The sequence below is a fragment of the Lynx canadensis genome, chromosome D1, assembly GCF_007474595.2.
Source record: "Lynx canadensis isolate LIC74 chromosome D1, mLynCan4.pri.v2, whole genome shotgun sequence".
NCBI classification, from domain to species: domain Eukaryota; kingdom Metazoa; phylum Chordata; class Mammalia; order Carnivora; family Felidae; genus Lynx; species Lynx canadensis.
This window is the reverse complement of record NC_044312.2, coordinates 106,195,812-106,265,587: the sequence shown is the minus strand read 5'-3', so window position 1 is coordinate 106,265,587 and position 69,776 is coordinate 106,195,812. Positions and strand designations below refer to the sequence as shown.

At 49.8% G+C, this 69,776-nt stretch overlaps 2 protein-coding genes and 4 long non-coding RNA genes across 6 annotated transcripts; 3 read left to right on the top strand and 3 right to left on the bottom strand.

Annotated features, from left to right (window-relative positions):
* Nucleotides 1–13,541: 13,541 nt before the first annotated feature.
* LOC115525702 lies at nt 13,542–14,883 on the bottom strand. The gene is made up of 2 exons (XR_003972440.1): nt 14,696–14,883; nt 13,542–14,107 (listed from the first exon to the last, which is right to left on the bottom strand). It is a non-coding gene; the product is annotated as an uncharacterized LOC115525702 (long non-coding RNA).
* A 1,421-nt stretch (nt 14,884–16,304) lies between these two features.
* On the bottom strand, nt 16,305–16,838 carry LOC115525741. Its single transcript, XR_003972450.1, has 2 exons — nt 16,687–16,838; nt 16,305–16,575 (listed from the first exon to the last, which is right to left on the bottom strand). It is a non-coding gene; the product is annotated as an uncharacterized LOC115525741 (long non-coding RNA).
* Nucleotides 16,839–32,335: 15,497 nt separating this feature from the next.
* Nucleotides 32,336–33,328, top strand: LOC115524545. Its single transcript, XR_003972129.1, has 3 exons — nt 32,336–32,678; nt 33,037–33,191; nt 33,289–33,328. It is a non-coding gene; the product is annotated as an uncharacterized LOC115524545 (long non-coding RNA).
* Nucleotides 33,329–37,164: 3,836 nt separating this feature from the next.
* Nucleotides 37,165–40,053, top strand: FTH1 (ferritin heavy chain 1; the record flags this gene model as incomplete). Its single annotated transcript, XM_030333836.1, has 4 exons — nt 37,165–37,539; nt 39,056–39,202; nt 39,507–39,632; nt 39,727–40,053. Coding segments are annotated over 4 exons (813 nt in total), but the record flags the coding sequence as incomplete, so codon positions are not given.
* A 319-nt stretch (nt 40,054–40,372) lies between these two features.
* Nucleotides 40,373–50,956, bottom strand: BEST1 (bestrophin 1). Its single transcript, XM_032594901.1, has 10 exons — nt 50,790–50,956; nt 49,286–49,380; nt 48,576–48,809; nt 47,850–48,004; nt 47,414–47,491; nt 46,483–46,635; nt 44,811–44,891; nt 44,362–44,513; nt 41,519–42,163; nt 40,373–40,530 (listed from the first exon to the last, which is right to left on the bottom strand). The coding sequence occupies exons 1-10, from the start codon at nt 50,939–50,941 to the stop codon at nt 40,512–40,514; spliced, it is 1,764 nt and encodes a 587-aa protein (XP_032450792.1). The 5' UTR covers nt 50,942–50,956; the 3' UTR covers nt 40,373–40,511.
* Nucleotides 50,957–56,181: 5,225 nt separating this feature from the next.
* LOC116738352 lies at nt 56,182–63,639 on the top strand. Its single transcript, XR_004344212.1, has 3 exons — nt 56,182–56,480; nt 57,322–57,411; nt 63,593–63,639. It is a non-coding gene; the product is annotated as an uncharacterized LOC116738352 (long non-coding RNA).
* The last annotated feature ends 6,137 nt before the right edge of the window (nt 63,640–69,776 follow it).

The window sequence follows — 69,776 nt, the reverse complement described above, 5'->3', positions numbered from 1 at the left end:
TCTATCATTGCATCTTGTGGCCTGGGGCCACCTAATTGCCTGCTGGAGAAGTCTAGTTGGGGGGGAGGGGTCAGCCAGGGAAGGATCCACAGTGGGCAGGGTATCTGAACAGTGCTCTCTGGGTTAGGGGAGAGGGATTGCAGAAATGGGGTATGTGGCACAACAGGGTGACCCAGAGACCCTCTCCGGTCAGGGTGGCTCGACCTGTGGGTGCCTAAGGGGGCGGTGCAGGTGCTGCTGGAGAAGGAGGCCGAGGCCTAGCTTAGGCAGCCTGGCCTGAGCTCCTAACACTCTCAGGAGACCCCCTACAGCAACCTTCTGTTAGGTCTCCCTACCTCCTTTCTTGTTCTCCCAAAATCCACTGACACAGCCATAGCGATCCTCTAAAACAAATTAAAAAAAATTTTTTTTTAATGTTTATTTACTTTTGAGCGAAAGAGAGAGAGACAGAGGCATGAGCGGGGGAGGGGCAGGGAGAGGGAGACACAGAATCCGAAGCAGGCCCCAGGCTCTGAGCTGTTAGCACAAGCCCGACGTGGGCCTCAAACTCATAGACCGCGAGATCATGACCTGAGAGCTGAAGTCGGACGCTACACCGACTGAGCCACCAAGGTGCCCCTAAAAAATTTTTTTAACATTTATTTATTTTTGAGAGACAGAGAGAGAGAGAGACAGTGAGCAGAGAGAGAGGGAGACACAGAATCCAAAGCAGGCTCCCTCCAGGCTGCGAGCGGTCCGCACAGAGCCCAACACGCGGCTCAAACTCACCAACCACCAGATCGTGACCTGAGCCAAAGTCGGACGTTTAACCGACTGAGCCACCCCCAGGTGCCCCAGATCCTTTTAAAACATAGCTCAGCCGTGTCACCACCCCGCTTCACCTCCTCCACTGGTTTTCTGTTACAGGTAGAATTACATCCAAGCCTAGCCTCCATGCCGGGCGTGACTCCCTTGTTCTGGCCTGCCTGGTGCCAGCCTCCCTGGCCCATTGTGAAGAGCGTCCAGTTTGACACTGGGCTATTCACCGCCATCTGGAACAGAAGGGAGAAGACATGGGAGTAGCAGAGGGCTCAGGTCCCGTCGGGACCACAGGACTCTCACGTTTATCATGAAGCAGGTGTAGCCACAGGCTCATTTGCTCGAGAAGATGAAAGTTCCATCTTCCACATGCCGAATTTCAGAGTGGGCATTAACCTAGAGAGGCCGAACAAGTGTGAGTCCTCTGGCCAATCATTACACTCCTGGAGAAACATTTGTGCATGTGTACCACAGAGCTCAAATAGCAGAGGTCAGCAAACTCTAGCCCATGGGCCAGAGCCTGCTCCTAATCTCTTAGCTTTGCATCCCTGTAGGTTATTTTTACGTTTTTTATTAAAAAAATTTTTTTTCAATGTTTATGTATTTTTTGAGACAGAGAGAGACAGGGGCATGAACGGGGGTGGGGCAGAGAGAGAGGGAGACGCAGAACCCGAAGCCGGCTCCAGGCTCTGAGCTGTCAGCACAGAGCCCGACGCGGGGCTCAAACTCACGAACCGCGAGATCATGACCTGAGCCGAAGTCAGACTCTTAACTGACCGGGTCACCCTGGTGTTCCGAAATTGTATTTTTTAAAAAAGTCAAAACTGTGATTACCTCAAGGGCTGAGGGAGGGGGTGGGGATCAGGAAGAGGTACATAGAGATTTCTGATGTATTGAGGGATGTTTCGCTTTCTGACCTTGGTGGCGGTTACGTAGATTTTCCCTACAAAATGAATCTTAACTTGTGTATCTATATTTTACACATTCATCTCTATGTAAGATTGTATTGGTTAGCTATTGCTACAGCAATGCTGTGTAACAAAACAGCCAACATTCAGGGGCTTAAAACCACTGTCCTTTATTCTCACAGCTCTGGGTTCGGCAGGGCCCATGGCTCTGATCTGTCCACAGGGGTGGGGGCAGATGTGCTCCTTACAATGGGTTTGCACATGGACTGGGGCAGCTTTGTCCCACGTGTGTTCATTCTGGCCCAGACTCAGGAGACAGCAGCCACCCAGAGAAAGCTCCTCTCGTGGCAATGCCAGACGCTCATCTAGGGCACAGTGTGACCTCTATTAGCCAAAGGAAGTCATATGGCCAAGGCCAAAATCAAGGGGTAGGGGAATATATTCTGCCCACCATGAGGAAATAAGGTCAATAATGCAAGTTTATCCCTCCCAGTGAAAGCATTAGCTGATTAGGAGGGAAATTGAGGTTGCTTTGGGGCATCCAGTTAGGAGTCAGAAATTTTGATCTGGAGCTCCGAAAGATCTCTCGGGGCGCCTGGGTGGCCCAGTCGGTTAAGCGTCCGACTTCAGCTCAGGTCATGATCTCCCGTCCCGGTTCGTGGGTTTGAGTCCCGCGTCGGGCTCTGTGCTGACAGCTCGGAGCCCGGAGCCTGCTTCGGATTCTGTGTCTCCCTCTCTCTCTGCCCCTCCCCCGCTCACGCTCTGTCACTCTCTCTCAAAAACAAATCAACATTAAAAAAATTGAAAGGGAAAAAAAAAAAAGAAAGCTCTTGAACGTAGAGCAAGGTTTGACTCTTCTGCAGTTAAGTAACAGCCAATGCCCTGCAAGTGACCGCATAGTCTGGGGGCAGTAAACCCACGCGAAGCAAGAGCCTCGCTAATGGGAGTGGTTCCCAAGAGGACAATCCGGTCTGGAGGATTGAGACAGGGACCAGCAGGACAAGAGGAGAGGACTAAGGAAGGAGCTTGACACTGAACAAGGCAAATGCTACTGGCGGCCTAAAGTAGAGTGTGTTGAACCTTTGCTCTTGGGGGATCTGTAGGGACCCCATCCCACCTGTGGTGGGCTGAGACAATAGGAGACAAAACAGGGTTGTTCTTTCAGGTTATTTGTGGCTCTGTGCTGCCCTAGGTCAGTTCCAGGCAGGAACAGGGTGCACGGGCGAAGAGCTTAGAAGAGTATGTGGCATGTAGGAGGTGCTCAAAATATTAATCATTGTGTAACCAAAAGGTAAACAGACTACATGCCTATCACTGATGAATGGATGAACAAAATGTAGTCTATCCAAACAATGGAGTGTTATTCAGCCTTCAAAAGGAAGGAACTTCTGGGGTGCCCCGGGCGGCTCAACCCGTTAGACGTCCGCCTCCGGGTTTCGGCTCAGGTCACGATCTCACAGTTTCATGGGTTCAAGCCCCCCCATCGGGCTCTGTGCTGACAGCAAGGAGCCTGCTTGGAATTCTGTCTCTTTCTCCCTCTCTCTCTCTCTCTCTCTTTCAAAGTAAATGAATAAACTTAAAATAAAAAGAAAGTATTAGCTATTGTCATCTCTAGTCTCAGCTGTCCAGAGGGTTTCTCTACAGAGGAGAGCCCAAGCGGTTATCACAGTCACTACCTGCCCCTCCCTCTGGCGGACAGGGTCAGGACAGAGTCAAATCTTCTCATACCTTCTCAGGTACGGTCTGTTATCTTACCCCATTACATCCAATCCCATCTTTGTTTCAGGCCGGGACAAGTACGGAACAGAGAGCCCCGAGGTTAGTGGAGGAAAGCTGAGGATAAGGATCGGGGCCCCAGAGAGCCCCGCCCTTGTCACCCTCACCCTGTCTGCGACCATGCTGGGAGTTTCTCCAGAAGCTGGAAGTGGGTTCTCGTGGTGTCCCCTCCGATTAGCACCAGGCAAACGGCAGATCTGAGAGGAGCCATGCTAAGGGTCCAGTGATCGCGAAGGGTCTCAGCAAAGCCATGTCCCCTGGGAGCCACAGAGTGAAGGCCAGCAGGCTGTGCCTGGGGTGGGTGATTCTCACTCACAGCCTGGCCCAGTGAATGCCCAGGACTAAAGCCCTGGCACTGGGCCTCGCAGACAGAATCGGTCTTCACTCTTTATTTAATAGATCTGTACTGAAAGTGCCCTATAAGCAGGACTCAAAAGCGATGCCGCTCAGCCCTGGCAGTGAGCCGGGACCACCTTGAGGAGTTTAGGTAACACCAATGCCCACACCCAGCGCCCACAGATTCCAGCTTAATTGGTCCGGGTGCGGCCTGAGTGCTGGGATTTTACAAAGCTCTCTGCAGAAGTCCAATGTGCAGGCCAGCATTGCACACCGCTGCTCTGGGGTTCACGGAGGAAGCCGACGGCCTCCGTGAGCAAAGTGGGGGGGCAGCGGCAGATGTATGTTACAAGTTGTTAAGGAAGGGGGCGCCTGAGTGGCTCCGTCGGTTAAGCGTCCGACTTCGGCTCAGGTCACGATCTCACGGTTCGTAGGTTCAAGCTGCATCGGGCTCTGTGCTGATGGCTCAGAGCCCGGAGCCTACTTCCGATTCTGTGTCTCCCTCTCTTTCTGCTCCTCCCCCACTTACTCTCTCTCAAAAATAAATAAACATTAAAAAAAAAAAGAGTTGCTAAGGAAGCCAGGCACCTCAAGGCGATGGTTTCACATGGGAGGATCGCAGACTAGCTGATACCCTGCTGTTCTTGCGGTCAGGAGCCATTATCCTGAGGCATTTTGGTCTAGGCGCACACAGCCACGCGAAGGCCCTGCCTTATCTGTTGAAAACGTGATTTCATAACATATACACTGGTTGCCCAAATGGCCACTTTTCTGCCAGTCATGGTGTCTGGGCTTTTCCCCTTTGGCTTGCCCTGGAAGTGCTGAGAGGGGTGTGGTCAAAACAGACCCCGTCCCATCCTGTGGGTGTCTGCTGACCGCGGAGTGCTCCCGCTGACATCAGCTCTCTCGATGTAACAACCAACTTGTCAGATGTGTTTCCTCATGCCCTGAAGTCTGCTGTCCCTTCTGTGTGGATCCCTGTGTGTGTGGCAAGAGGCTGGCTGACTCACTTCCCTCAGCTCCGGCGGCAGGGTTACGGATCAACAAACCCTGGGGGCGGCTCCTCCACCAGAGTTCACAGAAAGGTGTGGAAGCCACCGGAGTTAACCGCAAGGACCTTGAGTTCTAACTCAGGGGAGGTGGGTTTTGTGTGGACAGCTATCGGACATTCCTGGGCGCTGAGATCGGGATAGAAGAGATGTATAAATACAACACGTGGCTGACTTGAACTCAGACCTTTGAGGAGAGGACCGGAACGTTCCTCTGGGTTGTGTACAAGACTTGACCGTTCTGCTGAGCAACTCTGACGCTAACCAGTTTTTGTTCATTCAAGGCATACCCATTGCCAGACACTGACTGTTCTAGGCTCCTGAAAAATGACTGAGGCAGATCCAGCCTCTTTTTTCTTTCTTTTAAAGACTTCATGGGGCGCCTGGGTGGCGCAGTCGGTAAGCGTCCGACTTCAGCCAGGTCACGATCTCGCGGTCCGTGGGTTCGAGCCCCGCGTCGGGCTCTGGGCTGATGGCTCGGAGCCTGGAGCCTGCTTCCGATTCTGTGTCTCCCTCTCTCTCTCTGCCCCTCCCCCGTTCATGCTCTGTCTCTCTCTGTCCCAAAAATAAATAAACGTTGAAAAAAAAAATTAAAAAAAAAAACAAAAAAAAAAACCTGAGAACAGGGGCGCCTGGGTGGCGCAGTCGGTTAAGCGTCCGACTTCAGCCAGGTCATGATCTCGCGGTCCGTGAGTTCGAGCCCCGCGTCGGGCTCTGGGCTGATGGCTCGGAGCCTGGAGCCTGTTTCCGATTCTGTGTCTCCCTCTCTCTCTGCCCCTCCCCCGTTCATGCTCTGTCTCTCTCTGTCCCAAAAATAAATAAACGTTGAAAAAAAAAATTAAAAAAAAAAATAAATAAAGACTTCATTTATTTTATTTTATTGATTTGCTTAATGTTTATTTATTTTTGAGAGAGAGAGAGAGAGAGAGAGAGAGCGGGAGCAGGGGAGGGGCAGAAAGAGAGGGAGACACAGAATCGGAAGCAGGCTCCAGGCTCGGAGCCATCAGCACAGAGCCCGACGCGGGGCTCGAACTCACGAACTTCAAGATCCTGACCTGAGCTGAAGTCGGACGCTCAACCGACTGAGCCTCCCAGATGCCCCGTGGCTCATCTTTTTATTTACTTTATGGTGTCAGTTGATGAAAAGAAGTTCTCAGTTTTAATGTAGTTGGAGTTATCAGTCTTCCTTTGTGGTTAGCACTTTTTATGTCTTATTTTTTTCACTAAAAATTTTTTTTAATGTTTATTTTTGAGAGAGAGAGAGAGAGAGGAAGGGGCAGAAAGAGAGGGAGACAGAGAATCAGAAGCAGGCTCCAGGCTCTGAGCTGTCAGCACAGAGCCCAACGCGGGCTCATTTTTTAAAAAGCAGTTTTAGGTTTCCCACAAGATTGAGAAGAAGGTACAGAGATTTCCCACACATACCCTGCTCCCTCCCCATGCATAGTCTTCCCCATTATCAACATCACTCACCAGAATGGCACTTTTTTTTGTTTGTTTTGTTTTTAAACCAAGGAACCTACATTGATTGACACATTGTGATCACCCAACGTCCACAGTTTACCTTAGGGTTCACTCTAGGGGAGTGGGTTTGTACAAATATACCCGTCATTACAAAACCATGTAGAGTACCTTCATTGCCCTAATGATTCTCTGTGCCCTGGCAATTAATGCCCCCTCCTCAACCCCGGGCAACCACTGATCTTTTTACCGTCTCCACAGTTTCGCCTTTTCCGGAACGTCACATAACTGAAATCACACAGTACATAACTTTTTCAGATTGGCTTCTTTCAGTAAGTAACGTGGACTTAGGTTTCCTCCATATCTTTTCTTGGCTTAATAGCACTGAACACTATTCCCTCGTCTGGATGTACCATAGTTTATTTATCCATTCACCTACATCTGGATTGCTTCCAAGTTTACGTAATTATGAATCAGAGTGCTATGAACATCGTGTGCAGGTTTTTTTGTGAACATGCTTGCAGCTTCCTTGGGTAAAACGCCAACGAGCAGATTGCTGGATCATATGGTAAGAGGAGGTTTCGCTGTGTAAGAAACTTCCAAACTGTCTTCCAAAGTGGTGCTGCCATTTTCCATTCCCACTGGCACTATAGGAGAGTTTCTGTTGCTCCACATTGTCAACAGCATTTGGCGTTGTTGGTGTTCTGGATTTTGACCATTTTAAGACGGGCGTAGTGGTATCTCACTGTTGTTTTTTTTTTTTTAATTTTTTAAAATTCTTATTTATTTTTTAGAGAGACAAAGTGTGAGTGGGGGAGGGACAGAGACAGAGGGTGACACAGAATCTGAACCAGGCTCCAGGTTTCCAGCTGTCGGCACAGAGCCCCATGCGGGCTTGAACTCACGAGCCGTGAGATCGTGACCTGAGCCAGAGTCAGGTGCTTAACAGACTGAGCCACCCAGACGCCCCTCTCACTATTGTTTTAATTCTCACTTCCCTGTGACATAATGTAGAGCCTCTTTTCATATATTTGTTCTCTTATGCCTTCTTTGGTGAAATGTCTTATAATGTCTATGGCTCATTTTTAAAAATCAGGTTGTTTCCTTGTGGTTGAGTTTTAAGAGTCCTTTGTGTGTTTTAGATAACAGTCCTTATCTGATGGGTCTTTTGCAAATATTTTCTCTGAGTCAGTGGCTTGTCTTCTAATTCTTTTGATCCTGTGTTCTTCAGAGCAGAAGCTTTACATTTTATTTTGTTTTATGTACGTATGCGTTTTGAGGTTTTAAATTTTAATCGGGTCCTGTCTCCTCCTGGAGCTTACCAAAATGGGTGCTTGGGGACTAGCACCCGCTACCTTTTCTTTGTCTTCTCTCCAGTTTTATTAAGATACAGTCGACATAGGCGTGGGGTGGGGGGGGCCTGGGTGGCTCAGTCGGTTAAGCGTCTGACTTCGGCTCAGGTCATGATCTCGCAATTCGTGGGTTCGAGCCCCACGTCGGGCTCTGTGCTGATGGCTCAGAGCCTGGAGACTGATTCAGATTCTGTTTCCCTCTCTCTCTCTGCCCCTCCCCCGTTCATGCTCTGTCTCTCTCTGTCCCAAAAATAAAAAACAAACAAAAAAAACGTTGAAAAAAAAAAGATACAGTCGACAGTATAATAATTTGACCTACGCGTGTTGTTGGACTACTCTTTTTGGTTAATCGATAATAACTAACACTTGGGGAGTGCTTACTGCATGCCAGTTGCTGTGCTAAACCCTTTTTTATTCAAAACAAGTTTTTTAATGTTTATTTATTCTTGAGAGGCAGGGCACGAGCAGGGAAGGGGCAGGGAGAGGGAGACAGAATCGAATCAGTCTCCAGGCTCTGAGCCATCAGCACAGAGCCCAACGTGGAGCTCAAACCCATGAACCGTGAGATCATGACCTGAGCTGAAGTCAGATGCTTAACCAACTGAGCCCCTATCACCCCTTTAAAAAAAAGTTTTTTAAGGTTATTTATTTATTTTGATGAAGAGAGAGCGGGGGGCAGGGGCAGAGAGAGAGGGAGAGAGAATCCCAAGCAGGCTCCCCACCGTCAGCTCAGAGCCTGACACAGGACACAAACTCACGAACCGTGAAATCATGACCTGAGCTAAAACCGAGAGTCAGATGCTCGATCGACTGAGCCTCCCAGGTGCCCCTGCGCTAAACCCTTTTTTAAACAGCTACTGCCTTTTGTCTCAATTCCCATGCTCTTTTCCCCCAAAGACAACCGTCCTGACATGTGTCACATGTGTCCCTGTTTGTGTTGTTGGGATTTCGGTTCGTCTTCTACACACATATTTTAATTTCTATTGCTGTCAGCTGTGTTCACGTAAATGAGGATGCACGTTTGCTTCGGGCACAGTGTTAGTATGATCCACCTGTGCTGCTCCCTGTGCATCTACCCCACCCTCAGCACCCACTCCACCCCCACCCCCTGCACCTCCCCCCCACCCAGACCCCACGGCTGTGTGATAATCCATAGAATGCTGTCCCCAGTTCTTACCTGTCCATTCCCCCACTGAAGGGCCCTCGATTTTGCCCAGTTCCCTGTCCCCACAAGAACCCTCTGCTATGATGAGCACCTCATATATGTGTCCTTAGGCCCCTGCACGAGAAGGTTCAGGATACACACACACACATACACACACACGCACTCCCAGGAGTGGATTATTGGTTACTGGTTATGTGGCACACACATAGTCCAGCTAAGTAGGGCGGGTTATTCTACAGAGCAGCTACACCTTGGACACATCACCACCAGTCACACAGGGAGCTTATACAGTGCCACGTCCCTAACCCAGCTGGTATCACTCAGCTTTGACATTTTTGCCAAATAGGCAGAAAGTGACGTCTCGTTGGTTTAATCTGCAGTTACCTTGTATGCAATAAACTCCTCTCCACGTGTTTGTTGCGATCTCCAGTTTCATATTCTGAAAATGACCCCTTATACTCTGCCCATTTTTCCATTCAGCTCTTCTGTCTCCTTGATGAGCAGGTCTTGTTTCTTCTAGATACTGTCTCCTTTTGGCTTTAGATATTCACTATCTGTTCCCAGTCTGTTATCTGCTTGTTATCTTTGACCTGCTGTGTCCTTTGTCTTATAGAAATCCTTTATTTCGAGGGATCCCACTAATTTTGAGTCTTACGATGGTGCTTTTGAAGTTTTTAAGAAGAGTCCTGCCTCGCCTGTAGTCAAAAAGACATTACCTTACAGATAGTCTCTAGTCTTTCATAGTTTATGTTTCAGTTAGGCCTGTAACCCATCCGCACGTGAGCTTCGAAAACAGCGCTCATCGGGGATCCCGCTTCGTTTGTCTTTACTTACCCCCTGGATCTTCACCAGAGGTCTCTGAGGTACATCAGGAAACCAAAGGCATAGAAGGCCGAACCACCAGCAAGTGGCAGAGATTTGGTTTCTTCAGATGTCAAAGAGCCAGACCGTGGGACAGATCTCCAGGGCAGGGAGCAATAAAGCCGAGGACCCGGCACCCAACTTAGCCAGGACGAGCATTAGTGATTACTTGGTGAATGGATGAGGCCTTTGGTTCTGTCTCTTAGACTTCGTGCAAATAAGAAATGCCAGTGGACCCAAGAAAGGCCCCACCCAGACCCCCATGGAACCCCCTTTCCATCTCTCTGACCCCCCGCTATGTAAGCCAGGCACACAGCCTACCCAAAAGTAGCTTCTCCTCCCTCAGGCTATCTTCCTTCTACTTCCTGTCCCAGTGTTTTGTGCTTGTGAATGCCAACAAGTCCTAATTACTAACGTGGCACTGTTCCAAGCACTTAACATGTGTGCACCCATTCAATGTTGGCAACAACCCTGTGAGGCCGGTATCGTCGTGATACACAGGTCATAAAATCAAGGCCAACGTCCTCACTGATAGGAAGGAGCAAAGCAGGGGTGTGAACCCGGGCCGCCCCAACATGGAGCCTGCATTGCAACCGCGGTGTCATACTGACCCTTATGACGTGCCCTACACTCCCGTCCAGATCAGACAGAACTATCAGAAATTACCAAACGCTGGCAACGGAGCCGGGCTCTGACTTTTATTTGGAGCGCCATCGGAGGCACGCTGCCCCCATCTGACGTCCCAGGGCCCCGAATGGCCTGGACAAGGACTTGCGGTCACCTTGGCGGCCGTGATGCTGCACCCCCCACCCCGGCCCCGCTGGAGTACAAGACCCCGAACAGCTCACTCCACGAGGAAAGCCCATCTGATTCACGAAAGCTCGCTGTAGGTCAACGCTTGTCACGGAGTAAACACTCAGTTGACTGTAGAGCCCAGTTTCCCAGACCAGCCAGACAGCAGGGCACTTGTCCCTGTGTTTGGCAGATGCTCTTAGCCCCCTTTGTGTTACCGAATCCTGGGGACCACAGTGTGACTGCTCTGGGGCCTTTGTTCTTCTCTCCCATGACCTATTGTTCTCAGGGACTTGGCTTTCTGCATTATCATCTTGTTTTTGCCCCGTCTTGGTTACTGTACGTTATTCTCCCATCCAAGTTCTAACCAGGCCCGACCCTGCTTAGCTTCCGAGATCAGATGAGATCGGGCACGTTCAAGGTGGTATGGCCGTAGACATGAGATATAGACATAGACATGTCCATGAAGACCCTCAGAACATGGCTCCCCACCATCCTTCTCACTGGCCTCCAGCTTTTATCTCCTCTCCCCCTCTTCCTCTCTTGTGTTCGAATGGCACGGTATCCACCAGTCCTCTCTTTGCCCTTGTTTTCTCTCTAACATTTCATCTTAACCCTATTGGAGCGGGCTCTGCGCAATGTCCTTCCCGGTCCCCACTGGCTGCCAAGTCCCCTGTCCTCAATACAGGCTCAGCCACTGTGGGACAGTCCCCCTCCTCTACCTTCTTCCTCGGTCCGGAGGACCCCCTCTGGCTGTACGACAGTGGCTTTAAATTGTCCTTTGGTCCTATTTGAATGTGAACGACAAAATACTCTGGCCGCTTCCTGCGGAAGTTCTGATTGATTTCCCTTCTCCCGGGAAAGTGGCCCTAAATCCTTGTTGGTGTGTTTTTCATTATTCCTGCAAATAATCTCCTTTACTCAATGCTTCCTGTTAACCCTTACCACTTCAACACATACTCTTTGACCTTCATACCCTCCGCCATGCCTTTGAGCCCATTTAATTATAAGACTATCCCTCCCCCTCAGATATTTCCTCCGTATCCTGTTTGTTCAGGCCACCTGCCCCGTCAGATTCTCTGGACTACCTGAGTTCCTGCTCGGTGCCGCCCGGACAGACTCCCCACGGAAGGTTGAACAGGTACTAAGGAGGCACTGATAAGCCACTCAAGGGGCACTTGGGTTTAACATCGGTTTGATTTAATGAGCATAGATTCTCTCGTCCACACAAAACTTGACCTGGGCTAACGCCAGCCCCTCCTGACAGCCCACTCCTAACTGGGAATACCTTTTTTTGCCGGCACCCTCATACCTTTGGCTCATCCTGTGGCCTTCTCTTCAAATCTCTGACTACAACCTCCTATCGCTGAGTATGCCCACGCCTTTCTCAGCACAAGTTCTGAGGGTCTTCAGGACCCATCTGGAGTCCCACCTCCACTGAAAAGCATTCTGTACTCTCTCCTCTCTGAATCCCCGTAGTGGCCTGAGACAACGCCGGGGCACTCACATCCTTACCAATACTACCGGGCATTGCTAGTGAATTTTTAATTTTGCTGTGGTTTTGGTTCTCTAGTAAGACTCTTTGCTCCCTCAAGACAAAGGATCGCATTTTCAGAGTTTAGAGTCTAGGTGGCAGATGGGAAAGGAGTTTGGAGCCCTAACAACTAGGTGAATCGCTAAGTGTGGAATCTCAGAGCCCTCCCTCCCGCTAGTCACATGCGCCTTGTTCTGCGACTTTCCAGGTATGTGCCACAGTTACCCCTGCTGGTTCGTAAGCTCCTGAGGTGAGTGGGGCAGGGCACCATCCCTGCCCCCCCCCACCAGAACTCAGCACCATTGCAGACTGGGTGCTCACAAAGAATTGTTGAGTTGGCTTGGAGGTCAGAAGCCACCTGCCCAGTGACCTCTAGGGCAGCAGAAAAACAAGCAAGTCAAGGGGATGGGACAAGGGATTAGAAGCGCTTGGGTACCCACCTGTTGGAAAATCAGTCTTTTCATTTGCAAGACTCAGAAGAGAAGACCTAGGCAGTTAAATCTTGGACCAGGGGCATCTTGTGTCTTGGTACCCAGACCCCAGAAGAAACTGGGTATTTGAGGCCAGGATAGAGTGTTGATGGTTGGCCAAGCAGGTCAGGGCTCTTGGTTCCATGAGCCTTTTGCATCCTTGCTCTCCTGCTGAAGTTAGAGCTGACCAGACTCTATCGAAAGTACAGGGCTGGGGACTCAGGACTCAGGAACCCTGGCTGAGCCATCCTGGGTAGGAGGGGTGCCCTCCCTGGGCCTCTTGTCCTCACTTTGAGAAATTGTATCACCATCGACCGGTGTAGTTGTAGACCATGCTATATGCATGCATGTTCTATAGTGGTTGTGACAAATGGCCACAAACTTAGTGGCTTGAAACAACACAGGTTCATTATCTTACAGAGGTCAAGTCTAAAATGAGTCCTTCAGGGGGCGCCTGGGTGGCTCAGTCGGCTAAGCGTCCGACTTCAGCTCAGGTCATGATCTCGCGGTCCGTGAGTTCGAGCCCCACGTCGGGCTCTGTGCTGACCGCTCAGAGCCTGGAGCCTGTTTCGGGTTCTGTGTCTCCCTCTCTCTCTGACCCTCCCCCGCTCATGCTCTGTCTCTCTCTGTCTCAAAAATAAATAAACGTTAAAAAAATAAAAATAATAAAATAAAATAAAATAAAATAAGTCCTTCAGGAGCTGGAAAGGTGTGGCCAGGGTCATGTTCCTTCTGGAGACTCTCAGGGGGAATCAACTCCTTGACTTTTCTAGTTCATAGGGGCTCCCCCACGTTCCTCCACCCATAACCACATCATTCCAATTTACGCTTCTGTTTTCACATCTCCAGACTCTTCTGCAACTGCCCCTCTCTTGTAATGATCTTTATGATTACCTCAGACCCACCCAATATAATCCTGTCTCAAAATCCCCAACTTAATCATATCTGCAAGATCCCTTTTGCCTTGACATGTTCACAGGGCCTGTGGGGGGTGCATTATTCACCCTACCACAGTGCCCCACAGAAGGACAAACATGGCAAATAGTTTTCATTACGAAATATTTTAAGCTTACAGGAAAAGGTACAGACGATAACATAACAGAGATCTGTGTACCTACCGCCAATCTCAACACTGTACCATGTGTGGCTCTTGTTTTCTCAGTAAGAAAATATTTTTTAAAAATGTAGCAGATTCAGTAGAAGCCCCAGTGTAACTCTCCCCAAACGTCTCCTCCGTTCGAGAGAATTCAAGCATTTTCTTAAATTTGGCATCTGTGTTCATGGCTCTCTATTTTTAGTGTCTTTTTGCTGAGCTCAAATCACTGAAATCGAATGAGTTGCATGCTCATTGGATGTGACACCATGGGAGTCAGCTGCTGGAAGCTTCCTTGGCCCCACCCTCCCAACGCAGGCCACTATCCCACTCAAAGAGTACCGGGTGGGGTGGGCGGGGGATGACTGGGGGGTTGAGATCGGAGGTGTAACAAGGAAGCCAGCCTGAAGCAGAGGGTAAGGTCAATAAGCCTGAGTGAGAATTGTGGTCATGTTACTTCGTGGCTGGCGTGACCCCTTGGAGGTTACTCAGCGTCTTTGCTCCCGTTTCCTCATCTGTAAAACCAACAGAATACTTGTCAGACTTGTTCAGAGAACTGAATGGGATAAGGTATGAAAACATCACGTAGAACACAAACAGCGTTCCCATGGCCAGAATCATATTTTTGTTGGTTACTGTTGTAATTGAAGGCGTTCCCCAGGGCAGAGGTAAGACAGTCCTCCCTGAGCACAGGGAGAAGATTTGTAGCTCCAGGGGACTGTGGGCAGATCCTTTCTTGGCTGGCTGTACAGAAGGTTCCAGGAAAGCCCGAGGCACGGTGGGTGGTGGGAACTTCCCAGTAGCTCTGCCTCCCGGGGAGCCAGGGAGAAAAACTGAACTTTCCAGAGGCCAGGACTGCCAGCTTTCTGGGATCCGCTGCCCTCCCCCCCCCACCCCCCCCCCCACACACACACACACGGTGGTGTAGCCTGGAGCCCACCCACCTCTCTGCCCCAGCAGCAGGAAGCAAGCTGGAGGGGGCTGACAGCAGGTGGGTGGGCTTAGGAACCTGGATCCTTTCCCTATTCCGCATTGCTCAAGGTGAGATTTCCTCTGATTCATCTTTGTCTTCCTCCTGCCCCCTCCCTGCCGCCCCCCCATACCTGGTGCTCGGGAAGCTACATGACTTTGAGCTGCTGTCGGCCCTCCGGGATCTCAGGTTCCCATTTCCAGGGACCTGTTACAATGGAGGCTCCCAGCACGGCACTGCTGACTGCCAGTTGAGGGAGGGCCCCTGGCTGCCCAGAATTGCTCATGTTTCTGAGAAGAAGCTCAGAGGCCAGGGGCCCGGGGAAAGCCTGTTCCCCATGAACACAGAGTGTCCTATTCATGGATGAAGGCTCAGAGCACTTGCCCTCAGGAAGTTGGGCAAGATACAGCGACACACAGACAGTGGCAGAGCTGGGGTTGCAGCCCAGTCTGTTTATCTGACTCAGTATCTGTGGCTGGGGCCATCTCCTACCCCTGCCCCTGTCCCTGCCCACCATCAGTATCAGGGCGAGCTCCCTGGTTCAGGGGGGACATCTTTGATGCCTCATGTGACCAAGACCCAGGGCTGAAGCTGGAGAAGCTCCTTAGGCTCTGTAGTGGGGAGAGCACACACAGACTGTACCCCAAGACCTCACTGTCAGAACCCCTGTGCCCCCCCAACCCCAGCTCAAGCCCCAGGTAAAGGGACCTTCCTTCTCCCTCCACCTGAATCTCTGGCTGCAGATCAAAATCTGGCTTATTGTGAAAGACCGGAAAATAAATTTTCCCTTTATAGGGAAAAATGAGACCTTTTGTCCCTAAAGTGGACACGACTGATGCCATAGCTAGAAATATATTCAGCCACAAATAGTAATAATAATAATAGTAAGAAAAATAACAATAATAATAAAAGAAACCCTGACCAACATCTTAAAGAAATAGTTGTTTATTTTTCTCATATAAAATGACAGGGCTCTGGGCTGTGGTCTTTCTCATTCTCTTAGCTTTCCCCTCATGGTGTCAAGATGGTTGCAGCAGCCCCATACATCACATTTTTACACCATGTTCAGAAGCAGGAAACAGGGGGTGATACCAGGCAGAGATTCTTCCTTATCAGCAAGCAAAGACTATTTTCAAGAACCCAACCCTTTCTTCACATCATTGGCCAGAGGGGTTATAAAGTCTTCCACAGCAAAGCCAGAAAGGGTGTATCTGGCCTTCCCAAGCTTTGCAGTGAGAGGAAGACAGGAAGAAAGGTTTAGGGGATGACTTTGAGTCAATTGACCCCAAGTACCTGCCACAACTGACCAGCCCAAGGGCGCCTGATTTTGGACAACTAGACTCAGGTGCAAAACATATACGATTTTCTGATGAAGGGACCAGAGACTGACCTGCAAAGCTGAGGAAAATTCTTCTGGTTTGGACTGGAAAAGAGAGTTTTAAAACTTGTGCCTGAGCGTGACAGACAACTCCCTGGATGAGACTTCACTTTCGGGTGGTGTTCCAAATGTTTATCGAGGTGTAAACAAACACCCCAGGGGCGCCTGGGTGACTCAGTCTGGTGAGTGTCCGACTTCATCTCGGGTCACGATCTCACAGTGCGTGAGTTCGAGCCCCACATCGGGCTCTCTGCCGTCAGTGCAGAGCCTGCTTCAGATCCTCTCTCTCTCTCTCTCTCTCTCTGCCCCTCCCCCACCTCTCTCAAAAATAAACATTTGAAGAAAAAAAATCCCAAGATGTAACGGCTTAAGCAGGATAATTTATTATCTCTCATGGTCTAGGAGTCAGCTGGGCTCAGTGGGGCAATTCTCACTTGGGGTCTCATGAGGTCGCAGTGGGGGCTGGAGCCCATCTGAAGGTTTCTCTGCTTCAATGTGTGTCTCCTGGGCTGGGACAGCTGGGGACCCCAAGCATTGCTCTTTCCACGTGTTCTCTCCACTTGACTAGCCTGGATGTCCTCACAACATGGCGGTCTTGGGATTGTCAAACTTCTTTCAGGGCAGCTGGCTCCACCCTAAACAAATGTCCAAAGACAGTTTCCATGAGAGCCTTGCAGGACTTCTTAAGGCCTTGCCCTGGAAGACCTAGAACATCCCTTCCACCTCGAAATGGAAGGAAGACCCACCGGAACCTGAGGTGGGGGAGGGGCCGTTGAACTCCACGTCCTAACATGAGGGAGGGAAGGACTTGATGGCGGCTGCGGTGATCTGAGGTCATAGGTGACCCCAGCGTGGCTAACCTTCAGTGAGGAAGGAACAGTGAGGCCTTCATCCGAGGCACAGAGAGGCCCCGAGGGAAGGAAATATGCAAGGAGTGACGTCAGAAGAGGGACCCACAGAGTCCGGAGGGAAGTATTGGTAATGAAATGCTGACCTAGCCCCAAAGCGGCTCCCTGAACAACCAGTTCTGAGAGGCTCTGATCTTGTGAAACCGTCCACAAGGGAGGTGTGGCCAAATCTCCCACGAGGCTCCTGGGGGACAAGGAATTGCCTGCGTGGGAGCCTAAAAACAGAGGCAGAGAAGGGCCTTTGATGGCTGGGGTGGGGACGCTACTGCGCGGTCCGGAGTTGAGTGCCTAGGAACCCCGTGTGACACCATAAACACCTGTCTCATTGGGGGTCTGGCCTTCTTCTCACCATCCTTTAAATCAGGAGGTGGCAAACTACAGCTCGTGGGCCAGACCCAGCCCTGGGCCTGTTTTTAATCCAACCAGGACTAAGAATGGTTCTAAAAGATTTCAAAACAAGGGCAGTGGCAGGGGGGGTATGTAGCAGGCATTCAAGTGGCACTCGAAGTCTAAATATTTATTATTTGGCCCTTCACGGAGAAAGGTTGAGGGCCTCTGCTTTAAACAAAGAGTGTGACTCCCACCGGTGTCCAGAGAGCTGATTTTAAGTGTCACTAAGTTACTTCCTTTTTGACTCTCTCTCAATCCTCGCTTCTTCTGGGACCAGGGCTCAATTGGGGGCGGCTCCGTCTTGAACACAGGACTAACATTTGCAGATGTCCTTTACCTAGCTAGAATTGTGTGGTATTGTTTTGTTTTCGCTGTGTTTATATCGTCAATGCCCTTCACGGCTCTGACGTTGATTTTTTTTCACCCATTATGTACAAATTTCCTTTTGAAATAAACTCATTACATTAAAAAGTAGGAGAACTTCAAGAACTTTCTATTTACTAGAAAACAAGAGGGGGCGAGTACTGATGTGGCAAATAAATAGTGAGGGCGGTGTGTGAGTGACTGCGTTTAGGTGTGCGGGCTCTGAGCTTCTGCCTTGGTCCTTCTCTGAGTCTCCTAGCTCTTCCCGGCCAGATGTGTCCATCTCCCAGACTCTTCAGCCCCATTCATATGCCGGTGACCCCCACGCCTGCACTGCTAAGTCAGCCTTCTCTGAGTTCCAGAATGGCGAAATCAACCACCAACGGGACGTCTCCACTTCAATGATCCAGGGGGACCTAAAATAGAACGTTTCCACAAGCAAACTTCTGCTCTCGACCCCACCTCTTCCAAATGAGGCACAGTGATTAGATCTCAGGCTCTTGAGTCAGGCAGAACAGGGGTCCAAGTTCCTGCTCTGCCACTTACTACTACCTGACCTTGAACAAGGTGCATCATCGTCTGAGTGCCAAATGGACTTATTGAGAGGAATAAATGAGATAATGGAGGCACCGCACTCAGCACAGAGTTGGGTACATAGAAAGCTAATGTCAGCCATTACTATCATCATTAACTTTTTTTTAAGTTTTATCTATTTATTTTCAGAGAGAGAGAGAGAGGGAGCTCGAGGGGCAGCGCGTGTGGGTGGAAGGGCAGAGAGAGAGGGAAAGAGAGAGAATTCTAAGCAAGCTCTGTGTGCTGTCTGCCCAGAGCCTGACACGGGGCTAGAACTCAGGAACCATGAGATCGTGACCCAAGCTGAAATCAAGAGCCGGATGCTTAACCGACTAAGCCACCCCGGTGCCCCAGTCATCATTAACTTTTAAAGTTCTTATTTGAAAAATTGTCACTACAATACAATTGACCTCTTCGGGGGTGTACAATTCTTTGAATTTTATTTATTTTTTACTTTCTTAATGTTTATTTATTTTGAGAGAGAGCGAGAGCAGAGCCACCCAGGTGCCCCTCAATTCTTTGAATTTTAGCACATCCCCAGATTCGTGTAACTGTCCCCATGACAGAATACACAACAATCCTGCCAAAACTCCCTCCTGCTGGGCCTTTCCATTCCCCACTTATGACCTCTGGCAACCACTCACCTGTTCTCCCTCCATACAGTTTTGCCCCCAAGAACGTCATAGAAATAGAACCTGGCCGGATCTAACCTTTGGAGACTGGGTGCTTTCACTCCGCCTGAGGCCTTTGTGATTCATCCGAGGTGCTGTGTATCAATAGTTCCTTCCTTTTATCGTGCAGGGGTAGACACACGCTGAGAATTGCTTCCTTTCTTTTCACCACGCCAGATGGACACAAACAGACTCCACAAGGTCTTGGCCTAGAAATCCCTTTCCCTGGGGAAGCTGGTGGCCCCCATACTTTACCTCAGCTGCCCTTCCCCTCAGTCCCCCACAAGCCTTCCAAAAAGAAGAGGCTCCGAGGGGCACCTGGTGGCTCAGTCGGTTAAACATCTGACTTCGGCTCAGGTCATGATCTCACGGTTTGTGGGCTCGAGCCCCGCGTCGGGCTCTGGGCTGACATCTTGGAGCCTGGAGCCTGCTTCGGATTCTGGGTCTCCCTCTCTGTCTGCTCCTCCCCCGCTCATGCTCTGTCTGTCTCTCAAAAGTAAATAAACATTGGAAAGAAGATTTTTTTAAAAAAAAAAAAAAAAAAAAAAAAAAAAAGAGGCTCCAAGTCTAACCGTACGGTTTGAGGGAGAGAAAACCCTTGGTCCCCTCCGTGATGGTAAATGGAAGACACCAAGGGGCTGACAGCTGGTGTCTGGGGGACAGCACTGATCCCGGATCCCTGCGTGGTCCGTGACTTGCCATTTGCAGTCATCTGGCCAGGCAACGTCAGGGCAACCTGTTTTCCTGACACACACACACCCCCCCCCTCCAACATACTAGTCACAGGACAGAAAAGGCTGGAGCCCGTGAGTAGGAAGAAGAATTTCAGAGGGCGAGGGAGAGGTTGAGCAGGAGAGACGGACTGCTTGTGGCCTGAATAACATCTTTCTTTGCACTGTTTTCCTCCTCCAGATTGGTTTGGGGGCCCGGCCCAGCTGCCGCCTTGGCTCACTGCTCAGAATTCTGGTCTATGCGCACGTCCTTTCTCAGCACTGTTAGAGAACAGAAGTGACCCTGGCCTCCGAGTTGTCCTAGGAACGTCTTTTTTGCCCTTTGTGTGTCCTTCTGTCCATTCCTGGGTATCCCAGGGCTGGGTCTTAGGGCAAACGCACATTAAGGAGAGACAGGGAGTGAGGGAAGGAGGGGGAGAAGGAGAGAGTTTGAACCTCCTTGCTTCGTAAGAGCAAAGTCTGGTGGCCAGGCCTCAGGGTCTTTCTGACCTGCCTCGGGCCCCGAGGGGACCCTTGGTGGCAGTGGCATTAATAACTGGCTTAGTTCTGCCGTTCACTGTGGGGCTAGTGAACTTCGGTTCAGGGAGAACAGGCTTGTTCTGGGTCACAGGGCAAAGCGAGCCATGGGGTTGGGCTCTGGCCAGCTGGCCTGGGTGGTCCGGCTGCTGCTGTCGTTTTCACTTCCTCTGGAAGTCCCACGCACCTGACCTCAGAGGCTGCTGCCGTGTGTGTGTGTGTGTGTGTGTGTGTGTGTGTGTGTGTGTTTCCCCCAGGGGATTGTGGTTCATGGCTCTTCTGAGCAGCCTGGGTAAGACGACAGGGTTAGAGCTTTCCGACCGGTAATGGAAACAAGGCCAACACCCAGAAACACGAAAGCATTGACATCAGACAAGTGAGTTAGAAAACACGTCCCGTCCCCTAGACGTGGCAACAGGGCATTCGAGCGGCTTCACGGGTTCTAATCCTGGCTGTGAGTGTTGTCTGCTACTGGCCCACAGAGCAATTCTCCGGCAATCCGGAGAATTGCCTTGGTGGACAGGAGCCATCTAGTCATGACACCCTGTTGCGGGCGATTTGCCGCAAAGACTTTATGACACAGGGCTACAAAATCCCATCCCCTTGTGTCGAGATGGAACAGCCCTGTGGTGCCACTGACTCCAGAATTCCCAGAGGATCTGGCTGTGGTCAGACCTCAGCTGAAAACAGCCTTGCCTGCCTCTCCATCTGCCCCTTCCTGCTTCCCCTCTTTTTTTTCTTTCTTTCTTTCTTTCTTTCTTTCTTTCTTTCTTTCTTTCAGAGAGACAGAGAGACAGAATGTGAGTAGGAGAGGGGCAGAGAGAGAGGGAGACACAGAATCCGAGGCAGGCTCCAGGCTCTGAGCTGTCAGCCCAGAGCCCGACGCGGGGCTTGAACGCACGAATCTCGAGATCGTGACCTGAGCCAAAATCGGATGCTTAACCGACAGAGCCACCCCGGCGCCTCCTGCTTCCCCTCTCTGACCGGCTGTCATCCCGAGAGCTCTCCCTTCCAGTGCCCTGTGCACAAAAACCTCCGTCTCAGATTCCGCATCTAAGGAACTCAACCAAACTAGCAAGTGGGACCAGCACGAGGCAAAGTTAAGGGGACCTCGTTTGCCAGAAGAGCTTGGAGCTTGTGGACAGACCAACTGGAAGGAAACCAGATTCCTTCAACCTGTTCCCAGCTGGGTAACTGACGTTTAAAGTACAGCAGGTTAGGGGCGCCTGGGTGGCTCAGTCGGTTAAGCGTCCGACTTCGGCTCAGGTCATGATCTCGCGGTCCGTGAGTTCGAGCCCCGCGTCGGGCTCTGTGCTGACAGCTCAGAGCCCGGAGCCTGCTTCCGATTCTGTGTCTCCCTCTCTCTCTCTGACCCTCCCCCATTCATGCTCTGTCTCTCTCTGTCTCAAAAAATAAATAAACATTAAAAAAGTAAATAAATAAAAAATAAAGTTCAGCAGGTCATGGGGCCCACCCCACTTTCTCCAGCATGGGGCTCCCGGGTTCCAGCGTCACACAGAGAAAAATTGCCCTCTGCCTGACCCCTGGTGAAGGCACTCAAAGGGACAGGGTCCGTGGGGTGTCTCTTTCTTCACATGATCAGCCCCTCAAGAGGCACACGAGGAGGAAAGCCGATGGAAAGGAAAAGGTATCTCCTCCCTGCATCTCCGCTCTTCTCCAAACCACCTTCTTCCTTTCTCCATCCCCCCCAAGACCACCCACCACTTCTGCAGCTGCCGCCCAAACACCCACCAGGTGCCAGGCACCCCTCCAGGCATCGGGATATGGCGATGATCACCACGGAGCGGCCTGGCTCCCCGAGAGTTCGCGTTCCTGTCAGTGGAGGCTGGAAAAGGGACGTAAGTCTATTAAACAGAAATATTGACTACTGTAAGGAAGAAACAGCAGTTATTTAGGGAGAGACTGAGTCCTAGGGCGATAGGCCACTTTGGATAGGGGTCAGAGAAGGCCGCTGGGAGCTGACCCTTGAGCAGAGCCATCAGCACCAAGAGGCCAGTCCAGCAAAGATTTGGGGCAAGGGCATCCAGGCAGAGGGAGCAGCATGTCCTGAGGGACATCAAATATGTCCAGACTGGGAGATCCAGGGAGATCTCTGGGGAGCCTCTCGAGATTGTTTTCCCTTCCGTCTGGCTCCTCTCGCAGGGATCGTGATGAACGCAAGAACTCGCCTATATCTGCCTGACCTTCGTACACGTTCACGTCGAGGCTCATCGTGACAAGGGAGAGAGCTCTTTGCTGGGGTAGCCTCTCCTCTTCCGGACGGCGAGCTAGGTCCTTGAGAAGGACAGAGGACAGCCTCGTGTTCTCTTTTCAGGGCCTCAGGGAGCACTGGTACAGACTGCTGGCTCCCGCGTGCCGGGGGTAGGGGGTGACAAAGCTTCCTGACCGTGCGCAATGCTCCCTCTCACTTCCCTCTGGATGCAAATGCCTTGGAAACTGACCAACCAAGACGGTCCTTTTTGGCAGCGTGGGCCCCACATGCTGCTTCGAGCCCAGCGAGCAGGGGCCTTGCGCTCTTCTCCCAGGAGAAGATGGAGCCGGGCAAGGTTACCGGTTAACGTCCCAGCAGGCTCCCTGCCGAGGCCTTCTCCCCCAGGCATCCTCACCCAGTGGCTCAGCTCAGCCCCAAAGCTGGCTTCCTTCCTCCAGCCTCCGAGCCGTCTGGGCACCAGCGTGGCTCACGACGGTCTAGTTTACTTACTGGGTCAGGAAGACGTCCAAGGGCCTCAGTGATAGGTCAGATGATTCGACCCCTATCCCAAGGCACAGGGGGCCGTCTACTTGCTTTTGTCATTTCAGGGAGGTCCTGGAGGGTTTCTCTTTCGGGCCCTTCAAAAGCCATTCTCCACCAGCCACTGTGGGCAACACAAAGAGAGACCCAGACCCTGCACGAGGGAGATGACTGTCCCTCTGCCTCTGCCCTGACCACCACTGTGGCAGGGAGGAGAGTGAGAGGCTGGGGAGGGGACCGACAGAGAGGAGGCGGGAAGGCAGGCCAGATGGGGCAGAGGCAAAGGAAATGGGTGGCCAGTCTGAAGACAGACGGACAGAGTGGGGGGTGGGCAGGCGTCAGAGCAGGGGGTACTCAGAGGACGTGGGTGTGACTACCCAGGGGCTGAGGAACGGGCAGAGGTCACTTCATTCAAAGAAGGCACGGCTCAGTTCTGAGGCAGCCCAGCAGAGAAAGGGGGGTACCTCTCGTGGTGGGCGCCCCCACCCCACCCATGCCGAGCCTCCAGAAGAGCCGGTCCTGGATCTGGACGAGGCCTGCACGTGGGGCAGACTGGATTAGAGCCACACAACCCGGGCAACTCCTCCCTCTGCACGCAGCTGAGGGGCAGGACATGCTCCCTTGGGATCCCCGGCTTCCCACGAAGCTAAGTCCTAACAGAGCTGGGGTCCACACCTGCCACCCTTCTCCACCTAAACCGACACAGCCAACACCGAGAGGGACACCGTGACTTCTAGACTCCCTTTAACTCTTAAACAACGTCTGATTCTACGAGACTGGGGCGTCAGGGTCACCTCAGGGTAATAAGGGAGGTGCAGGGGTCAGAGCGGCTAAGCTGTGAGTGGCTGTTTGGTGGTGGGGGCAGTGTTTGCAAAATCCGGGCCACATGAACAATAATAATATGGTGGGATACTTGACTGTAAGTCACATTCCACAGCGTCGATCCTCTCAGTGACGTTGTCCGGCGAGCAGAGCTGGTACGACATCATTCAGGTGTCCCTCCAGAGAGGCGAGCAGGACGGGCCTCCACTTCCTGTGCCTGTCACCCTGCCCGCGACCTTCAGGGTCTCCCTTTTAGGTGCTGGAAGGAAGCTGAAAGCTGCAATCCTCCCAAAAGACCCCTCCAGACTCACTCACAGCACTCGCTGGAGGCAGACCCGCCAAAAATCAATCGGCAGATTGATTTGCGAATTGAATCGATTTCCCTCCCCAACTCATCGATATTTACTTAACTTCTACTTCATAGAGCAAAATCAATTCAGCTTATTCCCCCCTAGAGCGCCCAAGCTAGAAATGATCTCTCCCCCCTCTAAACTTCAAGCCTGACTTGCAGAAAGACGGCTTATCACATCATTGAAGGCTGGTCCCAGCCATCCCTCTCCCCCATCTGCTCTGCCTCCCCGAGCTTGTGTTTCTAACCAGGAGAGTTTCGGCAAGAGACCTCGCTTCCCCAAGGCCGAAGTGTTGACCGTTGCTCAGACAACAAGGCCCAAGCCTCTTTTTCTGATGCTTTTAGCTCTTTGAACTTGTGCTCTCACCAACCCCAGAGCAGCGGGAAGTGTTCTTCCGGACGGCAGAATGCAAAAATCCAGAAATGGCCCCTGTTGCCTGTGGAGAGCTTGTGTGAGATAAAGGCAGGGTCAGGAATCTGGGGTGGGGGGAAAGAATGGGTGATTTCAGTTAGTGCTCGGGTAACTGGAGAGCCCTGGGGAACCAGGAACAATTGGAGGTGTTCCTGTCCTTTACCAGAATACCTTCCAAAGGGATTGGCCATTTCAGTGTAAAAGGACACCATCCAAGTACAAGGGGCAATCGGGAAATTCTTCTATAACTTGGGAGCGAGCAAAGCTTTCTTAATCCTGACTCAACGCCCAGAAGCAATACAAGGGAAGATTAATAAGTTGCAAGGAATTGAAGTTTTGCGTGGCAAAAAAAGTTAAATTAGATTGAAATAAATACGGAAGTAAAATGAAAAAGACAAATGATCAACTAGTTAAAAAAAAAAAAAGATTCACAACTTGCATCACAGAGAACGCGTTAATATTATTAGCGTAGAAAGAGCCCCTCGTGTAAGTTAAAAGCCCAACCACCAGGGAGAAAAATGTACTAAAAATATAACCGGTTTTCGGAAGAGGCAAGGCAAGTGTTTCCAAACCACAGGGAAAGATGGTCAACCTCACTTAGTGAAAGAAACGCAAATTGTCCCAAGGAACTATTGCTGGCTGATCAGGCTGGCCAAAATCCAAAAGTTTAACAAAATCCTCTTTTGTCCCGGCCTGAGAAAACAAATAGTCTCACACTTTGCCGATGTGAATGCGAAATGGGACTGTCCCTACGGAAGGGAGTTTGCCAATAAACTGCATGATCCGTTGATCCTGCAATCCCACTTCTAGGAATCTATCCTACGGATCCACTGCAAATAATACAAAAAGACGGAGGGATGTGGCTGTTGGTTGCAGCTCTGTTTTTAATAACCAATAAACGAGAGTACATCCACACAGCAGAGTACTCCGTAGCCGTAAGAAGAATGAGGAAGTTTCCCCCAAAAGATTAAAAACAGAATTATCGTTTGAAAATATCGCTGGCACCTGGGTGGCTCAGTCGGTTGAGCGTCCAACTTCGGCTCAGATCATAACCTCACGGCTCGTGAGTTCGAGCCCCGCGTCGGGCTCTGCGCTGACAGCTCGGAGCCTGGAGCCTGCTTCGGATTCCGTGTCTCCCTCTCTCTCTCTGCCCCTCCCCCAGTCTCACTCTCTCTGTCTCTCAAAAATAAAATAAAAACATTAAAAAAAAAATTAGAAGCAGACACTCGGAGAGGCAGTCCTGGGTCAAGTGAGACCCAATCAGACAACGCTTGTGAGATGGGGGTGGGGCGGTGTCTAACATTCCCCCGGAAGAAGAAGGAGGTCTGCCACCCTCGATGCTGCTGGAAGATAGCCTGGGGATGAAGCTCCATGGGTAGGAGCAGACCTGAGAGGGAATTGCAGAGGCATGGGGCCAGAGCCTTCATGAAACCGTGCCTCAAGTCCACTTCCTGATTTCTCAGCCACATGAGCCAATAAATCTCCCTCGTTGCTAAGCTAGTGTGGGTTGGGTTTTGTTGCTGGAAATCAAAACCCTCCTGACCTAGGCAGACCTCCCTGCTCTCTCATCCATCCACCTCAGGCACAACCTCAGAAGCCACGGCCCTCCGCGGTGGTTTTTCCCTGGAGGTCTCTCACGGGGTCTGGCCAAGAGGCAACCGCACCCATGCCCTCCATCTTACGTCAACAGTGAAGAGAGTCAATCTGAAATCCAGGAACTTTTCGGAAACATCCCCCTTCCTAGATGTGGTGGAGAGTGACAGAAGGTCCTGGAAGCTGGGCTTTCGGCACTTTCGTTGTTCCTTCTCATGCCTTCGAGGCCCTCCTAGGGATAACCTGATAGACAGAATTCCCTGATTCCATTCACTTGTTTCATAAGCATTTACTAAACCCCTGTGTGGGCTGCCCCATCAGGGGTCCTGGGCAAATAGAGAGGGGTGAGGAGCCAAGGGCGAGCTGGAGCGGAGGGCCGAGTGATCTGGGCAGGGGGCAGGGGGTGAGGAACGGCTAGGAGTGTGGGCCCTGAATTCAAACCGTGGGTGTTCTTGGGCAGGTTACTCTGTAGTCCCCTGCCTCAGTTTCCTCATCCGTCAAGTGGCATGTTTGATATATACTTAGTAAAGACTCAACAAGCATTAGCTTTTATCATTCATCAGTAATTTTTATTATGATCAGATTCTTTTTTAAGAAAAGGGACTGAGTAAACCCCACTCAGCTGGATAGCTTGGGCCTGAGGACCCCCTCCCTTGGAATGCAGGAGTTCAGGGCTGAAGGAGTGACTAGGCTGATGGGGCTTAAGGCAAACTCCAAAGACCAATTCCAACTCGTGAGATTCCTAAGAGGAAGAATGGAGGAGGGGCCCTCCCTTAGTCCCAGTTAAGTGCAGAGAACCGTATCTCGAAGAGGGAAGAACCCTTCTGGGGCAAGGATTTCACCTTTCCACAACTCCATTCAGCCACCCAGAGTTTGCTCAGAGGCGCTGTCATGGGCCGGGGCCAGGAACAGAGATGACAGAGAGCTTCCTGTGTCCACTGAGTCCTCAGTCTCCCCTTGGCAACAGAGGAATGATAGTGCTGTGGCACACAAGTGCCTACTGTCACTCGGGAAAGGCTGAAGGGACCCCCGTTAGAGGAGGAAGGAGATTAGCTCCCATCTGGGAAGCTTCCTGGCAGAGGCAGGGTTTGGACTGGAGTTTGGGAGAAGGGTAGGTCTGATATGTCAAAGGGGACAGCTTTGGGGAGGAAAGACTTAAGCGCAGGGACGGGGGTGCAGCTCACACAGGACACAACGCTAATGGACAGGCAGGAGGGACAACGGGAGGGGATGAGACCTCATGCGGCCCCAGCCTGCTCCGCCACCTGTCAGGCAAGTGTGTCCGGCACGCAGGGGCGGCTTCTGGAAGCAATTGCCCCGAAACGTGAGTATCGCTCAGGACAAGGAAAAGCCAAGGGAAGTGTCAGGAACTTGGATGGCCCCTCAACAGATTTCCTCATTGGTTTGATTCCAACTCTCGTTTCCTTCTGTCTGACTCCTGATTGGAAAGTTCGGGCATTTGGAATGTGTGCTGACCAGTTATGAGCCATGCTTTGTTAGCTGAGTGACTGAACGAAAGTATGAGATCAGGTAGCCTCAAAGGCACATTCCTGGCTTGAAAACTCTGCCCCATGAAGGAATCTGTTGCCATTCAGATGATGTTAAAGGCAAATTGAACGGGGGACACCCGGGTGGCTCAGCTGAGCGTCCAACTTCGGCTCAGGTCATATCTCGAGGTTCGTGAGTTCAAGTCCCACATCGGGTTCACTGCTATCAGCACAGAGCCCATTTCAGATCCCCTGTCCCCCTCTCTCTGCTCCTCCCCTCTGTGCACGCTCTCAGAAAATAACTAAAACATTTTTTTAAAAAGACAGATGGACTGGAGAATTGATTGCAAATGACAGAAAACATGTCTATTCCTGCATCTGGGGATATAGGCCATTTTAATCATCGCACATAGCAATGGCTGGAGGGAGAGAATGGTTCCCCAGAGGAGAATCTGGATCTAGTATAACCGGAAGGGGGTGGTGAATGTTGGGGAAGTAGGTGTGAATCTTGGGGAAAAAATCACCAACTCCAGAAAAAAGCAGGGCATCCGGGTTCCTCCCACTGTTACCACATGCACACCCAAAATGTTGAAAGAACAGAACAGGTAAGCGAGTAGGAAAAAAAAAAAAAAAAAACTAGATACTTAATTCTGACTAATCGTTCCGGAAAATTAAAAAAGGCAGGGATGTTTTTGAAAGGGGGTTCCGTGCAGCTAGAACTAAAGAGGTAGGAAAGGCAAGGGCAGGCAGTCTCCCCTCCCTTGGGAAAGCTGTCCTGGGTCTGACTTAGGCAGACAGGCTTCTTCTAAGCGTCTGTCCTAGACCACAAGCTTTGTTAGAAAGTCCTCTACCGAGAAAGCTGAGGGGGCACTCAGGGCCCTGCTGGGGAGGTGGGATTGCCCCAGTTGGGAAGGGGGTCATGTTAAGTGCCCTGATAAGTAGTCAGCTTCAGCTCCAGGTACCCAGAGGCTTTTTGGGAAGAGTTTACTTGATGCTCAGATCCTATGTTTGGAATGAGGGGTTGTGAGCCCTTGGAGGAGGCATTACCCACAAATCCCAACCCTGGGGCGTCCACCAGTGGCTAAGCAGAGGTCTCCAGGCCCATGGGGAGCACTGTAGGTCTGAGGAACCAGCCTCGGTCCCTATTAAAAGTATGTTCTAGAAATATCCTCAGGTCTCAAGAGTGGGTCTGGACGCAGCTGCCCTGCTCAGCGATGCCACTGAATAACTATGGGTCCCCAGGCTTCCCGGTCATCTCCGAAGCCTGCCAGACACAAGCATCAGGCTCAGGAGATAGAACTCAAGACCAAGCCCACAAACTGAGCCTTGCAGGACCCCCAGTAGCGTCTTCTGAAGAATCGCCAGCTCCCACCAAGCAGACTCCAGCTACTAATCAAATCAAACCGCTGATGTTGAAAATCACCCATTTGCTGCTGGTGCGATCATAGCGACTCCTTTAAAAGCGCCGACCACCCACTTGCATGCCTCGAATTTTCAGAATTGCAGTCGAGGCCTCAGGGCCCCTGATCTGGAAAACTGCTGCACAGCTAGGCCCCGGGTTCCGGTCACAGCCTGTCTCCGGCCAGCTGTGCTACCTCAAGTGAGGCAGTCGCTGAACCCCTCTGACCTGCGGTCTCCCCCTCTGCTTACCGCCTGGCTACCTGCCCCACTTCCTCCTTAGAGGCCTCGTTGGTTCCAGCCACCATAAGGTGTCAACTCAGTTTGTGTAAACTCTGTGGCATGTTATGTTTACAGGATGATAACGACTCCAAGAATGCTCTGGTCCCATCTCCAGGAAGCACACGGCCCGTTCTCTAGTAGAGAGAACCAATCCTTTGACATGTCTACCCAGGCCCCTTGTGGCCTCCCACGGATTCCTCTAGTTGAGGACACATTCTGTGGCCACAGACGCAGACAAAGGGGACCAGTCCTCAGAGCAGGGAGCCCGTGACCTTGGCATCACTGTCCCCAGCTGGTGGTCACAGCCCCCAATGCCTCGTAGTGTCCCCAGGTCTCTCCTGCAGAATAAGCCTCACACCCCCAGACAGACTCATCTGCATGCTCTGTGAGCGAGGTAGAAAGAGGTGGAAAGAGCCAACCTGTGAGACAAGGGCTGGGCGGGAGGCCTGTCCCTCAACAACAGGGAACGTGAGTAGGAGCTGAGATCTGAAATGAAATCCAGCACGTAGTTGTCCGAGAATGGACATTCTCCACTCTGCAGAGGGGAGGGAGGGAAGCCTCTCAGAGGATATGTGAGCTGGCTTCTGAAGACTGGGTCGTTTTTCAGGCAGAAAGTTCAGGGCAAAGGGACCGGCTGTGCCAACTTCTCCAGGTATGAGGGCATCGCTGCTGGGCCGCGGGGAAGGGCTGGAGAGGAGGTCCCGGAGGGGAGTGTTGGGCAGCGGGCAGGGCCTCGGGACACACAGAAGAGTCACACTTTTGTTCTTCTTTTAAAGTAGGCTTCGAGCCCAGCGCAGAGCCCAATGCGGGGGCTTTAACTCATGACCCTGAGATCACGACCTGAGTTGAGATCAAGAGTCGGATGCCTAACCGACTGAGCCACCCAGGCACCCCCACTCTTTCCTTGTTTTTAATTGAGGTATAGTTGACCCACAATGTTATGTTAGTTTTGGGTGGAAAAGTCACACTTCTCCCCCACCCCCCAGCCCCCAGGGCAGTGGAGAACCCTTGGGGAGCCTTTCATAAAGTTGGGAGGGGCAGAAAAGAGACAAGAGGGCAAGGCCACAGGTGGGAGCACACACAGGCAGGAAACAAGGAGCCTGGGATGCCAGGAACAGCCACAGATGACTGGGGCCTCCTCTCCCCAACCGGCATCAGAAGACACCTCCAGCTATAGGCAAAGCGTGGACACCGTGAAAGACCAAGGACGTCACAAGTGTCGGTTTTCCCAATGGAGGTGCTCCCAGCCCTCTCTGCCTGGCCCCTGCCAAAGCGAGTGCCTCACCCTTCTCTCTCCCTCCTTCTAAGCCCACTAGCACTGCTCCCCACCTGCCACCTCTCCTACTGGTGGAGGCAGTGTGGGGGCAGGGGCGTGACTGAGCCCAGACTGGGTAACATGGGAACGCCACGGAGCTGGGTACCAGGCCATGGGGCGTAGCATGAATTGTGACGATGAGGACACCCACAGTGGGGGAGGGGGCAGCCAGGGTAGCACGGGGGAGGGCTGGCTCCAGATACCGTAAATAAATACAGGCAATAAAGTTCAGAAAGGCCAGGTGACCTCTCCAAGGTATCTCCAAGGGCAGATAGTCATGGGGTCTTTTAGAAGGACATCATCAAAGGCAAGATCCTTGACCTCCAAAGGCCTCCAGTCCAAAGGCAGAGGCCAGCTCTCCACTCGGCATGATGATTCTAGAAGAGATCTCCAGGGCTGCAAGCTGCTAGAAATGGAAGGGCTCCTGGGCTGTGCTGGGGTCTGGGGACACAATGTAACACGCAGCTCAAAGTCCAGTGGGAAGGTAGACAAGCAAACAACAGCCAGGGCCCGAGGGATAAGGTCCCCGGCAGAGATATGGTGTGCTGGGCTCTCCCAGTGGGAGCTCCCACAGAGGCAGGAAGGCCTGAGTTGCCTTAAACACGGAGGCCTTCCACTCTCAATCATCCTCAACGTCCCAGGTCATGGCTTTGGCCTTAACCTCTTGGAAAGGGGGGATCCGGAGCCCCTAGACTTTGAGTCTACATTGCCTCTGGGTTTTCAAGAAGTGTGTTAAAGCCAAGTTCTCCGAATCGCGGCTGCATCGTCTAGAAATGTACCAGAATCTGCCTCGGTGTCATTGTTTCCAGTTTTGAAGTTTCCGAACTCCAACTTTCTGCACACTTCGCTTTCCTGAACCTCGGGGTTAATCCCAGACACTTGAAACGTTAGCTGTTCACTTAAAACACCAACCCAGTCCCTCCCGGTCCCCACCAAGGCTTCCAGCCCTGGGATTTTTCTTCAGCGTCCTCACCTTTGCACCAACTACCTGGGGTCCACTTTTTCACATACACATCACGTGATATACACATTCTAGCAACAAGTTTATCGTTGTTTTTAACAACCACGCTGTATTCCACCTTGTGTCCTGGTCTACATTTTCAGCTTGTGTTTCTGCCAGTGACCATGGCCTTGGGCAAACCTGGCCTCCTACAGGTCTCTCACCTCTTTATTTGTAAAACATGGTGATGTGGAAACTCCCAAGTCTTTTCGCAGCCTTAACGTTGCAAGTGTCTTATGACTTTCCAGCTGTGGAGTCCTAAACTGTAACCCTAGGGTGACAGTCCCTAGAAGGGAGAGGCCTCACTGTGGGGTGGGACGACGCTGAGGAAGAAATAGGTAGGAAAAGTGATTACCACTAGCCCCCTTGCTTGGCTGGGTTATCCAGATCCCTTCGTTATTAGTCGAGCCTAGGCAACCAGCCACATGCGAAGATGGGGGTGTTCACCCACTCACTCCTCATAGTGAAGCTACAGCCCTCCAAGCCTCCTAGTCTCTCCCGCCCCTCGATGACAAAGCACTTTTGGAGTCAAAGCTCAAACCCTCCAGACCAGCAGAGTGCTGAGTCACGGTAGGACAGCAGTTGTCGACCACAACCCCACCCCTGCACCCCCACCCCCCCACCCCGCCTCTTCCCCCTCCAGTTCTGGAATAAGCCAGTGTCTTCCAGAAAAAATAAAAACAAAAGCAACAACAACAACAAAAAACTAGCCCGGCTCTTCTCTGGCTTGCCCTCCCTCCCGCCGCTCCCAGCCCCAAGAGGTGGCTGTCCCGGGAGGCCAGCCAAACGCCCCGCCTCCCCGCCTCGTCCAAGTCACGAGGAGCTGGGGCTGGAGGAGCAGGGAGGCAAAATCCTGGTCAGCAAAGGTCCAGAGGGCAGGTCACAGCTTTGAAAGAATCTAGAGGCTTGGAAATGGCAGTTCTAACACTCAGGGTTCCCAGAAGGTGGGGAATGGCAAGCAAACACACACACACACACACACACACACACACACACACACACACACACACACTCAGCCCAGCACAAGATTTCCCTTTCATTCTTCCCAGCCAGCCTCTCCCAATGGCTTACCACAGTCAAAGCTCTCCCTCATGACTGCAACTGTGTTTTTATCTGAGCACAGAGCCAATACTCATTATTGAAACCTACTTTCTGCAATAGACCGACTTCCTTCAGGTGGGTCCAATGTCATGCTGGGTCTGTCCGCCTGGATGTCCTGGAGGCCCCGAAAGTCAGCACCCAGGGTCCAAAAGCAAGCTTGCCTTCCCTCCAACCTGCATTTCGTCCCACACTCACCCAGCTCCTAGGGGCTGGGAGCTCTCTTGCCCACCCCCCACTCCTTACTTCCACCCTTCGCACTACCAATCAGCCACCTCGTCCTGTCTATTCTGTCCCCCTCATATCTCACATCTTCTTGCTGTCTCCTCTGCTGAGAACCAGGGCTGTTCCCTCCCAACCAGTAACCAGCCCTCTTGCCTGACTGTAATCCACCCTCCACATTCAATCCTGCAGCCGTCTTCTGTTTGCTCGACAGATACAGAGCACCTAGTAACAAGCGTCTTGCAAAATGCTGGAAGTGCAGGATGAAGAAGGCAGAAACAACCCTGCCCTCCAGGAGCTTACAGTATCCAGCAGGAAAGATAAGCAAAAAGTGACTTATGCGTGCATGCTATATAATCATACACACAAGTATTCTATACTTTAGTTATTCGTTGTCACTACTTAACCAAGCTACAAATATCAACTCAATTTGTCATTTGTATTTTTTTTAATATTTATTTTTCAGAGAGAGACAGCGTGCGAGTGGGGAGGGACAGAAAGAGAAGGAGACACAGAGTACGAAGCAGGCTCCAGGCTCTGAGATGTCAGCATCGAGCCCAACGTGGGGCTTGAACTCAAGAACCGTGAGATCATGAACTGAGCCGAAGTCGGAAGTTTAACTGACCGAGCCACCCAGGCGCCCCTGTCATTTGTATTTTTAACTTGGTTTATGGCATCTTTTGTCTTACAGCTTGTTGTTTTATGATTCCATTGATGTGAAATTCTAGAACGTGCGAAGTTAATCAATATTGAAGAATGTCAGAAGCTGGTTGTCTTGGGGGGCACAGGGAAAACTTCTGGAAAGGGATACAAACTTCTAGGATAATGGAAATCTTCTGTATCTTGTTTCAGCTGGATTCAAGGGTCAACACTGGCCCTTAATCAAGCATGTAAGATTCTGCGCATTTTACTGTAATTTAAAAAATTAAATCACTCATTTTTGCAAAGAAAAAACAGTTTTGTTGGCTTTTTATCTACTTGATTCCAGTCTGTTCCATATTCCTATAGCTATACCCACAATTTTTCTTCTAGGTATGCCTCCCTCAAAGATGTAACTACGTGTATTTTGGACTTACCAAGTTTTTGTAGGACCATACCCTCTGTTCTTTTTCCTTGAGTGCTCTGTACAACTGAAAGGACTTACTAGGAACAATTTTATTTTATTTTATTATTTTTAAATTTTTCAATATTTATTTTTGAGAGAGAGACAGAGTGTGAGCAGGGGAGGGACAGAGAGAGAGGGAGACACAGAATCCAAAGCAGGCTCCAGGCTCCGAGCTGTCAGCACAGAGCCCGACGCGGGGCTCGAACTCACGGACCGCGAGATCATGACCTGAGCCGAAGTCGGCCGCTTAACCGACTGAGCCACCCAGGTGGCCCGGAACAATTTTAATTCATTTTCACAAACTCTGTGTGAGCCATGTCCTTGATTTTGGTCACTGTCCTGAGGATTCACCTTAATCAGCATTTGCTACTCAAAGTATTTCTCCATTTTATTTTTTACTGGTTGAAAAAGACAAACAGTTCTAGCTTCAATACCACAAGTCCCAGAAATTTTGGATTCTCTCTGTTCCTCTTGCAAATAGGCCAAGTCTGTTCTAAATTCCTTCTTCCTGTAATCAAGTGCAGCTGATCACCAAGGTAGTTGTAGTAACTTTCAGGTTTGCAAACTTGTTGCAACAATTTGGAGCTCTTACAGGAATTGGGAGTGTCATCGATTTTCTCTTTGGCAGATTCTTTCTCTTCTGAAGACACTGGCTGTTTTTATTTGGCACAATCCCATCGTTGATCGTCCTCCGCATTGTCTCGTGGCGGCCAGGTGCCACTCTCCCACGTGGCTGAGTCTGTCACCTGCTCTCCGTGTCACTGGACCTCTCAGCCATCCAACTTTTCATTTTTTTTAAGTAGTCAATCTGCCAACTGCCCCTTTATGGCTTTTTACAACCTCAAAAGAACACTCCCTACTCCAGAATTTTAAAAGATAATCTCCTAGATATTCGTTTAGTAACTTCATGGGTGTTTTTGTTTTTTAAAGGCTTGGATCTTTAATCTGTCTGGAACACATTTTGAAATACAATGAGTCATTTTTTTTTCATATGACTCTCCATTGTTTCAACATCATTTGTTGAACCCATTCTTTCTCCCCAAATTTGAAAGGTCACTTCGGCATCTACGAAGTTCCCATAAGTACCCGAGTAGGACTGTTAACACTGATAGATCATCTCTTCCTGAGCCGGTACCAAATGCTTAGACGACTTTATATAGTACTTTTTAAATATCAGAGAGGGCAAATCAGGCCCTGAGGGCAAACCCTCAGAACCTTTTTTCCGACAAATGCTTATCAGCTATTCTACACATGCATTCTTCCAAATTTAGGATCATTTCGTCAAGTTCCAAAATGTACCGTGGAGTTTTACAGAAATTGCATTGAATCTATAGGTTTCCATGGGGGACAAATGACGTCTTCACAAAACTGAGGTTGGCTATCCATGGTGTTTCTTCCTTTATGCAGGTTTTCTTTTCTGGCCAGCAACAAACATTTCTAATTCTCTTCATATACTTCCTGTTCACTTTATTCCTAGGTACTTTAAGCTTCTGTTGCCAGTGTAAGTTAAAAATACTTTTTTCTTGTAACATTTTCTAACTGCTGTTTACTGCTAATATAGGAGAGCTTTTCTATGGATTCAGTGTAAGATTTCCAAAAATAAAACTAATGTAGTATCTCCCTGCTTAGAAATCTTTAGTGTCTCCAGATCGCCCAGGATAGAATTTAACCCCTTTTTATGGCCCACAGGCTTTCCCCACCTTGACCCTCTATCCGCCTTCCAGAATTCTCCAACATAGACTCTATTTTCCAGGCCAACACTTTCTTAAGGTACCTTGATTAGGCCATCCATTTCCACACCTTTGCATATGCTGTTCTCCCGGCTTGGAATTCCCTTCCCCATCTCCCTCCCTCCCTCCACTCCACCTTCTTTCTAGCTTTTTCTTCAAACTTAGCTCAACTGTCACTTCCCTTGGGAAGCCTGCCCTGACCTCCTATCCCAGACACGCTAAGGCACCCCTTGTCTATGCTCTCCCAGCAGCCTTCTGCTTATTATTTTTTGTAGCTCTAGCCCCACTAAAATTTTCTTCCTGAAAGTAACATGTGCTCGTTCATTTTGAAAGGAGTGTAGCAAAGACCCAAGAAAGAGAAATCACAGTAATTCCATCAGCAACTTCTTTTTTTAGTAGAGCTCCTTCCCTTTTTAAGGTTGGGGAGTTCAGTTTCCAGTCTCACGTCTGTGAGCACCCCGAAAGGGGTCTTGGATAGGTCTCCCACTTGTGTTGAAGGAACCCGGTTAAGAACAGTGAACCTCGAAGCCAGCGGACTGGGAATCTGGAAGACAGGAGCCCGGGCCTAACCCCATTTCTGCCATCCCCGAATCCACACCTACTCGTGCCTGGGACACAGCTGCAAGCCACACCCAGTAGCCCTGCCCTTCCAGGGTTCCTTGCACCTGTCACGCAGGTCATTCACTGGCTTCTCTCCAAGGGTAACCCTAGGAAAGGTCTCCTGTAAGTGGGGCCCATAAAAGAGGCCATCTCAAAATGGCCTCATGGCTTCGTCTCCAGATCCAAGTGGCTTCTCCTGTCTTTTCTTTAGAAAAGAAAATCGTCCTCTGGATTTTCTCGGACGCCCAGGCGGCCCACCCCGCCGGGACTCCCTCAGGGAAGGCCCTGTCCATGCCTCTCGGGAAACAGCCCGCCCAGCCTTTGTTGTAGAAGCTGCAGGAGGAGCCATATTTGCTTTCGGCAAAAGGCGGACGGGGTCGGAAGGGCGGGGGACAACCAGGGACGGGCCGAGGCCTGCATTTTGCTCCTTGCTAGACCTTGAGGAAGAGAAAGCCAGCCTTATCCCAGCCACATCTCTGACTCACACGGCCGCCTAGGGCCTATGTTTCCAGTTTCCCAATTTGCATGACGAGGAAGTCGCCTCGAGTGTGGTTAACTGCTGCCCTACCGCTCGGATTTTTAACGTGCCCTTGGCCAAGAGCCTCGGGGAGCCCGCCCAGGGCCTCAGGAATCGCCCCGACGCCCCGGGAGCCAGGGGCGCTTTCCGTCGGCTCCGGGACCCGGGACGCCCTGGGCCCCGGGCTCCGAGCTGGACTTCCTGCCCTTCCGCACGTCTTCCCCACAATTGCACCAAAGGCGCGGCCCAGCGCAAGGACGCCTCCGGCCCCACGCGCGGCGGGACACGCGCGGCCTCCCCCGGCGGCGCCGCCCTCCCCCAGGGCCCCAGGGGCGGGGCCGCGCGCCCACCGGAAGAGGCGGGGCCTGTCCCGGCGGGCGGGCGGCTTGATTGGCCCGAGCGGGCCTGACGCCCGATCCCGCTATAAGTGCGGGGCCGCGGCCATCTGCGCCACAGTCTGCCGAGAGTCGCCGCGGTTTCCTGCTTCAACAGTGCTTGGACGGAACCCGGCGCTCGACCACCCCCTCCGGCCGGCCGCCCAGAGCCAGCCCTCCGCCATCTCCTCACAGCGCCCTCGGACCGCCCCAAGGCTCCCACCGCCGCTCCAGCGCCGCCACCGCCCGCCGCCGCCGCCTCTCCTCAGCCGCCGCCATGACGACCGCGTCCCCCTCGCAGGTGCGCCAGAACTACCACCAGGACTCGGAGGCCGCCATCAACCGCCAGATCAACCTGGAGCTCTACGCCTCCTACGTCTACCTGTCCATGGTGAGCGCGGGCGCGGCTTCTCCGGGCCGCGGGCGGCGGGGCGGGGCGGGGGTGTGGCTAACGGGCGGCCTCTCCCGCCTCCGCGCGCGCCCTGCAAGAAAATGGACGTTGCTCGAGGTCTCCCGGGACTTGCGCAGACATTCTGGCGAGTTCGCCCTTTCCGAGTGTCCCCTGGCAGGGCCGCCTCTGCGCACCCCCTCTATATTTAAAGAGAGCCTGGTTTGCTGAAACCCTGGAGTCGGCCGCGGTTGCGACCAGTACGATCCTGCAGCGAGGAAGGTGGTTTTGGCCTTTCCATCCCTTCCCCTGCGTCGATCACGTGATCCTGGGGTCGTCCCTTGGCTTGGGTAACAGGCGAAGTGGTCCAGCCCCCATCCTCTCCCCACCCCCACCGCCCCCCCCCCTTTCGGGTATGGCGGAGCCTGCTGGGTAATGGTGTCGGATAGCAACGGCCGGGAGGGGCGGGGGTGGTCTGGTGCTAAGTGGCTTATCTCCTGTAGGCTGACCACTCTCGAGCAGCCGTCGCCACCCCTCTGTTGTGCTTATCTCTGGGTCCCACTTGAATCGAAGCGCGGAAATCTCCCCTTGCGAGGACACAGTTGTCTTAGTCATCCGTCCTTTTTCCTGGATACTTAAACCTTATCTTTTTGGTGCCTGAGAGTGGTGGCCCTCTAACTGAACCCGTGGTTTTCGGATAAAGTACATCACCGGTAACTGGGCAAAGAATTTTTCCATGCGCCAATCAGTGGGCTCCGTTTTCCAAAATCCTGGTTTTGAGGCGAGGTGGTGGGAGTTTTACTTAGAATTGTCTTATGATTGTGCAAATTATCCAAGAATAGACATGTTCCAGATGCATTTGAAAACAGGCCTGGATTTCCATGACTGCCGTTCCATTTGAGGAATACCTGAATACAGCAAGTGTCTAAATCTGAATCAGGTTTTGTTTTTGTTTTGTTTTCTGCTGGCAACATATTTGTATTCAGGGTTTTTGTTTTGCTTTTTTTTTTTTTTTTTTTTTTTTTTTGCTTTCTGCTGGCAGTGTATTTGTATACATTAGCATTGCCCACAGCTCACCATCCCTAATGGGTTAATTTTAGAAATTTGTTAAATTTAGAAATTTTACAGGCTGCTGTAAGCTGGCAAGTTCATGTTCTGACAGGGGTTAACCAGGGAGTAGAGAGAGAAGGCACTATTTGTACAGGGTAAATACTCCCACACCCTCTCCAATCAAATTGGACGTTGGGCGGAAGAACTTTGCACTAATACAGAGCCTTAAGAAATTCCATGCTGGGGGCAATTCCATGGTATTCTAAAGGTTCCTTGTAGTAAACTTTCAATTTCAAGGACCAAAATAAAGACACAATAATTACTGTTGTGTTCATTCCAGGAACACAACCTGCCCCCAGTGTCCTTCAGCACAGATCCCTTTCTTGCTGCGCTTTGAGAAAGAAAGGCTTAGGCCAGCAGAGTGCCTTTCTTGGGACTCCTTAGCCTAACATTGATGTTCCCCTTTCAGTCTTACTATTTTGACCGTGATGATGTGGCTTTGAAGAACTTTGCCAAATATTTTCTTCACCAATCTCATGAGGAGAGGGAACATGCTGAGAAGCTGATGAAGCTGCAGAACCAGCGAGGTGGCCGAATCTTCCTTCAGGATATCAAGGTGAACGAAAGATCCTAGAGGTGCCGTGCCTCCTCAGTAAGCTACCTAGCAGTCCTCAGGTGTCAGGAATCACTCGGAAGCTAGCAGTTGCCCTGGTAAAACGAGGCAACTTCGGGATTTTGTGCTTTTTTTAGGCTTAACCATCTAAGCTAAAGGCAGCAAAGAGTAGTGGGCGAGGGTGTTAAGTTGGAAGCTGTTGCAGGAGAAACTTGGATGTCCCTTGTGAAGCGCACGTTTGAGGTGCTTGCTGACTTGTGGGCTGGTAGAGGCTGCAGGTGCGTTGACCTGACCTCCTCTCGTTCAGAAACCAGACCGTGACGATTGGGAGAACGGGCTGAATGCGATGGAGTGTGCGTTACACTTGGAAAAGAGTGTGAATCAGTCACTACTGGAACTGCACAAACTGGCCACTGACAAAAACGACCCCCATGTGAGTACTGACAACCGGGGAGCCCATGGAGGGAACCGTTTGCCTCTCCTGGGAAAGCTTACCAATAACGTTCTTCCCCATTTCTGTTTTCTAGTTGTGTGACTTCATTGAGACGCATTATCTGAATGAGCAGGTGAAGTCCATCAAAGAACTGGGTGACCACGTAACCAACCTGCGCAAGATGGGGGCTCCCGAATCTGGCATGGCAGAGTATCTCTTTGACAAGCACACCTTGGGAAACAGTGATAATGAGAGCTAAGCCTTAGGCTGTCTTCCCATCGCCACACAGGTGACTTCCCTGGTCACCGAGGCAGTGCATGCGTGTTGGGGTTACCTTTCCCTTTTCTAGAAGTTGTACCAAAACATCTACTTAACTTCTTTCATTTGTACCATTCCTTCAAATAAAGTAATTTGGTACCCAGCTGTTGTCTTTTGAGTAGTTGAGATGGGCTAGAATTGGATCTGGGTCCTCTGTGCAAAATCTGTGACTGCTGCAGTTCAACCACGGTAACCAAATGAAATGCCTAGGAGGATTTGTATTTACTAAACTCTTCAGTTTGGGAAAGATGTCAAGGTTGGGGGTGTGGAATTCAGACAGGACGTTAAGGACTCCGGATGCTGAATTTGATGTTTTGAATTACATGTTTCCGGTGATTCGGTCTAGCTTTCACAATTTTTATGTACAAAAGGCACTTAAAGGCTTAAGTAGTCCTGAAACTACTGATTCTGTTACCCATTAAGCTAACCATTTAATTCAGGCTGTCATACGAACGTATGCTTCAGTGTGGACAGCTATATGGCTATGACTGGATCAGTGTCCCGCTGGTGTACATGCAGGTAGGACCAGGCCGGTGAAGTGTCCCTTTCGGGGAAACAGGCTTAAGAGTGTGCTTCATCCCTAGAGAAAATTGGAGAAAGTTAACGTGAGTACGGAAGATCTCCACTTCAGTGTTAAAACTAGTTGCATAGTGTGGCAAAGGTTGGGACATCTGAACTACACAACATCAGTGAGTAGTGTCAGGAGACCACAGAACCATCTCCTTGCTAACAACTACATTAATGTCCTTTCCCAAACAAGCCACGGTGATTCGTAAGTTTCTGTCTGGCTAGAAACAAAACCGATGGTAGCCCTTTTCAGGCTTTTAATCACAAAGTGTGCATTCTGACCCGGAAGTTAACTGCTTGAGAATCTAGAAATAGGAAGTTACGCTTCCCACATCATGATTGGGGGTGGGGTAGGGTGGGTCTAATGGGTGAAATCCTGAATGTAGGGAAACACCTGCTGGGGTTTTGACAGCTTTGGATGGACCCCCGAGGCAGCATGGAGAGCACACTGAAGTTCAGAAGTCCTGATGAGTTCCCCAAAGCAGTAAGATACCCCAAGGGACCTGGCCACCCTCACCTTGACCATCTACCAGTTCCTAGGGGTGTAATACTTTCCAGGATCACTGGAGGGTTGTGGAGGAGTGTTCATATGCGGTCACCCAGCTGAGGCTAGGTAGTGAGTGGAGTTCTTAGGTTACCGCCTAGAGTCCCTAGCTCTGCCTCATGGTTTTGGGTCTGCTCCTCCAAAAGCGAGCTCCAGGGATAACATGCCCACCTAAGCCTGGCCTGGTGGGACTCTTCCTGGTGGTATCAGCCTCTTGGGTGAAATGAGCAAAAGCCCTCAGCACTAAACTAGGGCCCTTGCTGAGGTGGCCAGGTGTGTGCCCCAAGGCAATGCAAGGTGTGAGTCCAGCATGCTCTGGCAGTGAGGGAACCGTAGGAAAAATGGCGGAAGGAAGGGTAGGCTCACAGCAAGGGAAGCTGGTGGGGCTTCCCCCCATGTGGGTGGGAGTGTGGGGAGGGGAGGAGGTGAAGTGACCTGGTTAAGGTAGAGAACAGACCTGTCTTCCAAGGCCCAGTAGGGATCTCCGTGACTTCTGAGTATTATCTCTATGTTGCTTGACTGGTCCAAATGTGATTCTCTGAGATGTTCCGAGGTCTCCGACATGTCGGTCAGGTTAAACTCAACGGTTTTCTTCTTCATGTGACCCAATTGTGGGTTCTCCGTTGAGGACCCGACGCCATCTGAGAGCAGTTCAAAACTGTTATCTCTGTCAGGAGTCACAGGCTGTAGGCTTTGGTCTTTGACAGCGCTGTCTGTGCCTGAGACTCTGCGAAGGCCTGAGGGTGCTGACTTTCCAGGTGGGAAGACCATAGGGGTGTGGCTGAGGGGCGTCTGGGGGGCACTGTGGTAGCCTGACCTCCCGTATAGTGCAGCAGTCTCGAAAGCATCATCCTCCTCCTCAATCTTCCAAGGCTTGCCGCCTTCCTGGTTCCTAGAGTGCTGTCTGGCACTCCCGAGTTTCTTGGGCTGGCCCTCTTGGAGAAGGCCTTCTTTCTTGGGTCGCAGTAGTTTGGTCTTTGAGTTTGTCCTGGGGGGATGGTGGTCGTGGGACTGTAGCCCTAGGAAGCGGCCAATGATGCCAGTTTGAGGGTCCTCCTCCTCTTCTGGATTTGCCTGAAACCCCATGTCTTCCTTATGCAGACTGTAAAGGAGACTCGGTTGAGCAGCGGACAAGGACCAAAGCCTGACTTGACTTCTCCTTCACCCCCTCTTTTCCCTCTCTATGGCCCAAAGCCAAAGACACACAGTGTTTCTCACTATGCCTGGACTCACCTCTCTCCCGACCCATCCTCTACTGCCCTGTGAATCCTTCCAGGCCCGGCTCCCCTCACTGTTGTGTGCCTCCCTCTTGCCCGTGTTGACTAACCCCTCCTTGCCCCCCCAGCCTGGCACTTAAGGGCTCTGTCTTCATCTCCGTCTTCTCGTGAGCATCCCTCACTCCAGGCGAGCAGAATACTGCTCCCCAGGTCTGGTCAGTCACATGAGGCCCAGGAGTGACTCTGGGCAGGCTGGGGGTTTGCAGTTGTAACTACAGAGCAGCATATCCACAAAGAAGTCTGGCTTTCTGGAAGCCCAAGGCCTTTGCTCTGCAGGAAAGAGCCCGCCTATCCCAGAGTGTGGCCTGCCCTCGCTCGTGTCTACATTCTCCCCACGCTTCAAGGCCCAGCTCCGGGTCCAGCTGGAGGCCACCTCTCAGGCCAAAGGCGGTCTCTTGTTCTATGTTCCGTCTCCCCCAGGCACCTGGTACTTTGTACCTTGTATCCAGAGTTGGGGCCTTGGGTTTGAGTCCCCTCACTGAATTGTGTGTTCCTTGCAGACAAGGTCTATGTATTACTATTCTCTGTCCTCCACCCAACCTTCAGCTGCCAGAGTACAGACCACATGGAATTCAAAAGCAACTTCCAGAAATGTTTCTGACCCGAGCAAGCCTCCAGCCTTCATGTGATCACTTTTTCAAACCTTCCTCACACCTACTAGAGACTCTCGCTAATTCTTATTATGGCTTAAGAGGATATTTGGTTTTTATTTTTATGTTATTAATTAATTAATTAATTATTAACATTTATTTTTGAGAGGGCACGAGCAGGGGAGGGGCAGAGAGAGAGAGGGAGACACAGAATCCGAAGCAGGCTCCAAGGCTCTGAGCTGTCAGCACAGAGCCCGACACGGGGCTCAAACTCGCAAACCGTGAGATCATGACCTGAACTGAAGTCAGATGCTTAACTGACTGAGCCACCCAGACGCCCCAGATATATGGTTTTTAAAAGACAATAGTGCTGGGGCACCTGGGTGGCTCAGCTGGTTAAGCACCCGACTTCATCTCAGGTCATGATCTCATGGTTTGTGAGTTTGAGCCCCGCATCGGGGGCCCACCATCTGTGCAGAGCCTGCTTGGGATTCTCTCTCTCTCTCTCTCTCTCTCTCTCTCTCTCTCTCTCTCTCTCTGCCCCTGTCTCGCTTGTGCTTACTCTTTCTCTCTCTCTCAAAAATAAACTTTAAAAAGCCTCTCGAAGAAAAAAAAAAGACAACAATGCTTAATACCGTGGAAGAAAATCTTGATGGTATAGTCCTCCCCACTCTCATACTGGGGAGAGAGGGCTGTCTGGGATGGCCCTTCCGCCCACTGTGACCCTGCTGCAGCTTAGAAGGGATTCGGACGGAATCAGGGAAACAGGACCCATGTGCAGGGAAGTCTGGCTGGCTGCGGTGGGTGACCTGAGGCCTGTGCTCTGTAGCACGGAGCCTACCCAGAAGTTACCTGTGATGACCCAGCGTCTTGCTGGGGACATGCTTGCCGTCCTTCCCCTCACTTCCTCCCCCTCCCCGCTTTCACTCCCCGTCCAAACACCCTGGCTTATCAGGAAACGTAGTTCCGGACCAGAGCTGGGAACCAGGCTCTGACATCCCAACTGCATCACTGACCACTGACTGCCCTTGAGTAAGTGCCTTCTTTTCTCAGGACCTGTTTCCAGCTCTGGACGTGGGGGGGCTTAGACTGGCTGTACCTACAATCCCTTACAGCTTTAGGAATTACTAAACAGCACAAGGTAAGGATGTGGAGATAGAAGCAGACACACCTGGTCCACGTGTACCACTTGCTAACTATGTGACCTTGGGCTGGACAACCCACTTAACCTCTCTGAACTTGGACTTCATCACCTGAAAACCGGAGGTACCAAACCATTGGGAGGAAAAGGAGAGTTTATACAAAGAGCTTAGCAGAATTCCCAGCACTTAGCACACATCCGGTATGTATTAACCAGCGCTATTCTAAGTTTTCAGGCAGGCCCTTGCACTTGGGCTTTTCGACTCACCAAAGTGGTCCCGGGCACTGCTCACCTGATGTTGAAGGTAGAGCCTAAAAAGGAGGGTCGACGATACTGGGCGGAAGCAGCTGTATAGGGGGGTTGTGGTTCTGGATCATTCCAGTACATATCCCGCTCCATTGGGGGCAGGTCCTGGTGCATCTCGTCCACAGCCAACAGGGACACCTGGTTGCCAGGCACAGAAGGAAAACCCAGCAGAAAGGTCAGCCCAAGCAGGACCTTGAATTTGCTAGATGACTTGGAGAGGTCACTTCCCTCTCTCTGGGCCTCAGTTTCCCTACTTGTGAAATGGAGAGACTGATGCCCATCTTCAGCCTCGGAAGTTGGGTTGAGAATCCTGTGAATGAATGGTTGGCTGGGAGGGGGCAGTTCACGGTGAGGCCTTCCTGCAGACCCGTGGGGTCCCCTCCCTGGCCCTTTCAGGGAAGGACCACAGGATAGGCGCCCCCTCTCCCCAAATACCTGCAGGCTCCTGTCGACAATCCAGTTGGTCTCAAAGTCATCATCATCCTCTCCAAATGGGTTGATGAGCTGCTCTGCCACCTTGGGGAGAGGTGAGGCTCTGGAAATCCTCAGGTAGATTCCCTGCAGCCTGCTTCCTGGCCTTAAACTTTCAGTTCCTTCTAGTTCCACGCCCCCCTCGATGCCTGGCCTCCCTAACCACCTTCTCCAGAGCCAGTATGTCCTTCCCTTTAGGGAAGCTCTTCAGGGAAGAGCTGTCCTTCATTGGGTCACTCAGTACCAGTCATCACTGGTACCTCCCAAACCTATATGCTCCCCGGAGTTCCAGAATTCTGTGCGTTCGTTCATTTACTCATTCCAGTCTTCAAACACTCATTTATTCATTATTTTCAACGCAACAGAGACGTTGAGGCTGTGATCAAATAAAGGGTGGCCCAGGCAGGATGAATCCTGGCGCTAACCTGTGAAGTCCCCTGACAAAGCCCCGCAGTAGGGGTGAGCTGCACTAAGGGTTCAAGGGACATCCCGTAAGCCGCTGGGGAATTTCAGCCAGAAAAATGGGTGTGATCTGGTTTGAAGCGAAGATGACTGAGGGGCTGAGGGTGTGGATGGGGAAGGAATAGCTGTGTGTGTGTGTGTGTGTGTGTGTGTGTGTGTGTGTGTGCGCGCGCGCGCGCATGCACACACACAAACCATGCACAGGAGGGAGGGAGGAGGCAACGTGCCATCACCACCACTACCAAAAAATAAAGGAAAAAAGGAAGAGACAGAGGGTGGGTGAGAAATGGAGGAAAGATCTGGGGCGCCTGGGTGGCTCAGTCAGTTGAGTGTCTGACTCAGGTCATGATCTCGAGGTCCGTGGGTTCGAGCCCCGCGTTGGGCTCTGTGCTGACAGCTCAGAGTCTGGAGCCTGCTTTGCATTCTGTGCCCCTGCCTCTCTCTGCCCCTCCCCAACTCATGCTCTGTCTTGCTCTGTCTCTCAAAAATAAATGTTAAAAAATTAAAAAAAAAAAAAAAAGAAACGGAGGAAAGATAAAGAGATGGAGAGGAAATGGTGCTGTTCAGAACTCCTGTTAGGGACAGCTCCGGATGTAGTGGGAGGAAAACCTGGAAAAGCCACTTGGGGTGGGGATGAGACACCTTCCCCCATCCCGCCCTGGATAGATTTCTTGAGTAAGGAGAGGTGGTGCTAATCTGCCTTGAAAGGATGGGGGGTAGGGTAGTTAACATCAGGGCTTTTGCTTTACGAAGCAGAGGGGACAAATTTGGGACCAGAGCCTCATCACTGCGGACGGTGAGGAGTTGCCTCGCCAGTGGGGTCAGCTACTGCCATCTTAGTCCATACATTTCCCTTGTTCCGGACAGATGTTTGGAGAACGTTCTCTTGAGGGGACATCTAATGGTTTGACAACTGAGCTTTCCCTGTCTCTTTCCTGCCAGCTATGCCCTAGGCCTCGGGTGAAGCGCTGGGATCAGACACAGGCCTCTGGCGGGTCCTGCTCTTCTCTGGGTCTCAGTTTCTTCCTATGTTAAGACACGGGGAAGGAGGAGACCAGAGGGTGGTGGGCGGGGCCCAGCAGCCCACTTTCCACATTTGAGACTCTCCTTTCCTGGCTGAGCATGGACCTCCTGGCCGGGACCTCACCCGGTCTTGTGAGGCAGAGAATCTCACCTTCAGCCAGCCAGCATAGAAAAAGAACTGCAGGAACGTGAAAACGGGCACAACGAGGTCCAGCTCGTGGCCAGGATAGGCCTTGGCCGGGTTCAGAAACTGCCGCCCGATCAAGCAAGCCAGGAAGAAGCTGTAAACCGCCACGGTCACCACCTGGGAGGAAAGGGAGGTGGCAGCAGAAATGAGCTGGGGGAGGCCCTGAAGTCAGGAAGCTCCCTAGGCTGGGAGAACGAGACCTTGCTCTGACTTGTGCAGTCCAGTGACTCTGGGTCTCTGTGATCTCTAAAACGGGGATGACAGGGGCGCCTGGGTGGCGCAGTCGGTTAAGCGTCCGACTTCAGCCAGGTCACGATCTCGCGGTCCGTGAGTTCGAGCCCCGCGTCAGGCTCTGGGCTGATGGCTCAGAGCCTGGAGCCTGTTTCCGATTCTGTGTCTCCCTCTCTCTCTGCCCCTCCCCCGTTCATGCTCTGTCTCTCTCTGTCCCAAAAATAAATAAACGTTGAAAAAAAAAATTAAAAAAAAAAAAAAAAAAAAACGGGGATGACAAACTGAGGGTCCATGGGGGGGTGGGAGGGAGGGGAGGGTGGGTGATGGGTACTGAGGAGGGCACCTGTTGGGATGAGCACTGGGCATTGTATGGAAACCAATCTGACCATAAATTTCGTATTAAAAAAATAGATAAATAAAAAAATTAAAAATAAAATAAAATAAAATAGGGATGATCACACTGCCTCTGCTGGGCTGAACCAGGCAGGAGCCCGGACTCTTCCAACCTGGCACTGGAGAGGACCCGCAAAGTCCAGATCTAACTCCCAGGGGGAGCCTCTTAGCCCCTAAGTGAGCCCTTCCTATGACAGGCTGTTTCCCCAAGTCCTACCAGCACCCCCCACCTCGTTTTCCAAGTGGGCAGCTTCACTGGCCTAGTCCTCACCTGTGTGTACACCAGTGGGATACTGATCCAGTCATAGGCAAACAGGAGTCCACACTGAGTACGCAAGACGTTCATCTCCTGGGGAGCAGGAGGGAGGGTTGGGGTCCTGACCACAGTGTGCTCTCCCAAGCTCAAACCCTCATGGTCCAGCCCTGGCTGTGTGGTCATGGGCGGCTCCCTTAACCTCTCTGTGCCTCAGCCTCCTCATCTATCAAAAAGGAACCAGGATCTCCGAGGCTCACTCTAGAGAGGAAGTGGGAAGGGAACCGGGGGCAAGGGGCCACGGTGGGTTGTGGAATGCTGTTGGACAAAATCCTACAATCTCAAGGCAGGTTCTGGGAAGACCCTCAAGCCTCCTCTTTGTAGGAAACTTTGTGCAACCTCGGGCACAGCCGTCCCCACTCTGCAACAGCCCCATCTGTGTCGGGAAGCTCACGTTCAACAGGCTCTGGAGCAGGACAGGGTCCCGGATTCGACCTCCGATCCACGCCTTCATTGACAGGTTGGCAAACCACACCCAGGGCACCCAGAACGTGTTGTGCGGCAAGCTCAGCTTTTCTAAGTGCTTGCGTTCCGCGGGGGTCATAAAGCCTGCGGGGTGGAGTTAAGAAGGCAGCGGGTGGGGGAACCTGCAGAAGGGACGGGCTGGCAGGGGTGGCCAGGCCAGGCCTTGCCGAAGCCCAGGATTTAGGGCCAAGTTCATTGGGACCTTTGAGCTTCTTTGCCATCCTCTTTCAACAAATAATTACTGAGTGCCTACTAGGTGCTGTTCTGGCCTGAGCACGCGAGAAGTGTCTGTCTTCTTAATGAGGACCAGCTCAGGTAAGGGCCAGGGAAGGCCAGAGACTGAAAACCCGCAGAGCTGGACGGGGAAGGACAGAGGCAGGCAGTCCGGTACTTTCTTGCCGATTCCCAAAGCCCCACTCCGGGCCCTCAGTCCCCACTCTTCTCTCATCCCTCAAGGGTCCCTTAGCCATATCTCAAAACCCTCTCCTCGCGTGGTTCCCCGGGCCTCGCCCCACCCACCTTCGCGCACCTGACTCCGCCCCGCCCAATTCGACCCAGGTGTCGACCCCATCCCCACCGAATCATCAGCAGGCAGGCCTCTGGCTCCACCCACCGTCCCTGCCCCCGCCCCGCCAGCCCCGCCGGCCCCGCCCACCTGCTTTCACCAGATGCTGGGAACTGGGAAAGCGCTTGTAGACTGCGGCGCTGACGCTGCGCAGGATCAGTACGTTGCCCAGGTTGGCGTAGCGGATGAGCGTGCGCCGCAGCAGCCGGCCTTGCTCGTCCTTGCCCTCCACCAAGCCCGACACCAGGTTCATAAGGCGATCGGGCCATGGCAGATTCTCGTACTGGTTCCACCAGCGGGTCACGACCAGCGTCACGTAGAAGCCTGGGCAGGAGAAGGGGGAGGGGGGCGAGGCGAGGGCCCAGGCTGCGGCCAGAGCCAAACAAGGGCGACGCCTGGTTTCTCCATCTTTGTGATGGGAGCGGGGCCCAGCCCCAACCCTCCTGGAAGGCACTCAGCAGGGGAAGACCATCGCCGCAGAAAGGCGCAAGAGCCCCAAGCTCTCGCTCCCAGAGGCCCCCCTCGCTTAACCCAGAAATCTGCCAGACCCCTCCCCTCCTGCGCACAGGCTCCAGGGACCCTGCCAGGGCTGCCCTCAGAAACTGGGGTCTTGAGTGCCAACAGCAGGACGTCCTTCCTAATGTCTAACTTCATTCCGTCTGGGGGCAGTCCCCCCATTTCTGTGAACTGCCAAGAGGCACTGACATTCCAGTGGCCTTCACCAGCTAGTTCCTCGTAGTGCCCCCGTCTGGAGCCTGGAGCAGCCCCCGGGACCCCGACGTTCAGAAGGGGGAGCTCACCCAGCACGAAGGAAATGGGGATGAGCTGGATGTAGCTGTCGCAATACAGAGTCAGTTTCTCAAACATCACCTGCTGTTCCTCCGTGAGGGCCATCCTGGGGGGGAGGGGGATGTGTAGACATGGCTGAGACAGGTACCACGTCCAGCCAGGCCTACGGTAGGAATGTGACTGCCGCTTTGCTCCCCCACCACTTCCCTGCCCCTTTCACTGGCCCAACCCGTCCTTCTCTGGCAACCCCAAACCCCAAGGGGGCCTCTGCTCCATGGCTGGAAGAGGCCCCCTCAGGAGGTTTTCTGTGAGCTATAGGAAGGTCTCGCCAGGAGTTAGTTTCGGGCACCCCTGACCCCCTTTTAAAGGATCCCAAGCAGGTTCAAATAGCATTTGGTGTTTAAAAAGCGTATGAGGCGCCTGGGTGGCTCAGTCGGTTGGGCGGCTGACTTCCGTTCGCGTCATGATCTCACAGTCCGTGGGTTCCAGCCCCACATCAGGCTCGGTGCTGACAGCTCAGAGCCTGGAGCCTGCTTCGGGTTCTGTGTCTCCTTCTCTCTCTCTGCCCCTCCCCCTCTTGTGTGCGTGTGCGTGCTCTCGCAAAAATAAACAAACATTAAAAAAATATTTTTGATAAAAATATGTATGGGGGGGGGAGGGTTGAATAGGTGAAGCCTGGAGGACTTTTAGGGCAGTGAAACTACTGTGTATGATACTAAAATGGTGAATACATATCATTGCGCATCTGTCCAAACCCACAGAATGCACAACACCGAGCGTGGACCTTGGTGTAAACTATGAACTTTGGGTGACAATGATGTGACCGTGTGGGTTCATCCATTACAACACATAGGCCACTTTGCCGTGGGACGTTGATAGCGGGGGAGGCTGTGTGTGTTTGAGGGAGAATATGGAAACTCTCTACCTTCCGTTCAATTTTGCTATCAACTTAAAACTCTCAGAAATGAACTCTAATTTTTCTTAAAAAAGGATCTTGATGGCCTAGTAACAACCAAAGAAAATCAATGTGCTTTGTTATTGGCATTGTAATTACGAATCCAAGAACTTTCCCTACGTAAGAGCCCTTCAACCCATTTCGGTCATAAGTGCTTTTTTCCACTCAAAATGCTTTCGTATATTCTGTGATCGTATCTGTCCTATATTTTATTGTTTAAATAAACATGTTTATTGGAGGGGGGAAAAAGTATGGTCTGGGATTGAGCTTGTGTGGGACTCAGGAATAACAGGCTGGCTGAGTGGGACCAGGTAAGGCCTGGGTTCCCGGGCCTGTCCCTGAGTTGGGAGAAAGATACTCCTGGCCTGCCGTGAGCTGCCCTCCCACTCTGACTCCTTTTATGTCCTCCCAACCCCCAGCCCCCAGCCCCCAGCCCCCAGGGCTTGGCTAGGAGCTCAGGTCAGCCTTATAGGACTCTGGTCCTGTAAGAGCGTCCCCCTAGTTGTTCCAAGCCCCAGCTGCGCCCCTCCCAGGCCCCACCCCAGCCTGTCCCCCTGCACCTGTAAATGAAACGGATGATGTAGTAGCTGAGCAAGAAGATGAGGAACTCGCCATAGATCAGCTTGTAGATGCTGCCGCGCCAGCACAGGAGCAGGCGGGAGAAGGAGCCTAAGCGGGCATTAGCCACTTGGCTTGAGTAGGTGACGGTCATGACTGAGCACGGGGGGGCACGCTAGTAGACAGACAGGGGAGGGACATCGATGAGGGCCTGGCAGGGAGCAGGGGTCTTGGTCAGAGCCTGTCTGGGCGTCATGAGTGATCTTAGCCAGGACTCCTCCCTGCTCTGGGCCTCAGCTTTCCTGTCTGGACACTGGGAGGGGGATGAGGTGGCCTCAAAGGCCCTTTTGGTTCTTCTTGACTGTGGGACATGGGAAGCCAGGGAAGTGAGCCCAGAGCTGCCCACAGCCTTGGCAGAGAAGACACAGATAGGTCTGTGCCCTTAAGTTGTCTGACAGAGGTAATGACAACAGCAATAGCCAAGTCCACACATTGGGCTTGGTCCCCCGAGCCCATCTTGTTCACTATCTCCCCAAGCACCCTCAACCACTTTGGACCAAGACTGGTGAGGGGCCTCGTCGGTCTTGTCCACTTCCCTGTCCCCACTGCCCAGAACAGAGTCTGGCTGGTAGAGATGCTCAAATAATGTTTACTGATCAGTGACCCCAGGGCCTTTCCACTTGCTAATCCTTGTGCTCTTCCTAATCTAACTGTGTGGCTCATTCCCACTTCGGGTCGTCTGCTCAGAAAGGATGCCACCGACTACTCTACCTGGAGATAGCCTCCCAGTGCCACTGGTTCTCTGTCCCCTCATCTTATCGATTTTTCTCCATAGCATTTCTCTTGTTATACTTGAATTGGATGTCTGCCTATTCCCACCTTAGAATGGAAGCTCCCACTGTGTTCTCATAGCAGGTGCTCAGGACAAACTTCCCGAAGCAATGGCTGCCACCTGCCCTCCCCCTACTCGCTCTGATGCAGCTGGGGTGGCTGTCTTTGTGCCTTGTGCACACCAAACTCATTCCCACCTCAGAGACTTTGCACACACACACACACACACACACACACACACACACACACCGGTGTCCCCCCCCCCCCCCCGCGCACACGTGCTGCCCATGTGTCCGCATCACCCGCACTGTTGCAAGGACAGCCATCTACCCCAGGGGCCCTCAAAGCCCCGGCCCCGCCTGCCTGGGCCAACCGCTACTCACAGGAGGAGCTCCAGTCCTCTCAGGGAATCCCACGACATTTCTGGCCACTGGACCGATGGGACTCTTGGGGGTCCTGCAGCCAGTGACCCTGCCCACGCTTCAGGGCCAGCCCTGCCCATGCGTGTGTTAGGCGGTCACTTGACTGCCTAATCCAGGGCCTCCACAAAGGAGCCCTTGTTTTGGCCCCTCCTCATAATCTGCACATTAGCAGCCGGCACAGCCTGGCCAGGGCCCCTCTAATTCCTTCCTGGGGGCTGTGGGGGCTGAGACCAGGGCTAGAATTTGGGGCAACTCCCTTCCACCATGGGCCCAATCCCGCCATTTTCTCTGGCCCCTCAAATCCAGAGACTGAAGGATCTGTTTCTGACGGCCGAGGTCTTGCAGGGAGAGCTGTGGGGAGTGGGGCCGGGGCCCTGGTCCTCATCTCCGGTGCCAAGAGCTACACGAGAGACGGAGCCCCGGCCCAGGCCCTTCGGGGTTTGGGCAGCACGGAGGGCAGTGGAAAGAACACTGGACCATGGTCAGAAGTCCTGGCTTCCAGTCCTGGCTCTGCCACCCGTGTGGCTGACCCCAGTGGGCCTCTGCGTCTCCCTAGGCCTCAGTGTCCCTATCCAAAAAGGATGGCCTCGCTTTAGGCCTCATCACCTTTTTAAGAGTGACATTGGTCTTCCTATGCTGGTGAGGAGCTCTGATTGGCTGATGGTGACATCATAAGTTTTTCGGGCTGTGATTGGCTGGCAGAACCCAGTTAGTGGGTTGGTTCATAGCTACGGAAGAAGGCGGGGGTAGGAGGCTGCTGTGTGGGGGCTGGGCCTGGTGAAGGATGACGCAGCAGCCTCGGTGTTTTTGTTGCTGGCTTTTAGCCAGGCCACGCAAAATGGGGGTATGTACCCAGGTCCCCAAGGGCAGCTGGTTAACGTCTCAGCACCTGCTTCCAAACAGTTTAATACATCAGTCTATACGCAAGGGCCCTAAGCCCCTGGAAGTCGTGGCTGTCCAGGACAGGCTCCTCTTGTGAAAGCTGGAAGCCCCAGGGGCTTTTGGTCTTCAGCGAGTGGCCATAGGAAGGGTCTGGAATGTATACGAAACATGCAGCTTCTCGGGATCTTGCTCCAGAGTCTGATTCTGCGACCGGGTTGGGGGTCGTGGGGGAGGGGCGGGCTGCATTTCTAACGAGCGCCGCTGGCCCACGTCTGAAGATCGCACTTTCGGAAGCCCTGATTTACAAAATGACCTCGAGCCTTAAAATCAATCCACGCCTTCCCTCCCTCCCCCCTCTCCTCCCTCCATCCCTTTCTCCCTCGTCTCTCTTTCCCTCTCTCTGACATACTCCTAAGTGTTCATAATGCTGAGATTGCAGGTGACTTTTGTGCGCACCACTTTCGCCTTTGTAATTCCCCGCCTACAGGGAAAACTTACCGTTTCACAACCACCTTGCGTATTTTTCTAATCGCAGCAAACAACAAGGCCATTGCAGTCAGGAGGGGGGGTCTCTTCGAGGACGATTTGCTACATGCTGCCTGTGCAGTGGGAAACATCTTTCCCATCGCTGTCCTTCCCTTGAGCCTCAGCGTCCTCGTCTGGAAAATGGGACAATAGCACTACCTCAGCAATGAGAACGATGGGTGATGATTCAGTCAAACCAGTGGTTCTCGTGCCCGGCTGCCGGCCCCTGGTGCGTCCGCCCCCACCCCTGCAGATTCGGTGGGGTGGACGGGCCCCAGACCCTCATGTTTTCTCAAGTTCCTCAGGCAAGGCCAATGGACAACGTGGGTTGAGAATCACTGCTGGAAGGGTTAATTCCCTACCTTGCATTCCGTCTTCCCCCACCCAGAAATATCTACACTCCAGGGAGAGCTCTCCACTTAGCAGATGCTCAATATATTTTTAGTTAGAACTGAAACATGTGCCCAGCACCCGTCTGGCGCGGGCATGCTCACTTAACGTTAGCTGAAGGAGTGAATGAAACACCTCCCTTTTTGCGCGCTCAGGTTCCTGCCTCCCCTATAATGACCACTGGAGGGCGCCCCTGACTCGCTGGCTCCGGCCACGGAAGCCCTGTTGGCTGATGAGCGGTCTGTAGGGACCCTGGAGCTGGCCCTGGAGGCTCCTTCTTCTCCTTCACCCCGACCAGCAGCTGTAGAGCCATGAAAGAGAGTCGGAAGACACCGTGGCAACCGGAGCTCTCTCTCTCCCCTGAACTTCAGGTTCCTTGCCGATATCCCAAAAGTCCTACCAGGACCAGCTGACAGTGTTGTGCCCCCCTCCTTCCCCTCCCAGACGCCCCAGGATATCCACAGACACACCCGGTGAGAAGCTGCTCCTGGCCCCAGCCCAGTGCTGAGACAGGTAGACCCTAGGCATAAGTCGGGGTCTTTCCCAGTGGCTCCCAGCCATGAAAATGTCCCCAGCCTGCATCTCAGGCACACAGAGAGGCTACAGCAAGCACTGATCGACCCACGCTGTGCTTCGACAAAGGGCCCCAGGATTGACCCCTGCAAGGATGGAGTCCACCCCAGTCAGGGTCATCCTTTTCTGCTTTCTGTTCCACAAAGTAGTCCTCCAACAAACCATTTCTGATGCCGGAATTAAGCCTCATCCGATGCCTCCTGCGTCCAAAAATTCATAGTCAAATAAAAACGAAGGAAACTCTTCAATAACGTTAACACAAAATGGCAAGTCCTAGTATCTGTGTCAGGGACACAGAGGTCAGGGAAACTGTTACACGGAAGGGATCATTTCAGCCGGGTCCTGAGGCATGGGTAGGAGTTCGCCGGAGCTGAGAAGGACGGAGGGGTATTACATATAAGGGAAAGTCCATGCAAAGTCACGGAGGCATTTCTGAGGGACAGTTCGGTAGGGTATTATTATCTACATTTTACAGAGGAGGACCCTGAAGCTCAAGGCCTGTTGTGTCCAAGGCCACACAGCTATAAAAGGCTAGGCTGGGGCTGAAATCTGGGTCTTTTCATTTTGAATCCTGTGGCTTTTTCATGACCCGCCATCACCTCTCTAGTGGATGTCAGTTTTGGGGGGTGGGGTGGGGGCAGAGGCTTACTCTTAGGGTAGTGGTCTCTGTTGGGGTTAAAGGGAGGTCCAGGAGGATAGGAGACGCACAGAAGAGACGCTGACCGCAGCAGAGCCATAGCTCTCGAGGCCACCAGCGGAGAGCCATCTCCGGAGGCAGACAAAGCAGAGCTGGGAAGATGGGGGGAGGTTCCGGGGACAGAATGCTATGGTCTTTTCATCTAGAATCACCATGGCAACAGGAGCATCACAGAGGGCCTGCCACTGTGCCCTTCCAGGCCTGCCCCAGCTGGGCAGGAAGCAGAGGACCCAGCTTGGCTGGGGGGCAGTGGGCAGGAGGCCCTGGGGTGGCCCAACCAGCCCTGGATGCTGCCTCCCGGCTCTGTGTAGGGTACTTGCCGGCCCACACCCCTCTCTTGGGCCAATCACAGAAAGAACAGGGCAGAAGCCAAGAGAGAAAAAGGAGGGGGCTGGGCATATCTGGTCAGAGGAGGGAGGGACCCTACCAGCCTGGGGCCTGTAAGTAATACAGATAACAACATCTCTACACTGGGGCCAGCAGCCCCGATCCCTGAAGGGCTGGGTAGACTCAACACCCCAAGAGTCGAACACATGAGCTCCGGCTCCTGTAGAAAGACAACGGGGACGGGGAGAGGCTGGGACACGCTGGGACACGCCGGGCCCAGCTTCACCAAGCCCAGTCCTGCCAATGACAATGGAATAGCATCGAATGGTCTGGAGCCAGCCCAGCCGGATACGAAAGGCAAGAGGATTCACCACAGCCTCTCGGAGAAGGCTGGGATCTCCGAGCGGCCCTGTCCCCATGGACTCTGCCCCACTGAGGCCAGCCAGGTGAGGCGCAGACCCCATCCACAACCCCCTTCCCCACCAGCTTAGAGCTGGGGCTAATGGGCAGGTGAGGAGGTGGGGGAGAACCCCAGGCCAGGCTTCTCCTGAAGAACCCCGCGGGGTTTAAGAAGACCTGGGTGCCGTCACACCTTCACTACATGCGAGTCAGTAGCCTCAGGCTTCCTGATCTTTGGAATGGGCACATCAACGGCTGTGAGAGAACACAGATGGCTGCTCATCTACCCGCTTACTTGGTGGACAAAGACACCGAGAGGCGTAGAGAAAGGAATGGACTTACCTCAAGTCACAAAGAATTAGAGGCAGAGCTGGGAGGGTGTGAGGAGGCCACCTGTCCAGGTCAGAGCAGTGCGTCCCTTCACTGTTCCGGGACGTTCCTGCTGTTCAGCTCCCACGGGTGCGTGCTGGATGTCAGCTGTGCTTAGCCCCGTGCTGGGCATTGTGGGAGGGGAAGAGAAGAAGCTATGATTTCCCCGACATCTTGAGCGTTTACTGGGTGCCAGGCAGCGCACGGAGCGCTATTTCGAAATGGTTTCATCTCATCGTCAGAACTGGGGAACAGGAAGTGTTATCCACCTGTTACAGGTAGGTGTCAAGGCCCAGAGAGAAGCGAAGTACCTCGTCCGAGCCTCCACTCACGCCCGAGTCTCAAGGCCGTTGCAGACTGCCTCCTGGCCCTCGGTTACGGACCCCGGGTTGGTCGGCGGGTCAGGCTGCCTGGCAGCGGTGACCTGGAGGGGACTCCTCTGCTCTGTGGGCGGCTGGACCAGGCGGCCAGATCAGGTGGGAGTCTGTGTGCCAGTTTCCAGGGCAGTCTTCTCCAGGAGGGGGCCAGGTGGGTGAAACAGACCCAAGGGCAGTGGGGAGGATGGCAGACGGGCGGGCCAGCTGAGGAGTAAGCCGTGTTGGTGGCTATCTGTTAGGTCGACGGGACCACCCAGCAAGCCGCCTTGAGTGGCCTTGAAGTGTCTCAGCCCCGGGTTGCCCGGACAACCACAGCTTCAACCCTTCTTCTCCACCGCAGCCTGGGGTTTCAGAGTTAGCAAATAAAAACAGAGGGCAGTCAGTTACATCTGAATTTCGGATAAACCTCAGTGGGTCCTACACGGCATAGGCCCCGGGGGGGGGGTGGGGGGCAGGGCATCCAGAAGCAAGAGTCTTCTCTGTGTGGGCATCTCCGCTGCGGTGCACCTGCTTCATCTGCTGCTTGGGCTGCTGATTTCAGGAGCCTGGCTGCTCCAGGGGAGGTCGGGGGAAGTTTGCTGGGAACGCAGACTCTCAGGTCCCACCCTAGCCCGCTCGATCAGAATCTGCACTTTAACAAGATCCCCCGGGAGGTGTGTGTGCACCTGACAGTTGGACAGCCTTGTTTCACACAGCAACAGGAGCGATTTCAGTTTATTCTGGCACCGCATGTTTATTGTAGGCAGCTAGGAAAATGCAGCGCGGTGAAGAAAACCAACATCGCCGAAGATTATCATCTTGATGTGTTTCCTTCCTGTCTTCTAACATCGAGGTAAAGTGCACATAAAGTCACGATTTTAACCGTTTTCCATGTACAATTAATTCAGTGGCTTTTACTTCATCCAACCATCGGCACTAATTCTAGAACATTTTCGTCACCCGGATGGAAACTCGGTCGGTACCTATTACGCGGTCACTCCCCATTCACCCCTTTCTCCCATCCCTGGTAACCATCAATCTACTTCTGTCTCTATGGCTTTGCCTTTTCTTGACATTTCATATAAATGGAATCAAAGAACGTTTGTCCTTTTATGTCTGGCTTCTTTCCCTTGGCCTAATGTTTTCAAGGTTCAGCCACATTATAGCACATGTTGGTGCTTTATTCCTTTCTGGGTTGAATAATATTCCACCGTATGGATATACCCCAGTTTGTTTATTCCTTCCTTGGTTGATGGACATCTGGATTGTTTCCATTTTTTTTTTATCTACTATGTGTGTTTATAGACATGTTTTTCTTTAAACGTTCAGTTCTTTGGGGTATATACCTAGGAGTGAAATTGTTGGATCACATGGTAATTCTCTGGCTAACTTCTCAAGGAGCTGCCTGTTTTCCACAGTGGTTGTACTATTATTCTACATTCTTACCAGCACTGCCTGACGGATTCCTGTTTCTCCATCTTGTTATTTTCCTTAAAAACAAACAAAACAAAACAAAAACAAAAACAAAAAAACAAAAACAAAACCATGCTATCTTAGTGGTGTCTCCTTGTGGTTTTGACTCGCATTTCCCTAATGACAAATGATGTTGAACCTCTCATGTGCCTATTGGTTATTTGCACGTCTTCATTGGAGAAATATCTATCCAAGTCCTTTGCCCATCTTTTAATTGGACTGTATTCCTATTGTTTGAGTTATAAGAGTTCTTTGTATATTCTGGATGCTAGACTCTTACAAGATATATATGATTCACAACTATTTTTCCCCATTCTTTGGTTTGTTTTTTCACCTTCTTGAGAATGTTCTTTGATGCACAAAAGGTTTTTTTTTGTTTGTTTGTTTGTTTGTTTGTTTGTTTTTAGGGGTGCCTGTGTGGCTCAATTGGTTAAGTGTCCCACTTCAGCTCAGGTTATGATCTCACAGTTCATGAGTTTGAGCCCCATGTCGGGCTCTGTGCTGATAGCTCAGAGCCTGGAGCCTGCTTCAGATTCTGTGTCTCCCTCTCTCTCTGCCCTTTCTCCACTCACGTCTGTCTCTGTTTCTCAAAAATAAACATTAAAAAAATTTTTTAAGTTTTTTTTTGTTTTTTTGTTTTTTTTTTTACAAAGTTCAGTTCATTTTTTCTTTTGTTCTTTGTTCTTTTGGTGTCATATCTAAGAAATCGTTACCAAATCCAAGGTCATAAAAATTTACTGTTAAGTTTTCTAATGGTTCTGTAGCTCCAGGTCTTACACGTAGGTCTTTGACATATTTTGAGTTAATTTTTGCATGTGGTGAGAGGTAGGGGTGCAACTTCATTCTTTTTCCTTGTCTTTTTCTTTTTCTTTTTCTTTTTCTTTTCCTTTTTCTTTTCCCTTTCTCTTTTTCTTTTCTTTTCTTTCTTTTTTTTTTTTTGAGAGAGGGAGAGAGAGAGTGCAAGCCAGGGAGGGGAAAAAAAGAGAGGTAGACAGTGGACCCGAAGCAGGCTCTGTGCTGACGGCAACAGCTTGATGTGGGGTTCAAACCCACAAACCATGAGATCATGACCTGAATTGAAGTCAGACGCTTAACCTACTGAGCCTCCCAGGTGCCCTGTCTTTTTTATCTTTTTAAGTAATCTCTACACCCAACGTGGGGCTCGAACTCAGACCCTGAGATCAAGAGTCACATGCTCTACCAACTGAGCCATCCAGGTCCCCCCCCTCACCGACTCTTTTCTTTTGCATGCAGATATCCAGTTGTCCAAGCACTATTATTTGAAAAGATTATTCTTTCCCCACTGAATGGTCTTGCCACTCTTGTTGAAAATCACTTGTCAATAGATGTGTGGGTTTACTTCTGGACTCCTGATTTTATTCCATTCGTCTGTATATCTTTATGCCAGTACCACACTGTTTTGGTTGTGTAGCTTTGTAGAAGTTTTGAAATTGGGAAGTGTGAGTTCTCCAATTTTGTTTTTCCATTTCAAGATTGTTTGGGCCATGTAAGATCCCTTAAAATTCCATTTGAATTTGAGGATCAACTTGCTCATTTCTGCAAAAAAGACAGTTGGAATTTTGATGGAGATTGCGTTGAGTCTGTAGATCACTTTGCTTTCTTTACAATATTGTTTCTTTACAGTCCATGAACATAGGATGTCTTTTCATTTACTTAGATCTGTTTAAATTTCTTTCAACAATGTTTTGTAGTTTTCAGTGTACAAGTCTTGTACTCCTTTGTTAATCTTATTCCTAAATATTTTATTTTTTATAATATTATAAATGAAGTTTTCTTTTTTTAATGTTTATTTTTGGGGGAGAGAGAGAGAGAGAGAGAGAGAGAGTGTGTGTGTGTGTGTGTGTGAGTGGGGGAGGGTCAGAGAGAGAGGGAGATACAGAATCCTAAGCAGGCTCCAGGCGCTGAGCTGTCAGCACAGAGCCTGATGCAGGGGGCTCAAACTCACAAACCATGAGATCATGAACTGAGCTGAAGTCAGACGCCTAACTGATTGAGCCACCCAGGCACCCCAGTAAGTTGTTTTTCTAAATTTCATTTCCAGATTGTTCATTGCTAGTATATAGAAATACAACTGATTTTTGCATATTGATCTGGTATTCTGCAACTTTGCTGAATTCATTTATTAGCGATGATAGTGTCTGTGTGGATTCTTTAGGATTTTCTACATATAAGATTACACCATCTACAAATAGAGACAGTTTTACTACTTCTCTTCCAATTTGGATGCCTTTTATTTACTTTCTTCCCATGGCTAAAACTTCCAGTAAAATGTTGAATAGAAGTGGCAAGACCAGACATCCTCGTAGTGTTTCTGATCTTAGGAGGAAAGCTTTCAGTCTTTCACCATTGAGTATGATATTAACTGTGGATTTTCACAGATCTCCGTTATTGAGCTAAGAAAGTACGCTCTGAGTCCTAGTTTTATGAGTATTTTTATCATGAAAGGTGTTAGGTGGGTTTTTCCCCCCAAACTTTGTTTATTGTGGTAAAATGTAACACAACATAACATTTAAAATTTTACCCGTTTCTTTTTTTTTAATATATGTATTTATTTTGATAGGGAGAGAGAGAATGCCAAACAGACTCCACAGTGTCAGCACAGAGCCCAATATGGGGCTTGAATTCACCAACCATGAGATCATGACCTGAGCTAAAATCAAGAGTCAGACGCTTACCTGACTGAGCCACCCAGTGGTCATTCCAACAAATGCCCTCCTTAATGTCCATCACCCATTTGGATCATCCCCCTACCCAACACCCCTCCAGCAACCCTGTTTGTTCTCTGTATTTAAGAGTCTCTTATGGTTTGCCTCCCTCTCTGTTCTTATGTTCTTCTTCCTTCCCTTCCCCTATGTTCATCTGTTGTGTTTCTTAAATTCCACATATGAGTGAAATGATATATTTGTATTTCTCAGACTAACTTATTTCGCTTAGCATGATACAATCTAGTTCCATCCAGGTTGTTGCAAATGGCAAGATTTCATTCTTTTTGAAATGCCAAATAATAGTCCATTGTGTATATATATACCATATCTTTATCCATTCATCAGTCAATGGACATTGACTATATTGACTACTTTGGCTATTGTCGATAGTGCTGCTATAAACATTTGTGTGTAGGTGCCCCTTTGAATCAGCATTTTTGTATCCTTTGGATAAATACCTGGTAGTGCAATGTCTGGTCTTAGGTTAGCTCTATTTTTAATTTTTTGAGGAACCTCCACACTGTTCTCCAGGGTGGCTGCACCAGTTTGCATTCCTACCAACAGTGCAGAAGGGTTTCCTTTTCTCTGCATCCTCACCAACATTTGTTGTCTCCTGAGTTGTTAATTTTAGCCATTCTGAGAGGGGGGAGGTGGTATCTCGTTGTGGTTTTGATTGTATTTCCTGAGGATGAGTGGTGTTGAGCATCTTTTTTGCATGTCTGTTCGCCATCTGGATGTCTTCTTTGGAAAAATGTCTGTTCATATCTTTTGACCATTTCTTCACTGGATCACTTGTTTTTTGGGTATTGAGTTTGATAAGTTCTTTATAGATTTTGGATAATAACCCTTTGCCCAATATGTCATTTGCAAATATCTTCTCCCATTCTGTCAGTTGCCTTTTAGTTTTGTTGATTGTGCAGAAGCTTTTTATCTTGATGAGGTCCCAATAGTTCATTTCTAAGTATCTCATATAAGTGGAATCATACAGTATTTATCTTTTTGTGACTGGCTTATTTCACTTACCATAATATTTTCAAGGTTCATCAGTAAGGGTATTGAGTTTTATCAAATTATTTTTCTACATCCGTTGACATGGTCATGTGACTCTTTTCCTCTATTCCATTAATATTGTGTATTGCATTGATTAGTGTTCATAAGTTGAACCACCTTTGCATTCTTGGGATAAATCCCACTTGCCCATACAGTATGATCATTTTAATTGCTGGATTCAAATGTCTCAGTATTTTGTTGATAATTTTTGCATCTATATTCATAAGGAATATTGGTCTATAGATATCTTTCCTTATAATTTCTTTGTCTGGCCTTAGTATCAAAGTAACACTGGCATCATGGAATGAATTAGGAAGCAGAGTCTATTTTTTGGGAAAGTTTGAGAAAGATTGGTATTCATTTTTCTTTAAATGTTTGAGAGAGTTTACCAGTGAAACAATCTGGTCCTAGCATTTTCTTTACTGGAAATTTTTTGTTTACTTTCACAGTCTCTTCTTATGGGTCTATTCAGGTTTCTATTTGTTCTCGAGTCAGTTTTAGTAGTTTGTGTCTTCTAGGAAATTTTCTTTTCATCTAGATTATCTGATTTTTTGATATACAATTATTCATCATATTATCTTACAATCCTTTTTCTATCTATAAAGTTGATAGCAATGTCCCTACTTTCATTCCTGATTTTAGTGATTTGAATGTTTTATCTCTATTTTTTGTCATTCTAACTAAAAATTCATCAATTTTGTTAACTCCTTTCAAAGAAGCAACTTTTGTTTTTATTGATTCTCTTTGTTGTTTTTCAATTCTGTATTTCCTTTATTTCCACTCCAATCTTTATTTCCTTCCTTCTGCTGACTTTGGGTTTAGTTTGGTTTTTTCTAAGTTCCTTAAGTTGAGGTTTAGGGTGGGACTTGAGTGAGGTTGAGTTATGAGGTTGGAGACTCTGTAAATATCTTGCTACCAAAGGGAGCACCAGTCTGAGAATACAGTTAAACCAGGAAGAGGACAAGAGAGACATTGGATCTTGAGGACAGTGCTTGAGCCCCTGAAACAGTCTATGTCTAAAGCAAGTTCTACTTCTGGACATTCAGTTACATATTCAATACATTTTCTTTGGGCCCATTTAAAAAAAGTTGGAAGGGGGCGCCTGGGTGGCGCAGTCGGTTAAGCGTCCGACTTCAGCCAGGTCACGATCTCGCGGTCCACGAGTTCGAGCCCCGCGTCAGGCTATGGGCTGATGGCTCAGAGCCTGGAGCCTGTTTCTGATTCTGTGTCTCCCTCTCTCTCTGCCCCTCCCCCATTCATGCTCTGTCTCTCTCTGTCCCAAAAATAAATAAACGTTGAAAAAAAAAATTTTTTTTTTAAATTAAAAAAAAAAAGTTGGAAGTTTAGTTATTGATTTGAGATCTTTCTTGTGTTTAATATAGGTATTTTCTGTTTAATATAGGTATTTACAGCTATAAACTTACCACTAAGAACTGCTTCTATTACTTTCCATAAGTTTTGATATGCTGTTTTTATTTTCATTCATCTCATCTAATTTCCCTTGTGATTTCTTTTTATGCCATTGGGCATGTAAAAGTATTATTGTATTTTCACATATCGCATTTATTAATTTCTGGTTTCATGTCATTGTGGTCAGAGAAAATACTTCAAATGCATTCAGTAGTTTTAAATGTATTGAGACTTGTTTTGTGGTGTAAAAATGGTTTATCCTGAAGGATGTTCCATGCTTACTTGAGAAGAATGTATATTCTGCTGTTGTTGGGTGGAGTTAGGTCTAGTTGGTTTATAGTGTTGTTCAATGCTTCTATTTCTTTGTTTGTCTAGTTCTATCCATTACTGAAAATGGAATATTGGAGGGGCACCTGGATGGCTCAGTTGATTAAGTGTCCGACTTTGGCTCAGGTCATGATCTCATGATTGGTAAGTTCGAGCCCTGCATTGTGCTCTCTGCTGTCAGTGAGGAGCCTCCTTCAGATCCTCTGCCCCTTTCCTGCTTGTGCTCTCTCTCTCTCTCTCTCTCAAAAGTAAATAAACATTAAAAAAAAAAAAAAGGAAATGGAGTATTGGAGTCCTTATTATTATTGTAATGTTTATATCTCTCTTAAGTATATGTTTATTATTGTTATATCTTCTTGATGGATTGAGCTTGTTATCATTATATAATACCTCTCTTTTAATAATTTATAGTTATAGATAAAAAAATATAAATAATTTATAAAGTCTTTTTAAATAATTTTTGCCTTAAAGCCTATTTTTAAAATAGTAGTACAGCCATTTCATCTCTCTTTTTGTTAATTTTTGGCATGGATTATCTTTTCCATCCTTTCACTTCTAACCTATTTGAGTTTTTGAGCCAAAGAAAGACTCTTGTGACAGCATATAATTGCATTATGTGTTTTTTTAATCCATTCCATTAACCTCTGTCTTTTAATTAGAGAATTTAATCTATTTATATTTAATGCAATTACTAATAAGAACTTACTTCTGCCACTTTGTTTGCTATATGTCTTATATCTTGTTGTTTCTCAATTCCTCCTTCTTTTGTGCTAGACGTTTTCTTTTTTTTTTTAATGTTTATTTATTTTTGACAGAAAGAGAGACAGAGCATGAGTGGGGGAGGGGCAGAGAGAGAGGGAGACACAGAATTGGAAGCAGGCTCCAGGCTCCGAGCTGTCAGCACAGAGCCCAACGTGGGGCTTGAACTCACAGACCGCGAGATCACGACCTGAGCCCAAGTCGGACACTCAACTGACTGAGCCGCCCAGGTGCCCTGGTGTTAGATGTTTTCTAATGTAACATTTTGATTCCCTTGTTGTTTCTGTTACCAGATATATTTTATTTTCTTAGTTGTTGACCTGCAGATTACAATTAACATCTTAATTTATAGCAATCTAGTTCAAATTAATACCAATTTAGTTTTGATAGTATAAAAAAATTTTGTTCTTCTATAGCTCCATTCCCTGTCCTTTATGTTGTTAGCATCACAAATTACATCTTTATACATTGGTATCCATCAGCATAGATTTATAATTATTACAGTTGTCCTTTAAATTATATAAGAAAAAAAGAGTTACATTAAAAGAATTCATCATTGCTGACTTTTATATTTACTTATATCAATGTTCATTTCTTCATATGGATTTGAGTTACTGTCTACTATCCTTTCATATCAGCCTGAAGGACTCTCTTTAACATTTCTTTTTTTTTTTTTTCAATTTTTTTTTTTTTTTTTTTTTTTTTTTTTTATTTTTGGGACAGAGCGAGACAGAGCATGAACGGGGGAGGGGCAGAGAGAGAGGGAGACACAGAATCGGAAGCAGGCTCCAGGCTCCGAGCCATCAGCCCAGAGCCTGACGCGGGGCTCGAACTCGCGGACCGCGAGATCGTGACCTGGCTGAAGTCGGACGCTTAACCGACTGCGCCACCCAGGCGCCCCTCTTTAACATTTCTTGTAAAGAAAATCTACTAGTGACAAATTCTCATAATTTTTGTTATTCTGGAAATGTCTTGATTTATCTTTAATTCCTGAAGGATAGTTTTGCCAGATAAAAATTCCTTTTCCTTCCCTCTCAGAACTTCAAATATATTATCCTACTTCCTTATGGCCCCCAAAGTTTCTGATGAGAAATCAGCTGGAGAATCTGAGGTTCTCTTGTATGTGATTAGTCACTTTTCTCGCTCTAAAGATTCTCTTTTTGGTTTTGGCCTTCTACAGTTTGATTATGTCCTGGTGTGGATCTCTTTGAGTTTATCTTACTTGAAGTTAATTAAGCTTCCTGGATGTGTAGATTAAGTCTTGCTTCAAATTTAGAAGTTTTTAGCCATTATATCTTTCTTATTTTTCCCCTGCCCCTTCTTCTGGGATTTCCACTATGCATTTGTTAGTATGCATGATGTTGTCTCATACATCTCTTTGGTTCTGTTTCTTTCTTTTCATGTTTTTTTTTTTTCCTTTCTGTTCCACAGCCTGGGTAATCTCAATTGATTTATCTTCAAGTAGACTGACTCTTTCTTCTGCTTGCTCAAATCTGTTGTTGAACAACTCTAGTCAATTTTTCATTTCAGCTAATTCTCTTTAAATCCAGAATTTGTTTCTGTATTATAGCTTTTGTTTCCTTATTGATATTTTCTGACTGGTGAGATAAATAATTATCATGTTTTCCTTTAGTTCTTTACACATGGTTTCCTTTATATCTTTGAGTATATTTTAAATAGTTGATTTAAAGTCTTTGTCTTCTATATCCAATATCTGTGCTTCCTCAAGGACATCCCCCCCCCGCCATGTATAAGCCATGCTCCCTTTGCATGCATCATATTTTTTTTTCTAAACTGGATATTTTGAGTATTATAATGAAAAAACTCTGGGAATAGGATTTCCTACGATGCTAAGACTTGTTGCTGCTTGTGATAGAAATTGTTGTTTATTAGTTTAGTGACTTTTCAGGAACTAACTTTGGAAAGTCTATTTTTTGTTGTCCATGGCCACCAAAGTCTCTGTGTCATTAGCTTAGTGGTCAGTTAGTCATTTGACAGAGATTTCCTTAAATGCCTAGAACAGCAACAACAAAACCTCCCAGTCTTTGCAGATGAGCACCGTATGTAGATTGGGAAATGCCTTCAACAATCTGTCATGCAATTTACAACTCTACTTTGGCCCTCATTTCCTGCTTGCAGAGAATCTGGTGATCAGCAAGAGGTAAGATCTTAGGGCCTTGTCAGGGCTTTTCTGAGCATGTACCTAGCCCCGGGCATGCATATGGACCTCTATTCCCAGGAATATGTAGGAGCTTTTTGTTTTTGTGTTTTTGTTTTGAGAGACAGAGAGAGAGAGAGAGAGCATGTACATGAGCAGGGGAAAGGAGCAGAGGGGCAGAGGGGGGGGGGAGAGAGAGAGAGAGAGAGAGAGAGAGAGAGAGAGAGAGAGAGAGAATCTTAAGCAGGCTCCACGCTCAGTGTGGAGCCTGACATGGGGCTTCATCCCACAACTCTGGGAACATGACCTGAACTGAAATCAAGAGTCAGACACTCAACTGACTGAGCCACCCAGGTGCCGCTGTAGGAGCTTTTCAAAGTCCTATTCCCTAAATCATTTTATCCTCCAGCCTTTCTTCCTAAGCTTTTTTATTTGCTTGTTGTTTTCTCCAAATGCGATCGTTTGTCCCAGTTGGCAGCAGCCAATCGCATGGCCTTTATATGTTTTCAACAAATGCCCCCTCGGTTCTGGGAGAGTTCTGAATTAGGCAAAATAAAGGCAAGCCCTTTGAGCCAGACATGCAGAGAGCCACCAGACAGGTCAAAACAAACAGCCACAATACTTTCTGTAGCAGGTCTGTTCTGCTTCCTCTAATACTAGGAACTCACACCAGGAATATTGTCTTCAAGGTTACTGTCTTCAAGAGGCTGCCACAGAGCTGGCGAGCGGGGGATGGCCAAAGTAAGTGAAATTATCATGAAGTTTTCTTGGTGAAATTCAGCTGTTTCTTTCTTGTTTTTTTTTTTTAATGTTTATTTATTTATTTTGAGGCAGAGGAAGCAGGGGGAGGAACAGAGAGAGAGAGGGAGAGAGAGAATCCCAAGCAAGCTCTGCACAGTCAGCAGAGCCTGACATGGGACTTGATGTCATGAACGGTGAGAGCATGACCCGAGCTGAAATCAAGAATTGGATGCTTAATCAACTGAGCCACCCCGGCGCCCCTGTTGTTTGTTTCTTGATAAGTGTTCACCTGGTTGCTCTAAACTTTGAGCTGTTTCCAGAGTTCTGGTAAAACTGATTTTGATAGTTTTGCCAGTTTGTTAGCTGCTTTTGTGAAGTGATGGACTCTAGGAGTTCCCTATATCCCCAGTTTGGTTTTTTTTTTAGTGTAGAATTTTTATGTGAAAATAATTACCTTGTATATAAAAATCTGCATACTGATTTTTTCACTTGATGTTATACCATAAAATTTTCTATTGTATTATTCTTCATATAAATATCCACCTTAGTAGTTCATTCGGCAAATATTTATTGGGTACCATTTACCTGGTGGTCACTCTTCCAGGGACTGAGTATACAGTGGTGAGTGAAACAAGGCCCTGTCCTCACACAGCTTACATTGGAGTAGGGAGTGAAGTAAGTGACATATAAATACTCATTCACTGTCATTGCTGTTTAAAGTTCTATTATAAGAACAGAACTACGATAGGATGAAAACTGCCCCCCACCCCACCCTGCCGCCCCGCCAAAGACATCAGGTCCTAGTCCCGGAAACCTGTGGATGTTACCTTATTGAAAACAGGATCCTTGCAGCTGTGATGAAGTTAAGGATCTTGAAGTGTGTGGATATTATCCTGGATTATCAGGGCGGGCCCCAAGGTCAATCACATGCCTCTTTATAAGAGAGAGGAAGAGGAGATTTGACATGGACGGAAGAGGAAAAGCAAAGTGATCATTGGAAGCAGAAATTGGAGTGAAACCAAGGAATGCCAGCAGTTGCCCAGAGCTGGAAGAAGCAAGGAACAGAAGTCTCCCCTATACCCTTGAGAGGGGACACGGACCTACCAACATCTTGGTTTGGGCACAGTGATAGTCATTTTGGACTTTGGGCATCCAGAATGGTGTGCAATAAATTTCTGTTGCGAAAAGCCATCTAGTTTGTGTTAATTTGTTTCAGTTACCATAGCAAACTAATACAAATTTTGGAATCAAGTAGTATGCTGCTGTAGCAAACACCTAAAAATGTGAAGATAGATTTGGAATGGGTAATGGGTAGAAGCTGGAAGAATTTCGAGAAGCACTGTTAGAAGCACTTGTCCGTGATAAACTTGGATTTTAGCTGAGGTGATTCCCAAGCAAAATGTTAAAGATATGGCCTGGTTTTTTCTTGCTGATTATCATAAAATGAGAGAGGAAAAAGATATCTCAGGGAAAGAACTGTTACATCAAAAGGAACCAGCACATGATGTTGGGGGAAATTTGCAACCTTTCCGAACTGTGAAATATACTAAAATTAGGCGATTTACTGTTAGAACAATGTGCTCTAGGGAGAAGGCCATGGGTGTGGTTGAACAGCTTTTTGCTAGTCTTGAGGATATTAAGTGTATGACTCATAGATCCATTCAACCATCTCAGCAGAAGCCAGGAATAGAGAGAGAATTATCCAGGAGAGATCTGTGGAGGGCTGTCTGTAATGATGCGAATCTCTGTGACATACACAGGAGACCCACAAGACTTCTGAGAGTTATACCAGCAGAAACGCTGCCATCTTAGATGGAAAGGGACAGAGACGGAATGGAATGAAGGAAGGCTATTGGACCCCCACGATTCTAGAGGCAGGAAATACGCTTATAAAATGACTCAGCTTCACACATGTGCCTACTGTTAAGAAAAAGGAAGAATGACAAAAGGGATTAACCTCAAGCCCAGAGGGCAGAGCCTTGGACCTGGAAGTCAGAACCACAGATGTGGAGGCAGGAACTGTGGGTGATAGAGGATTAGTCCTACACCTTGAAAACTAGAGGAATTTGTCCTGCTGGATTTTGAAATTACCTGGGACCAGTCCCTTTCTCTCTTCCATTTTCTCCCTTTTGGAGTAAAGATATGTGTAACTGTTATACTATGCCCATTCCATCATATTAGGGGAACAGATTATTTGTTACTAGTTTCAGTTTTAGAAATGGAGAAGAATTTTTTTCCCCCCAGGATGGACTCTATCCAATCTTACAAACCTAGTTTAGATGAATTTTGGGGGTTTCAGCTGATTATATTTAGATGAGATTTTGGGCTTGAGTTGATATTATAATGGGTTAAGACTTTTGGAGATGTTGGGATAGGGTGAATGTATTTTGTGTGTGTGACAGACTGATGGCAAACTGCAGAAAACTGGGGGGGGGGGAGGAAGCCCTCCCCCCCCCAACATATCAGAGTCTAACCCCTGAAACCAATATATTGTGCCTTACATAAAAACAGGATCTTTGCAAATGTGATTAAGTTAAGCATTTTGACATGTGGAGATTATCCTGGATCATCCGG

Bases quoted from the DNA above. Each gene is read 5' to 3' on its own strand.
- BEST1 (XM_032594901.1), bottom strand. From the start codon at position 50,941: ATGACCGTCACCTACTCAAGCCAAGTGGCTAATGCCCGCTTAGGCTCC. The intron at 49,381-50,789 runs GTGCAGGGGGAC...CCTCCCCCCCAG, and splicing joins ATCATCCGTTTCATTTACAG to GATGGCCCTCACGGAGGAAC. The intron at 48,005-48,575 runs GTGGGCGGGGCC...TCCACCCCGCAG, and splicing joins CCAGCATCTGGTGAAAGCAG to GCTTTATGACCCCCGCGGAA.